The sequence below is a fragment of the Balaenoptera musculus genome, chromosome 1 (assembly GCF_009873245.2).
Source record: "Balaenoptera musculus isolate JJ_BM4_2016_0621 chromosome 1, mBalMus1.pri.v3, whole genome shotgun sequence".
NCBI classification, from domain to species: Eukaryota; Metazoa; Chordata; class Mammalia; order Artiodactyla; family Balaenopteridae; genus Balaenoptera; species Balaenoptera musculus.
Window position 1 is genome coordinate 152,252,887 of NC_045785.1, and position 70,325 is coordinate 152,323,211.

At 51.8% G+C, this 70,325-nt stretch overlaps 1 protein-coding gene across 4 annotated transcripts; it reads left to right on the top strand.

The window, feature by feature from the left end:
* Positions 1-18,845: 18,845 nt before the first annotated feature.
* CDK18 (cyclin dependent kinase 18) lies at positions 18,846-44,417 on the top strand. 4 transcript variants are annotated; one of them, XM_036829791.1, is made up of 16 exons: positions 18,846-19,087; positions 34,975-35,125; positions 35,326-35,465; positions 36,032-36,157; positions 36,990-37,046; positions 37,874-37,988; positions 38,176-38,270; positions 38,497-38,559; positions 39,035-39,158; positions 39,274-39,394; positions 40,386-40,483; positions 40,708-40,813; positions 40,943-40,985; positions 41,659-41,749; positions 41,992-42,069; positions 42,751-44,412. In XM_036829791.1, exons 2-16 carry the CDS (start codon positions 35,002-35,004, stop codon positions 42,783-42,785), a joined length of 1,416 nt encoding a protein of 471 aa, XP_036685686.1. In that variant the 5' UTR covers positions 18,846-19,087; positions 34,975-35,001; the 3' UTR covers positions 42,786-44,412. The 4 variants fall into 4 exon arrangements, 3 of the variants coding, with proteins under 3 accessions (XP_036685686.1, XP_036685670.1, XP_036685680.1); XM_036829775.1 differs by having other exon boundaries at positions 18,975-19,087; positions 35,389-35,465; positions 42,751-44,413; XR_005016972.1 differs by lacking the exon at positions 41,659-41,749 and having other exon boundaries at positions 18,975-19,087; positions 35,389-35,465; positions 42,751-44,417.
* Positions 44,418-70,325: the final 25,908 nt, after the last annotated feature.

A 70,325-nucleotide genomic window follows, 5' to 3' on the forward strand; every position in this document is an offset into this window, starting at 1 on the left:
CCCCCTCCACCACCCAATCATGGCTGCTAGAGGGGTGCCACGTGTTCCACTCGAGAGCCTCTGGGATGGGATAGGGGGTGCCCCAACATACACTCTTCCCCTGGGCCACCTCTTCTAGTTCCTCTCCCTCCCCGGCTGCCTCAGCCTCTCTTCAGCCGCTCACCTGGCACCCAGACTCCCTCTCACGGATTCAGAGATCATGTCCATGTGACTGATTCCCTCCTTTGCTGCGTCTTGAGCTCTGACTCTCTTCTAATATCTCATGCTCTATCCTGATGTATTCACAGAGCATTTCTACTTGATGTCCTCAAATTCATCCTCATAGAAAAAGAATTAACCATTTTCCCTACCGTCACCCACTCTCACACATACACACCTTAACTCTCCAGTTACTCCCATCTTGGGCTAGTCCTTCTTCAGCCTCCCACATTACATCAAGCTTGACACGCTGGCAGTTCTGGAACCCATGCCCTCTCCACTGCGTCTACAGTCACCTCAAGCCTGGACCACAGAAACATCTTCTTCTGCTTCCTTCCCAAGGCGCCCAGTCTCCTTAACACTTTCATATCAGCCTTCCTAAGACACCATTGGGAATTCCCTGGCAATCCAGTGGTTAGGACTCTGTGCTTCCACTGCAGGACTGCAGGGGGCACGGGTTTGATCCCTGGTCGGGGAACTAAGATCCCGCATGTTGCGGTACGGCCAAAAAAAAAAAAAGGGACCCTAAGACACCCTCCTTCAAAAGCCTTCTATGTCTCCCCATTGCCCACATGACCAAATCCACTTCCCTGAGCCTGGCATTCAAGGCTCCTTGTGAAGCAGCCTCCTCTAACTTTTTGGGCTCACACTTTGCCCTCTACTCTGCTGTCTGGTACACACCCCTCTCTGGTTCACTGCTTACCCTGAAAGACCGTGAGCATTCCTGCCTCTTCACTCGCCTTCCTGCAGCTTCCCAAAGGCCATCCTCCCAGCAGCCTTCCCTGACTACTTCCGCCCAGCAACCTCTCTCTCACTGTCCCCTGCCAGCACACATCTGGGTGTGTATGTGCCCATCTGCCCTTGCGTTCCTAAATGCATCAAAGCCCCTGGACAGAACAGTTGCTGCTGCCCTCGAATCCCCTGGGAGAGCCTGTTCTCAATAGAAATGAGCTCACATGTGTGTGGAAGCACTTGGAACACTCCGAGTTCTGTTGGGTAGAGGTGTGCTTTGGTGTTTCACCAGCCTGGAGGGCAGCGGCAGTGACACTGCAAGAAGCTGCAGAAGGTGGAGCCTCAGGGAGAGCGTGGTCATTAAGGACAGCCTGCCAATCCGGCGAGAGCCACACCCGGCACCAGAAGATGTGACATGAGCTACAATCCCAGCTGGCCTGCTAACTAGCTGTGGGATTTTGGGCAACTCACTTAACCTCTCTGAGCTTCAGTTCCCTCACCAGAATGAGGGGCATTATTCCACGGCTCTGCCTGCATCCAGGGTCGTTGGGAGGATGATGTGAGGTGATGTACGATAGACTGGAGGAGTGTTTATCCAGTGAGTGACCTGGTCTCAGCCTGGCCTGCCTCTGAGGGACAAAGAAAGGGCAAGAAGGAAGCCTGGGCCCCCCTCCCCCAGCGGGAAGCTCTGCAACAGTCTGGCCCTCAGCAGGCTGTGGGGAGAACAGGAGCAGATCAAAGGCCAGGGTTGTAAACAGCAGGGCAGGCACCTCTCCCCAGGCAGGAAACCTGCCGACCAACTCCATCTGACACCCTCCTGGCCGCCAGGAGGGCCTTCCTGCCCTCTAGTGGACACAGTTAGGAGGTGCACGCACTTATGAAGCCGAGCTGCAGGCAGAATTGCCTACTCTTAAGAGCAACAAGGTCTTCAGAAAGCCACTGTGTACTGAGCTATAAACTTTGTCATCTTATAGAATCCTCAACAGTCCTTCAAGGTCTGCCTTATCATCCCCATCTTACAGACGGAGATCCTAAGGCATAGAGGTTATGGAATTGCACAAGTCCACACGGTTCATAATGGTGGAGCAGGGATTCCCAGGCCAGAAGGTATGTGGAGGGGTCTGGGACCCTCTAAGACCCACCCTGGGGAGAGCTGGCTAGCGGCTGGAAGATACAGGTTTATTGTCGAGGAGTTTTGTCATGGGAAAATCAGGGCAGCTGGCTCTGCAGAGGCCTCCTGAGAGCTCCCTCCGTCCCTTCTGCTCCTTGCTTGCCCCTCTGTCTGCAGCCTCAGCTTCCCCCAGGCAGCTTCCCCTCCAATAGGGGGGCAGATCCTGTGACCCAGGGCCCTTTTTCTTTAAGGTAGGGGTCCGCAGACTTTCTGTTAAGGGCCAAAGAGTAAATATTTTAAGCTTTGTGGGCCGCACGCTCTCTGTCTTGACCCGCTCTGCTGCTGTAGCAGGAAGCAGTCATAGACGATACGTAGTGAATGAGTGCGCGGCTGTGTCCCAATAAAACTTTATCTGTAGGCACTGAGGTTTGAATTTCATGTAATTTTCAGGTGTCATGAAATATTATTCTTCTTTTGAAGTTTTTCAACTATTTAAAAATGTAAAAAAACATTCTTAGCTTGCAGGCAGCACAAAAACAGGCAGCGGGGTCTTAACGACCCTGCCCCTGCTCTAAGTTGAAAGTCTGTCTCTAAAGCATTCGGGCTTCAACTCTTCCATCTGATTGCTCCTTCTTTGTCCATTGTTCCGTTTCCCCTTCTGATCCCTCAGTGAGGCCAGAGCCCAGGAGCCCACCCCTCCTCCTGTTCCCTCTCTGTTCTTCTCTCCCACCCCTCCCCATGGACCCTCATTCTTGCCTCTTGTGTCTCCATCTCCCGAGTCCGGGGCAGGGAGTCCCAGCATCCACCCCTTTCCCCCTTCTCCTCAGCCACAAAGCCTTTGTCTAGCCGCCCTGGATTGCTCAACCCCCTTCAGCTTCACACTTCCTTACCTGTATGTTTTAGAAGGCTTATCCCTTCTCCAAGCCCCCAGCAGTGACATGGAATGCTCCAGAAAGTCCCCCCGCCCCCCTGGGTATTGCTGCCGCCCTGGCGTGGGTCTAAATCCTGACTCTGGCACCAACCAGCAAGTGATCTTTGTCTTGTCCTTCTCCAGACCCTCATTTTGTCTGTGTTTTCTGCTGCCTTGTTGAAGAAACAGTGTGGTGCTGTGATGTAAGAACTGAGTCAGGAGCCAGGAGCCCTGGGTTCTAGTGCCAGCTCTGAACTTAGGGGAGTTACAGGGTGTTGGGGTACGAGAGCCATACACATCAGAACACACAGACCTGGGTCTCAAAAGAGATATAGATTTGGGCAGAGAGTTCTCATCACCAAAAAAAAAGTTAACTATGGGAAGTGTTAACTAAAGGTATTGTGGTAACCATTTCACAATATGTATGTATATCAAATCATCACCCGTGTATGCCTTAAACTTACACAACAGTGAGATATATCTATATCTATAGATATATATATAGATATATATATATATCTGAATCACTTTGCTATACACCTGAAACATTATAAATCAACTATACTTCAGTTAAAAATGGGGGAAAAAAGCTGGTGTTGACAAGGATTTCTAGATTGTGTTTCAAGCTACGTTATGAGTCAGTAAACATAATCCAATCTTTAAAAAAAAACTTACACAATGTTATATGTCAGTCACATCTCAATAAAGCTGGAAAAAATCTGGAATAACAAAAAATATATGTATTTGGGAATCAACAGCTGAAAAACACCCACAGGGGCTGTCTTAACACACTGTGGCCAGAAGGTGGCAGCATAGGCCACTAAGGGGTGTTCTGAGGGGCAGGAAAGAGGGGCTCGAAGAGAGAAGTAGCTCCCCCAACTGTAGATTTACCTCCTGGTTGGACAACAGTGCCTGGCACCCAGGTGTGGGAGGAAAGGGGAGCTGAATCAGAGGATAAATGTATATGTAAATAGAAATATACATAGCTTTTTCTAACTAAAACCCTACTGGATGGGGATCAAGCAGGTGTTACACTGCCAAGAGCACTGAACTAGGAACCCAAAGGTAGCACTCATCTGGGGAGTGATGGAGGAGCACAGGCTACCCACTCCCAGGCTGCCTAGGTTCAAATCCCAGCTTTACTGTTTACTAGCTTTGTGACCTTGGGCAAGTTACTTAACCTCTCTGTGTTTCAGTTTCTTCAACTTTAAAATAGGAACAATGGAACTTCCCTGGTGGCACAGTGGTTGAGCATCCACCTGCCAATGCAGGGGACACGGGTTCGAACCCTGGTCCGGGAAGATCCCACATGCCACGGAGCAACTAAGCCCGTGCGCCACAACTACTGAGCCTACATGCCTAGAGCCCGCGCTCCACAACAAGAGAAGCCACTGCAATGAGAAGCCTGCGCACCACAACGAAGAGTAGTCCCCTCTCGCCGCAACTAGAGAAAGCCCGCGCGCAGCAATGAAGACCCAACGCAGCCAAAAATTAATAAATAAAATAAATAAATTTTAAAAATAAAAAGGGACAATGAGAGTCTCTATCTCCATAGGGTTGGGTAGGTATTAGATGAATTGATACATGAAAAGCTCTTAGAATGGTGCTGGCATATACTAAGTGCTTAGTATATATTAGCAATTAATGTTATTATCTTTAAAACCCACACTAAATGGGAAACTTTCCAGGTCTTTCCTTCCCATGAAGAGGCCCCAAGATCTCAGCCTGGGGACTCAGAAAGGTAGCAGCCTTGTCAGATCAGCCACTGGGAGAAGGGTCCTGGCAGAAGCATAGCACATCATGCCACCCCAAAGCCTCAGATTCAAGAGGCCATGCCAATGGTACGGTCAGAGGGCACGTACCTCCCTACCCTGATGCCCTTTTTACCTGACCAGGGACTAGCACCTCCCTTTACCAGTCTCCAGGAGGAATTAGTGTTTGTTTGTGAATATGTGTGTGTGTGTACAGAAGATGAGGGGAGCTGTCTATTTTTTTCTCTCACTACCCCAATTTGTTTCTGAATCTGAAGACAAATGATGTGATGGAAAGGTCCCAGGCTGGGCATTAGGAGACCCAGGTTCCAGTCCTCACTGTGTGACTTTGGGTGACTTACTTTCCCTCTCTGAACTCAGTTTCTCAAAGGTCCCTTCTGACTCTGATATTTCACGGTCTTTGGGTGGGCTTATGATTCCTCTCCCTGGTTGTGCAGCTGCACCCCAGACTCCTCTTCCACTATCTTCTCCCTCATCTTCCCTCACCCTGCTCCAGTGTTCTTGTAAAAGGCTCCTAGACCTAGAAATGGGGTAAGTCTTTAGAGAGCGAATGAGAGAAGACAGACAACCTTGCAGCCGATCAGTTTCTATTTCCCCTGCAGGATGCTTCTCAGAGTTCAGAAGGTGGGCCCAGGCTGCCAATTTAGCAAACAGCTGGGCCCCTGGGAACTGGAGTCTAAAAACAGCTAAGGGGCAGAGCCTTGGAGGTCAGAAGCCTCGGAGCAGTCTGCACCGAGGGAGGGTGGCCTCTGGCTCCACCTCGGGTTCCAATCCTGGGAACTGCCGTGTCTGGAGGCCTGCCCTGCCCATCATTTCCCGACATTGCTCAGAGCTCTGCTTCTGCCCGGACCAGCGGCCCACGCCCCAGGAGCTGGGTAGGGGATTAAAGTTCCCAACCTTGCGGAGCTTTAATCCTAACAGGGCTGCTGGCATCAGGGAGACGATGCTGACTCCCAGGAGCCCAGGCTCACGGCTCTCCTCGGAACGAGGAGGGGGTGACCTTCTCCCACCACCCTAACGGTGCTGGAAACCAAAGGGAGACACGGTTCTGTCAGCTCTCTCTGAATTTCTTGTAAGCAACAGCACGGGCAGAAAGGGTAGGCAGAGAAATACTTCCTGGGGCCTAGAAAACCATGAAATGATGAAACGGAATCTTGTTCCAGAGTGTGGGATCCAGGAAACTGAACCCAGACCAATAAGCAGGATTGGGGGACCCAATACAACATGAAAATGCTGGGTCCCTTATTCAAAAAGTATTAAAAATTTCAAGAAGGCAACAATAAAGCATTAAACCAAGCATGAGCCTCCTAAGTGTGGTGCCATTCTGAGCACAGGGCCCCGTGAGATGCATGATTACATGCCCGAGAAGTCAGCCCTGCCAGAAACTATCATTTATTAAGCACCTACTGTGCGCTAGACTCTTTATATCCAGTATCTCATTTAATTCTCAAATAGCCCTATGAGGTAGCCATGATTAGGTCCTCTTCATGGATGAGAAAATTTAGGCTCAGAGAAGTTAAACCACTTGCCCAAGGGCACAGAGGCTAATGAGTGGTATCTGAATCAAGATTTTTCTGAGGCCAGAACCTGTGTTCTTCTCTTGAGTGGTGCTGCCTCTGATGTACAGTCTCTGGGGGCTGCCGGGGTCACGACATCTGAGTGTGGGCGCTCTGAGGTGTGGCAGAGACTCCCTCCCCTGGTTTGACATGCCCTGCTCTGGACTGTGTTATCTGGAGGGCGCCTGGAGCCTGGCTTGAGCATCAAGGCATTGCAGAAAGCACACATGCTCTGGACTCAGTCAGACCTGGATTTGTATTCAGCTATGCCTCTCACTAGGTGACTAGGAAGGTCACTCGAACTCTCATAAGCTTCAGTTTCCTCATCTGTAAAACGGGATAACAATATCTACTTAATGTTATCATGAGGATTAACTATGATCTACATAAAGTGCCTGACACACAACAGGCACCCAGTAGTCAGTTCCCATCAGGAAAACACACTGGCGGCCACCCCTACCCCACCTTTTCTTTCTTCAGCAAGCCCCCCAACCTCGCCCCCCTCCTCGCCCTCTTTGAAGCAGCCTAAATTCACTCTTATCTCTAGGGCTTCTCCTCCAGGCCTGGCCAGTGAGGGAGATCTCTCAGCTCCTCTTTCTTAAAGAAGTTGGCGGTTTACATCAGGTTTCGAGGTTTATTGCTAATCATGCCAGGCAGAATTACAATGCCTAATGTGGGGAAATTACCAGGTTTCTGGACTCTTACAGAGTCTCGGTGGGTCTGACTCCTTTCTGGGGCGGCAGCCCAGCCCTGTTGCTCGGGCACCACCTACTTCCATTCCTCAGAGGGGCCTCACCCCAGTCCCCTGCTTTCCTCTTCCCCGTCCCCTTTCAGGGAAAAGCAGGCTGACCATTTCCCGCAGGGAGGCCTCCTTCCATGGAAGCCTCCTGCTGGGTCCTGGGCAGGACCTGGGGGCCTTCTTGTCTCAAGGGAGAGGTTTGGGTTTCTGACAGCTCCTGGCTGAGGTCCCTCATCTACTCAACTTTCACCCTCTTAGGGACATTTCCCTGGGGACAAAGTCCCCTTCCAGTCCCTCCCAGCCCATGCCAGGAAGAGGAGGGAGATGGTTGCCTGGGGGCACACCTGAGGTCTGAGAAACCCTCTGGTACCCAAGTAAAGAGAGCACATCCTCCCTTCCCCTCCACTTCCCTCCCCCAGAACCCAGCCAACTGCAGCTTCAGCTGCCTAAGGTGACACCTGCCCTTTTGCCCTCTCTCCAGGAATAAATATTGGATCAGGTTCAGTCACCAGCTGTTTAACTAAGAGTGGAGCCGTGGGTTCATAAATGGCTGGGATCCTGAGGAAGAAATGCTGAGTGGTATTAATGTCTCAGAGGGACCAGGGGCAAACTCACTGGGGCAAACAGTAGGCCTGGGGGTCCAGACTGTTCACAATCCCTTCCTTCCCCTGGCTGCACCAGACACTGCCAGATACCAACCTATGAGTCTGGGCTGTCACCTGGAGTAGCTGGTTCCCTGGAATAGGTCTTTCTTGCCAGGTCATTTGGCACTCAGGTCTGATTTGGGGCAGCCTGGTATATTCGGGTATTGTACCCAGTCACACCTGTTCACAAGGAGAGACTTACCATCAGTGCCTGGGCACTCAGGTGCATTTTCACCTGGTAGTACCTGGCACAGTCAGATGTATTTTGATCAGACATTCCTGTTCATTCAGATGTAGGGGCCCTGGACCCAGCTGATCATTCAGGTATACCTGAGCTGAGCAGGCCTAGTATCTGTTCCATCACTCAGACAGCGTGTGTTCCTGGGAGGCCCTGCTAATCCACACCATTCTGGTCATGGGCTCACCCCAGAGAAAAAGGGATTGTGAGTATAACTCCCTACTTCTTCCTCACTCCTCTAGGCGTGCCCCCCAACCCGGGGCCTGTCCAGATTGCTTCTGGTTCCTGACCCATGCTGACCCTTCCTGTCTGCCTGGCTCCCCTCCCACCCCTCAGGCCACACCTGGCTGCTCTGGAGCCCCAGCCCCTCCCAGGCTGCAGGAAAAGGGGAAGCTGGCCTGGGAGGAGCCCCCAGGAAAATGAGCTGTGGCTCCAGGGAACAATGGTCACCGGGCTGTGTTCACAAGGTGTGGTGGCAAAGGGCTCCCAGCTGGTCCCGGCAGGATAGGCTGGGTTGGGAAACGTGGTTCCTGCAGGCTGAGGTGGGAATGGGGCAGCTGCTTTCCCTCTGCCCTGGGCACCTGCCCCAAGCCTGGCCCAGGGCTGCTGATGTGCTGGGATTCTGAGAGAGGGTGAGAGGAGCACGGCCCACCTTGGCATTTCTCTGGGCTGTGCCAGCCTCAGAGGCCAGCACTGTGAGTCACCACTGCAAGGCTGTCCTCACCCTCCTGCCGTCCCCAGACTGGGGAGGGCTAGAGGGGCAGCAGCCTTGGTCTGGGGCCAGTCAGAGCCAGGAGAACCACCACGGGGGAGGGGCCGGCCCGGGGCTTCTGTGCACTCTTCTGACTCTCAGCAGAGTTAGTTCCCTGGGCTCTAGCTGGGCACTGGCCACCAATCCAGCTGCCCAGTTTAACATGAAATGCCTTGCAGATGTATGCCAAGTGGCATCTACCTCTATTCATGCCCCAGTTTCAGCAGCTCTGGCCTCTGGGTCTCCCTGTCTCTGGCCCCAGTGAACTGGCCATCTTGCCTGTGCTGACTGTTTTCTCTATGGCGCTGTCCTTCTCCATCAGGATCCAGCTGCCAGAGCTGGAGCTTGGAACATCACACCATCCAGGCCCAAGCCGCTCAGGCAGGGGGAGAGGGGAGAGAACTCTAGGGGGTGTGGTGCTCCCCTCCCCAGGCCCCAGGCAGCTGCCTCCTCTCCAGTCTCCTCTCTCCTGCCCCATCCTCACTCTGGGCCCTGCGCAGCAGCGTGGGAAGAAGTGCTACAGGCACCTTGGAGCGTCTTCTCCATCCTTCGGCTGGTGGTCGTGGTTGGCTGGAGACGTGTGGGCGTCCAGGGCAGGCCGGTCAACTGGCACCCCTTCATGAGGATATCTCTTCACTTGTTCAAAGTGGATTTAGAAGAGAGGCCAGGGGCTCTGTGGGGGTGGGCAGAGAAGAACTGCTGGGACCACGCTTGGCCCCTCTTGCCTTCCCAGTTGGTCTGTGCTCCCCACTCAGCAAAGCAAAAGCTCTGCTGTTTAGCCCACCCCACTCTCTTGTCACTAGAGCCTTCTTGACAGTGAAGGGTGCTCACCTGTGCCCTAAGTGGCTTGTCAAATGATTTCTCCTACACATATCTTGTTATATTTCCATCTTGTGCACCTGTCTGCTGGCCCAGCCGTTACTCCAGTTCTGGCTACAAGGGCCTCTGGGGGCCATATTGTCCCACCCCCTGAGTCCTCCCCTGCCCCAGCTACCATCCCCATCAGTCCCTGGATGACTGAGAACCAATGATGTGTGTGTGTGTGTGTGTGTGTGTGTGTGTGGGTGTGTGTGTGTGTGTGTGGGTGTGTGTGGGGGGGTGTGCGTGTGTGGGGTGCATGTGTGTGGTGTGTGTGGGGGGGGGGCGTGTGTGTGTGGTGTGTGTGGGTGTGTGGTGCGTGTGTGGTGTGTGTGGTGCGTGTGTGGGGGTGCGTGTGTGTGGTGCGTGTGTGGGATGCGTGTGTGGGGTGCGTGTGTGGGGGTGCGTGTGTGGGGTGCGTGTGTGGTGTGCGTGTGTGTGGTGTGTGTGTGTTGTGTGTGTGTGGGTGTGTGTGTGGTGTGCATGTGTGTGGTGTGTGTGTGTGTGGTTTGTGTGTGGTGTGTGTGTGTGGGTGTGTGTGGGGGTGGGGGTGTGTGTGTGTGTTTTGGGGGGTGGGTCCTTAGATGTTTTCAGACAAACCTGGAGCAAAGACTTCACGGCCACCCCCCACTCCCCACCTTTCCCAGACTTGCCTTCCAGAAGTCCAACTCAGAATCTCCTGGGAAGCCAGTTTGGCCCATTTGCTCTCGATCCTGGGTGTCCAGGTAGAAGGTGGGGTCCCTTCCCTTGTTCCATGCCCTTTCACTTCCTTTCCCTGAGGACTTCTCAGATCTCCTCCCAAGGTCATGGGAGGGCCTGGGACTCCCCACTCACAACTCATGCCCCTCTAGTTTCCCTTCCCCTGAGCAGGGCCCATAGCCAGGCCTTGCCCTTGCCCTTGCCCTGCCCTGTCCACTGCCTCCCTATCCCCCAGGAGGGGCAGGCGGGTGCCTTGAAGAGACTGGGATTTTGTGTTTAATTATGGAGCAGGCACTTGGCAATGAGGCGGCTCCCGGCAGGGCGTGCAGCGTCTCTGGCACCCTGGCTAATGAGATAGTGCCGAGCCAGCTGACAGAGGAACGCTCTGTAATTTACGGGGGCCTAATTGCTGTGGAGGCTATTGCTTTTTAATGTGATCAGGAGCAAAGGCCTTCTTCTTCTTTTTTTTCCCCCCTTTAATCCATCCAACTGGGAGAAAGGAGTTCTGGTCTCTCCTCACATGTTGTTCCAGCCTGAACATGCTACTCAGTGGCCACAGGGGGTCCATTCAAAGTCTTTACTCCTGAGCCATTGTTTAGAGCAGGGTCCTGAGCCGCTTGGTGCTTGGGAGAGGCAGAGAGGAAGTTCAAGGTGCCCTGACTGCCCCTCAGACTAATGCCCCTTTAGCACCTGTCACAGCGTGCCCCACTGTCAGCACAGGGGTCAGCCTCACCCACTGGACCACTCGCTCTCGGTCTTTTCTGGATCATAGAACCCTTTGAGAGTCTCACAAATGCTTCTCTTGCTCTCTTTCAAGAAGAATAATAGCTAACACTGATTGTCCTCTTATTCTGTTCCAAGCACCGTGCTAAGTTATTTACATACATTTCCCATTAAGCCCTCAGTATGACCCTATGAGAAAGGTACTCTCTGATCACCACCTCATAGATTAGGGAATTGAGGCACAGAGTGGAGGATAATTTGCCATATCACACAGATAAGACTTGAATCCAGCAGATTGACTCCACTTGAATACATTCATTTGTAGAGTTTCTCTCTTTAAAACCGTGCAGTCTCTGTCTCTGACACACACACACACACACACACACACACACACACACACACAGTCAATATCAGCCTATAACAGTATGGATTTTCAGACTCTCTGAAGCTCTCCGCTGCTCCAGGGTATAAAATTCCCCACATTCAGGAGCCCTGAACCCAGACTGTGAGACACCTGAGAGCAGCAACTGTACCCATCATCATGACTGCTGGAGAGGCAGCACTTAATTAGCGTTTACTGAAGGAAGGAAAGGGGGAGGCAAGGGAGGCAGGGAGGGAGGACGTGATCCCTGCCTTCGAGAAGTTCAGCATCTAATTAGTTGGACAAGATACCCAAACGCAAAGAAGACTTTTAAATAACAACTCAGAAGAAGAGAGGAGCCCCGACCCATCCATGCAGGACCCATTGTGCTCACTGGACAAAATACACAGACACAGAGAATGGGAAGCTGCTGGTGCTGCAGGGATCTCAGGGTGGTGGAGGAACAGCTGGGTGACAGAGGTGGCAGGCTCGGAGCCGCTCAGGAAGAAGTCACCAGATGCCCACAGTGCTCCTGACACCAGCTTTGTTTGCTTTCTCTCCAGAGTGGCGGCACCAGGAGAGCCCCCCAGGCTCCTCCTGCTCCCCACTCCTGCACAGCCTAACAGCTCAGCAGTCGCCAGTACCCCCAATCTCCCTTCCCTACCTTCCAGTCACCCCTCGGCCCTCCACATCAGGCTTCTGCCCACCCCATCCTCCAGAACTGCCCTCGTCAAGGTCACCAATGTTGGGTGACCAACTACCTCCATTTGCCCAGGACTTTTCATCCTACAACTAGACGAGTCCCAGGAAAACTGGGACTGTTCGCTTCCTAGTTGCCAAATTCAATGATGCCTTTCAGTCCTTAACTACCTTGACCTCCAGGCTCCTCCTGACGCCTCTTTCCTTCTTGACACCCTCTCTGCTCCTGACTCCTGGCTCGTTCTCCACCTCCTTTGTCAGCTGTTTCCTCTGCCAATTCCGTTCCACCGTTTTGGTTCTCCAGGCTTATTATACACTAGGTACTGGGAATACAAAGGCTAAAGATGTGATCCTTGGCCTCAGGAAGCTCATACCCCAGTAAAGAAGACAGATGCAGAGTCCCCATGTATTGGGGGGCACTCAACGAGAGAAGTGTGTAGACAGAACAGAAGCGCTTCAGACTGCTGAGTGATTAAGCCTGTCTGGACAGCATCGAGGACCCTGTCAAGGAGGTGGTGACTTCTGAGCTGGGCTTTGAAGAATGAATAGGAGTTAACTAGATACCAGGAGGAAGCCCCTGTAGTTGGTGAGAACAACATATGCAAGTCATGAAGCAGTGAAACACAGTAGGTGTGCAAAGGAAGCTCATGCAGCTTGATGTGGCCGGGCATAAATCAGTGGGGGAGGTCAAGATAAGCTGACGAGGCAGCCAGAGGCCGGGTCACAGGGGCCTCATAGGCCATGCCTCCACAAGCAACTCCATGAATGAGATTGAAGAGGCCCAGAGCTCCCAAAAATGAATGAAAAATAGTGTGCATATGTGTTTTTGATTCTAGGAAGGAAGTTCCTCGGCGTTCGTCAGATTCTGAAGGACGTCTTAGGGGCCCAAAGGCTCACTGTTGAGGCGCTATCAGATGCAGCTGGGCAGAGGAGCCCATTGTCAGCTTTCCGTTTTTAACTAAGATAAACGCTCCGGTAGCTGAAAGGAGGATTCTGGGGTATGGAAGCGAGAAGCCAGTTTAGCAGTGGGGCACACAGTGTCCAAGCCTCAGCTTTCTCGTTGGCCCTGAGCAGAGTCTCCCTAAGGCGGTCTGCCATCCCTACCAGCACCTGCCTCCAGGTCCACCCAGCGGGTCTCCTGGACTTCCAGACTTCTCCACCAACACGCTCTGCAGGCCTCTTAAAGTCCACCTGGCCATAGCCAAAGTCAGCATCTGTGCCTGGCAAACGGTAGATACCAAGTAAGTGTTTTCAAGTTGAACTGAGTTCCAACTCTATAATCTACCCATGAGCGGAATTTTAGGGTTTGATTTTAGGTCTTTCTGGGGACCAATCAACTTTCTTTTTCTCAGAAGATTCAAAATTCTTCAGGTTTTCTGAAAAGAAAGTCTGTAGTTCCCATCCTTATTTATTAGTTGAAAAGTAATTACATGCTCTGAGCACATATTATAATACAAGCAGGAGTCTCTGACCCCGTCTATAGATGAGCAAACTGAGGCCCATGTCTAAAAAAAAGCTATTTAGAAAGCCTAGGTGGACCAGCTGCCTCTCTTCTCCCTCATCCTGCAGGGGAACCCTACTCAGTGACCTAACCCCAGCCAGTGTTGCCTGCATTCTCACCCCAGTGACTGTCAGTCTCGTTGCTGAGGAGGGCCACTTTCCCATTTTCTCAGCTCTGGGTGGTGGTTTCATTGTCGTGGTAATGCAGCGACCTGAAGGCTGTGTGTGTGTGTGTGTGTGTGTGTGTGTGTGTGTGTGTGTGTGTGTGTGTGTGTGTGTGTGTGTGTGTGTGTGGTATGTTTGGGAGGCACTGCTGGATACAGGGGTGGGGTTCTAATTGGTCTGATGGTTGCTAGGGTCAACAGGGCTGTGATTGGCTGACTCTGTTTATGTGTCCACCTTGTCCTAGGACCCTCTAGGGATGCAGCTGTTGCCCGATCTGAGGTCTGGAGTGGTCGTGCATGGGGGGCAGTGTGTGTGTGTACATGTGTACACACAAACAGTGAGGAGAGGATGCTTGGTGCAGTGATAAAGTGGAAACTTCCAGGCTCTCTACTGGAATTACAATGGAATCAGGTAAATGATATTTTTCTCCTACTCATCCCCACTCTCCACATATCACTGGAAAACAATGGCCTGGGTTTCTTCAGTGGAGGAGTAAGAACTGGCTGAGTCCAGCCACATCCTGCTTTTCCAACTGACTAGTACAGCCTAAGGAGCTAGGGCATAGGGGATTGATCCATGGGCTCAGGTCTCTGCTGCCACTTTCCCTCCTCCCTGCCAAGGACATACATGCCCTTGGGGAGAGTTTCTCTCTGTTCTTACTTAGTTTCTCATTTCTCTTGTCTTCACTTGTCTCCTAGAACCCTAAGAAGGGCTCTTTGGTCAAACACTAATGATCTCACACACATGCAGATTTTTTATAGTTTACAAAGCACTTTGACATTCACACTCTCATGGAATCCTCCTGAGAGGCAGGCATTCACATTATTCCCATTTTGCAGAGGAGTAAAACTGAGGCCCAGATAAAGAAATGACTCCTGCACCTTAGGGGCAGAGTCAGGTCTCTGGGCCTTCCAAGGGTTCCTGCAGTGCTCCTGGAGACTGTGCCTGCCTGGGTGCAGGAGGCGCCAGAAAGGAGGAGAGCCTGCAGCAGTGTTGCAGGAAGGAGATTCTCTGTTGGCTGAACTCTCCCTGTCTGGATGCTGCGCCTCCCAGGAGAAAGTGGGGCGGGCTTGAACTTTGGTTTTTCAGAAGCTATTCAAATGTGCTGCCCGCACAGTCTGTGAGGGAGAGCTGTTTCCAGCTTCCCCACTCAGCCCTCAGGCACCCAGGGATGCCTGTCCTATCTGCAGAGCAGCAGCATGTCACTGGCAGTGGGGAGGAGGGACAGGATCAGAAGGAAGAGTGGGTTGGGCTGCCCTTGGGGCCCCCATTGTCATGCTGCTCAGGCCTGCCAGCCTGTTGTGCTAGGGCCACCAGAGCCTCCCAGGAATGCCTAGACCCTTTAGGCTAGCAGAGGGGAGGGGCCTGCAGGGGAGAGGCCCCAGGAGCTGGGGCACCAGGGGAAACCCCCAGCTGAGAGAGTCTTGTCTGACCCTCTGCAAGGAGGCAGTTATTGGGCTGCAAGGAAGGGAAACAAGCATTGATAGGCGCTAGGTTTACATCTCATGAAAACCTCACAACAGCCCCAAGAGAGAGAGACTATTACCATCTCCATGTTACAGACGGGCAAACCAGAGATGTGAGTAACTGCCCAAGGTCATACCATCTACGTGACTTTAAAGCCTGAGGTTTTGGTTGGTGGGGCAGCAGCGTGGGCGTCCCTCCTTAGTGGAGGACACAGGTAGTGCTGCTTCTACTAAGCTGGGCTTGTTGAGAGATGTATGGAAAGAAAATTGGCATGGAAGAAGGGTGGGGTCACCAAAGGATTTGGAGGCAATTTTCCGAAGGGCAGAGAAAGGGAGCAGAAAAATTAGGATGAGCCAAACACACACACACACACACACACACACACACACACACGTAGGCTCTTCATCCTGCTAGCAAGCTCCACCCACATGCCTATGGTCACTCTTACCTGGCTCCCCCTTCTAGCTGTCCATTTGCTCATGCCCTTCCCTGGGGCTCCCAAGGCCCCATTTGCCATACGGACGCCGTACAGACACCCATCTGCAGCCCATCTCCCTCCCCCAATCCCAAGGAGCAAGGCGTTGCCTTCAAAACTGAAGATGTCAAAGACTCTGAAATGCAATCCCATGTCAGGGGGTGGGGGGCTGATGTGATAGTCTCTGAGCAGGTAGCTGACCCTACATCATTTAAGCTGTCACCTCTCCTCTGTGAAGTTGTCCCTGATTCTCTTGGGCACAGTTAAGGGATTCCTCCTGGAGTTACCTTTGCCTTGCTAGGTAACTCTTGCTCTGCACATCTCTCTCCCTGGGATGCTGACCTGCATAAGAATGGGGACCGATTGAAATCCCAAGGATCCATCCGGTACAGACCCTTGGCACATAGCAGGTGCTCAATAAATGTTTGTTGAATGTATAAACAACAGTAATTACATCTACTATTTATTGAGTCCCTGTTACAAGCCAAGCCCTGTGCCTTGGCATACATTATCTTTAATATGCACAACAAGCACACACATCAATTTTAGTACCTTTGTTTACAGATTGCAAAACTTGGCTCAGAAAGTTTAAGTCACTTGCCCAAGGGCACACAGCCAATACAAGGAAGTTCTGGGAATCAAGGCATCCCTAAGGAGCTCCCAGCTTGGCCTATCACACCAGTGGTTCCAACCTTGACACTCTCCACTCCCTTAACTTCTAGGTGCGAAGTTCCGTGACCCTGTCTCCTAACTATCTCTCCTCCTCTCCTCCCTGCTGCCACTGCACTAGTCTAAGCTTGCATGATGTTTCACCAGATTCAGCCTAGAAATTGGGGTTCGCATGTCTAGATTTGACCCCACCATCAATCCTCCACTTGACTGCCAGAAGGATTGTCCTAAATCACAGACCTGGTGATGCCGCTTTCCTCTGAAATGCTCCAGGTTGCCTTGTATTGTCAGGAGAGGGTCCTGGCTCGTTAGCCATGGTGTACGTAGAAGGGTCTTCAAAATCCAGCACCTGCCTCCCTTTACGAAGTCACCTCCAGCCCCACCAACTCTAAGCTCTGACCTCACAGAGCTGTGTAGCCATATTTTCTCACCCCTGCACTGTGTACATGTTATCCTTGCTGGAAAAACAGAAAAGCCCTTCCTCCCCTCCATTGTCCTCTCATCCTGTAACCCTCAGTTCAAGCAGCAGAACCACACCTCCAGGCAGCCACAGCTCTAACCTTGGCCCTCCAGCCCCGGAACTGGTCACTTACTGCCCCATGAGACAGTGAGCTTTCTGAGGGGGAGGACTGCATTTCATTCTTCCCTCGTGCCCAGTAAATTGGCCGTTATTTGGCATATAAGAGATGTTCAGAAAACTTTTGTTGAAACCTCTTGACCTCATCCATCCCCCTGGTTCCTTTGGCTTCATTCTCTCTAATCCTCTAAAATACAGTTGCTTAGCATAGCTCCTTCCCTGCCTCTGCATGGACTCCTCCCTGCACCCCTAGTATTCTTACCACACATGTGGATTATGGAGCCAAGAAGGTTGCTTCCTTTCCTGAAAGCCTGGAGGCTCTGGATCCATCCGCTCTCTGCAACCCTTCAACACTCAGCAGTTTTATTCTTAAAGTGCATGTGCCTAGGAAATCTGCATGCCCTGGCAGGGAAAACATAGGTAGCAAAGAGTTGGGAGGCCCTTTGCCAGGTGGCCCTGCAGACTCCCCACAAGTCACTCTCCTGATGGGCCCAGTGTCTTCCTTCTCCCTCCCAAGTCCAAGCCCTGTGGAGTTGCAAGAGATCTTGTGCTACAGGTTGGATGCAGGCTGATGTTGAAGGGCAAACCTCAGGCCCATTTCTTCCAGAAAGAAAATTTTCCTATTCTCAACAACTCAGTCTCTCTCTCTAGGGAAAGGCCTCAGGCTCAAAGCCTAGGACTTAAGAAGTGGCATTCACTATTTTTTTAAATTAATTAGTTTATTTATTTATTTTTGGCTGTGTTGGGTCTTCGTTTCTGTGCGAGGGCTTTCTCTAGTTGTGGCAAGTGGGGGCCACTCTTCATCGCGGTGTGCGGGCCTCTCACTATCGTGGCCTCTCTTGTTGCGGAGCACAGGCTCCAGACGCGCAGGCTCAGTAGTTGTGGCTCACGGGCCCAGTTGCTCCGCGGCATGTGGGATCTTCCCAGACCAGGGCTCGAAGCCGTGTCCCCTGCATTGGCAGGCGGATTCTCAACCACTGCGCCACCAGGGAAGCCCCTGGCATTCACTTTTGATCAATCGTCAGAAAGGGTTCAACAGAAACACATCCCCACTGTAGACTACCCTTCCTCAAGAGACCCCTGACAGGGCCTCCAGACTGCAGAGGCCATGTCCACTGGCAGGGCAGAGGCCACAGACCTCCCTGATTTGGTGCCCATCTCTTCTTCAGGAGGAAGCAGGGCTGGGAGGGGCCTAGATGGGGCCACTTCATTCCATCCCAGTTTTCCTTTGATCCCTTAAGTCCGATGGTGGAGGGGGAGGAGGAGAGGCCACTGGCCTGGATCCTAATCATGGCTTGCCACTAACCTTGTGAGACTTTGGGCCAATCCAACATCCTTTCTGGGTCTCAGTTTCTCCTTCTCTAAAATGAAAGCTGGACTAGCACTAGCTATTCTGTAAGGCTTCTTGGATGATTCTCAGTTGGCCTGCGGGGTTTAATTCCAAAAGGACAAACTGCATTACTCATCAGGGTAGGAAGTGGGAGTGATGAATACCTTTACTTACCTAAAGGTAAGTGACAAGTTCCACTGGACAGGACAGAGGGACAGCCCTGCCAGGAATACTGTTGTCAAGAACTCTAAGGGCGAAAATGACCAACAGGACCTGGCCATGCACATTAGCTCCTGGGGTGCCAGGTGCTGGGATCCAGGTTCAGACTCAGAAGGTTGGAAGGGCTACACGTAGGGGTGGACACTAAGCAAATCACCCCGTGACCTGGCCCCAGTCCTGGGTGAATCCGGAGGGCCTCATCCCCTAGTGAAGGCTCTCAGGGCCAGTCCCAGAGGGCTGGTAGAAGCCAGGCCTAGGAACGAAACCGGAAGAGGCACTTGGACCCTGGTTCCCAGAGTGGGAGAAAGGGGTGGGCACCCGGGCAGAGGGAGCCCTGGGGATTGGCAGCGGCTGTGGGCAGGGCGGGAGGGACGGGGGAGGAGTCAACTTATACGTGTGAAAAACTCTGGCGGGGGCCGGGCTCTTCCCTTCCTCCTCCTCCTCCTCCTCCCCCTCCCTGCTCTTCCCCACCTTCCTCCACCCCTTCCCTTCCCCTCCCCTTCTCCCTCCTCCTCCTCCTCTTCTAGCTCAGGTTGCAGCTTCTCTGGGGAGCCGCTCACCTTTCTGGAGCTGGGGTAGACGCCCCGAGCCCGGGCAGGGACCCCAGCAGGGCGCAGGGTACGGCGCCCAGACCCGCGGCACCCCGGCTGTCGCGGGCTGGAGCCGGCGCGCCGCGGACCCCAGGACACCCGCGGTGAGTCCCGAGGGCGGTGCGCTGTGTCCGGCCGGCTGGGCGGGCGGCGCGCCGGGGGAGGAAGGGGAGGTCGGAGGAGGGGGCACCGCCGCGCCGGGTGAACGGAGCAAAGGTAAGCGGAGCGGCTCTTAAAGGCGCCGTTCTGCTTTTGCCCTGGGGCGAGAGGTTGGAGGGAAATACCGGAGCGACATGGGGAGGTCCGAGATCTCGACGCGAGTGGACAAGAGTGTTGGGGGGTGGGCGATGCCCTGCGAAGGCCAGTCCCAGGTTCCAGGTGCTTAGGAGGGAGGACTGTTTTGCCTTCTCAGATCCTCCGCCCACCCCACCCCCCCACTCCCGGGAGTCTCCACCGGTACTCACTTTGGCCCCCGGACTCCTAGGAAGCAAAGTTTTCCACCTCATCGGGAACCAGGCGCTTTCTCACTTCCCTTCCTTCTGGGAAGGGCAAGGGTCAGGAGTCTCCGGTAACGGGAGAATCCGCCAGTGTGGGACCAGATCCCGCCTTGAAGGGCTTTCTGGGCTCCGGTGAACTTTCCAGAGAGGCAGGCTGGGGCTGGGTGGGAGGCCAGGGCCCTGGGGTGAAGGTGGAAGGACAGGACACGTGAAGCCCTGCAGGTTCCAGCGCTGAGGGGTGTGGGGGGGGGGCTGAGTGGGGGCCTCTGGGGGTTACTGCGCCTCTTCTCTCCCTGCCCACCCGGGAGCCCAAAGGGGCAGTGCCACCTCCCCACCCAGCAGCAGCGGGCAAAGGGTTAACGCAGCGGTGGGAAAGGGTGGGTGGCCTGTTGGGAGATGTGGCTTGAGGATTCTCCTGTCTCGGGGGAGACAATCAGGAATCAGAAATCTGAGGTCTACTCTGGCTGGAAGCCTCTGTTCTCTCCCTGTTAGGGGCGGGGGTTTCTGGAGCTGTCTGCAGGCCTTGTGGTGGGAGGCCAGTTGTTGAGACAGTAACTGATCTTCTGTGCTTGGGGTCAACGCCCTGCTAGGCACCAGTGACGTCTTTCTGATTCTCTCTGAACCCCTTCCCAACAGCAAGGGTGGGAGAGTTGGGGCTGTGAGGAGTGGGGGTCAGCTTCCCAGAACCTCAGCCCCACCACCAGCCCGGCCCTCAGCAGTTCCCCAACTGTGTCCTGGGCCCTGTGACTCACTGACACCACCAGCCTGCCCCTCCTGTGTCAGCGCCCTGTGAGATTCGGCATGTTCGTGTGGCGTTTTCCACTGGGCATGGGCACACAGCACATTCCCCGACACTGGCCTGAGGGAGTAGAATCCTCGAGGACGGGGATGCCTGGAATGTCTGGCTGACAGACATGTCCTCAGAGATCCCCTACCTTTCCTCTGCCTTGGGCAGGGGGCTGGGACCACCTTGCTTAGGGTTGGGGGAAGGCGAAGATGGCCCCAGGCAACGCTGGCTCCTGGGTTTGGGTCTGCATCTTGAAGGTGTTCTGGAGAGAGGGTCACCTTGCCACAGCAGAGCTGCTGTCTCAGGTTACCCTGCCCCAGTCAACCTCCTGTGCCCCTGAGGAGCCTGTGAGGCTGACCTCCCCCAGCCCTGCAACCTCACTGCCCACTGGGACTCTCCCCGCTGGCCGCGCGCGCCCACCAGGAGCCTTCATTCTTCCCGGAGTTACTGGGGTTTCCAGAGCCAGAGTAGACTTCAGTAAGTTACATCCGATTTCTGAATGCCTCAGTGTCTACCGTTTATTGATTTTATTTTTGACTGAGCATTTATTATTGATTGGGTGCCAAGTAGTGTGTCAGACAGCTTTATGAAGTAGGTATTATTATCTTCATTTTATGGTGAGGAAACAAAGACTCTTCCCCAAATCCACAAAGGTGGGATCCAGCCCACTTCATCTGACCTCAAGGCCCCTGTCTCTTAGTTCCTGCCCCGTCAAGGGAGATGCCAGCCTACTCTGGAGTTGTCTGGTTCTGTAGCCGTCCTTGGAGAAGGAAGGATGGGGCTGGTGCTGTCAGTAAGCAGGCTCCCTCTTATCCTGTGCCAGGCAGGACCAAGCTTCTCCATGGATTGCAGGAGAGAGGGTACCCGGTCTGAGGAACAAGTAGGTTTTTGGTCTAAGATCTCATGGGACTGATCGAGCTGCCTGCCTTGGAAGCCTCCCCACCGGGCCTTGAGGAGATAAGCTGCCTTTATGGCTGCATTTGTTTTCTCGACAGACCCAGACTGTCCTCTGCCAAGTTGGCCTTCCTGTGCCCAGGCAAACAAGCCCCATACTATAGGGCAGAGCCTGGCTTGGCTTCTCCCAGCTCCTACTCCAACTGTGCCTCTACTTTCTGGGGTCACCCTGTTTTGGACTTTTGTCCAGCATCTCCATCCATCCCTCTGCAGATTTCTTCTTTCCTTCCCTGAGTTTGAGGCCTAAAGGAGAGGGCCAGCCCAGCTCCTGCAAGTATCAATACCAGCTGTGTGACTTCTCTCTCCCCAGCAAACTCTTGAGCTTCTCCCAGCCTCAGTTTCCTCATCTGTGAAATGGGGATCATAATAAGGAGGGTTGTTGCATGAATTAAATGAAGTAATGCATTGGCACACGGCAAATGCTAAATAACCGGTAGCTGTGTTTGTTATTTGGAAGGGAATTCCTAGTTATCGCACTGTGCCTGGCTTTCAGTAGAGACGGAGGCAGGCTTTCCTAATGCCATCAGGCCGGGCCCTTAGACAGTATCTTTCCTGTTCCTCCAGGTTGGGGAGGAGGGCTCTGTGTAAGAGAATGGCGGGTGGGGTGGGGTACCAATTGGATGAGAACCTGCCTGGAGGTGACCAGGAGCCTGTGCTGTGGGACTGTACCTTCCCCTCTATCCCAGTTTCTAGGATGAGTGAGGTAGGCACTGGGACCTGGAAACCCAACAGCTCCCTTCTCTGAGGGCCTCTGGCAGGGCCTCCTTTCCCTGGGGTAAGAAGACCCTCCTCCAGTACTTAATTAATTGCAGTCCCTGTTCTGCTCTGTTGTCCGGGAGGGAGTGGCTGGCCTGGATCTAGACTCACCTGATTAGCTTCACCCCGTTGGGTGTGAGTCACATTTCTCTTCCCCCATCCACCCTGGACCCTTTGCCCTCCTGGCATTAGCTGCTGAGTAGGCATTTTCCCATCTCCAGGGGGTGGGAGCAAACCAAGGTCTTGTCCTGGTCCCCACAGCGCATGTGTGCGCACACACGGAACCCAGCTCTGAGGCTGGACTCCCAGCAGCTCAGGCAGAGGGTCTGGGACCCAGGATCATGACAGAGCCAGTGGCTGGGCCTGGCAGGAGCTGGCCAGTGGCGCAGCAGCAGACCAGGAAGAGGGAAATCTGTAGGCGCATCTCAGCCAGACCTCCTGTCTGAAGGAGAGCGCATCTGCTCCTGAAATCTCCACGGTTCTGTCTGCAGAGGAGGAGCAATGAGGAGGCGGGTGTGAGAATTGCCTTTGAACTGAAAAGGGTCTTGAGGCTTCCGGACAGCATGAATGACCCTGGTGAGACAGGACACCCTGGTCTTGGAGACATTGGCCCGAACTTTTGAAGGGACAGTGGTGAGACCCTCTTTCTTGGAACTCTGGATAATGGTTTCACCCTGTGCTCCCACCCCACCCTTCCAACATTAAATAAAGTCTTCCCTGGAAATAGAGGGGTCAGTGTAGACAGCATGACCCGACAATGGCCAGCTGGTGCGTTCATCATTTTTGTGTGTGGAGTGTCTCCTGCTCACCGTGGGTGGGGGCAGTGTATGGACTCCAGGGTCAGTGCAAATCCTGCCGCTGTCGCTCAGTAAGTGGTTGCCTTAAGTGAAGGAACTTGCTCACCCAAGTTTCAGTTTCCTCATTTAGAAAATGGAGAGAGTAATAGTATTACCTCATGTGGTTGTGAGAATTCCAATGAGATAATGTCCACAATATTCCTTGAATTTTGCCCTGCCTGGTGTCATTATCGAGGGTGGTGGCAGACGGAGTTAGTGGCCACATTTGGCAGTTCTCAGGACCCTGGCCGCTCCTTGATCCCTGTAGAAACCAGGGTTCAGGCCCCCAGTCGGGCAGGAAACTCTGTTCTTAAAGCATTTCCACCCTCCCTTACCCTGAGCGCCCTCTCCATTTTATCGTTATTGTAGGAAGCTCTGGCAAATCTCCAGAATGATTTTTGTCCTCACACCTTGCTTCCCTAAAGGAGCCTCCCCTTTCCTGCCTTTGGGGATCCCCTCAGGAACTGGGGCTCCTTCTCTCCTCTGGCCCTAGCCACCCAGCAAAGGAGATTCTTGCTGGGTGACCAGGCCCAGGAGGGGACGTGGCTGTCCTTCCCCACATCCTGGCAGGATCCAGTGCCTGGAAGCAGGTAGGTGGTAGGTCCTGCACTGGAGGGCATCACACTCATGACATCAGCGGTGCTGGGTCTCTAGACCCCCTCTGCCAGCAGGGCATAGGCTGAGGCCAGGAAAGGGGGCCCTGAGCCCCTCCCTGTTCCTGGCACGGAGCCCAGCTGGCAGCACCCCTTGCCACGGCTGGGCTGGGTGCCACATTCTGGGCTGACGCCAGACCTGCCTGGCTCCTTCCCTGTGCAAGGCAGCCCTCCAATGGGCTGCTGATTTCCCCGATAATGGTGCCCGGCGCGGGGAATGCCGTCTCCGGCCAGGTCCTTGCCATCCCTTCCAACCCTGGGGCAGCAGAAAGCGCATGGAACTCAAAGTCACAAGCCCTCAGTTCTAGTCTCGGCTCTGCCCCATCAACCCAGTGGCCTTGGGCAGCTCGCTCCCCTTTCTGAGTCTTCCGTCCTTCACCCGAAAAACGAGGACACAGACTAGGGGATTTCTAGAGCTCTCTCCAGGACGGCTGGTTTGTGGTTCCAGCTTTTGCCAATCCTGCTGGCAAGGTGAGCTGTGCTCAGAGACCCCAGGAGGGGCTCTGCCTCTGATCCCCCAAACTCTGCAGCACAGGGCCTTCCCCCAGCTGAGGCCAGGGCCGCTGGTCCTTGCCACAGCTTCAGCGGGTGAGAAAGGCCTGGAAGACCTCCTCCTTGTCAGATAGGAGGAAAATAAGTACTTCCCAAAGGAGTGGGTGCCGGATTCAAACGCCATGCAGGCACTGATGCCCAAGGGCAAGGCTTGGCGAACCATGGCTCTTGGCCAAATCCAGCCTATATTACTCTGACCCATGAGCTAAGAATGATTTTTATAGTTTTAAGTAGTTGGGAAAAATTCAAAAGTTGAAAGTAATATTTTGTGACACTTGAATGTTACATAAAATGCGAATTTTCGTGTCCACAGTGAAGGTTTACTGGAACATAGCCACACATTCATTTACATCTTGTCTGTGGGTCCTTTATGGGGATAGAGCTGTATAATGGCAGAGACCATGTGGCCACAAAGCCTAAAATACTGACAGTCTGGCCTTTTACAGGAAAGTTTGCTGACCCTTCTCAAGAAAACCATAGTTCTCCCAAAGTTTGCACTAAATAGTTCTGGAATCTACCTAAAAATACTTTTTTTTTCATTTAAAAAGAAGCGTTAACTTCTTCTTTTAACATTAGCAGTGAATGTTCATTATGGAAATATTAGAAGATGCAAATAAGCAAAAAGAAGGTATTAAAATCACCCATAATTCTGCTACCCTGTTATATAACTACTGTTAGCATTTTAACTTAGATCCTTCTGGAATATATATATGTTTGTCTGTGTGGGTATATATATACACACACACACACACATATATATATTTATATCCTTCTGGATTATATACAGTGTATTTACATGTATTTATATAGTGTACATGTATGACACATGTATATCTAGCACACATACAGCTTTTACAAGTTGTACACAAATGCCCTTTTCATTTAAATACACATCTCAAACTATTTGCTATCTCGGGGACTGTCCTAGGCCCAGTGGGTAATTCTAGGATCTCAGACCCTAGGGGAACATCTAGACCGAAATGCCCAGCAGGCAGTTGGGCCTGTGTGTGTGAGGCTCAGGGACTTGGTGGGGCCAGAGCTGTGGATCTGGGAGTCATCAGCACATGAGTGGTGGTTTCCACCACAGGAGAGCATGAGGTCACCAGGATGAGTGTAGATGGGGAGGAACAAAGGGCCAAAGAGGGAACTCTCAGGAGCGCCGACATTCAGGGACAGGTAGAGGAAGTAAGTCCACCAGACAAGGGAGGGAGAAAGAAGCAGGAGAACCAGAAGGCTGGGGGAGGGGAAGACAAGCCAAGAGCCTGGGACAGTGCCTGGTGCTGAGTGGGTACTTGTGAAGTGAGAGAGGGTCTAGGAGAAACCAGCGCCACCCCTGAGCTCTGGGTGGTGGGTGCCGCTGATGGGACGTTTAGAGAACAGGTGAACAACTGCAGGATGTTCAGAGGCATCCCAGAGGGGGCCTTGGAGACAGAGAGGAGCAGGGAGGTGGTCCAGGCCGAGGCGGCCGCCTGGGCCCAGCTTGGTGAGAGGGAGGCCATGCTGAGTGTGAGGAAGCCAGCTTGCCCTAAAGGATGGAGAATGTTGGCCAGGGTCCTTCAGAATGTGGGCCTGGCGTTGTTGGGCCAAACTAGTGGCGGTGGAGGGCTGGGAGTGGAGTATAAATAGAAATGTGGTCTGGAGGTGCTGGGAAACCCTCCCCTCCTGCCCTCCCTGCTCATGAGACTGAGCAGTCCCCCGGGATGCCAGAGCTTGAAGGCCCCTGCCGTTGTGTTGCTAAAGTTGGACATGGCGAGAAAACCAAAGAGATGTTAACAAAGATCCCATGACAGGTTCTTCAATCTGGACAAGGGAAGGCTGAAGGAGAGGTGACCTGGATGCCTTTATTTCTCCTCCTGTTGATGGAATAGAGGATGGTGGGCATCAGCATCTGTCCTTAAGCAAACAGAGAGGAAACAGTTGTGAGCTATTTCCATTAGGATTTAGGAAGAAAGACCTAAGAAGAGGTTCCAGACTCTGGAATTTTAAAAACACTGGGTACTAGGTGAGGGACCTTCCTTGAGGGTCTTTAATGGATGCTGCTAAGAGGAGTGGAAAAGGGTCTTCTCTGTCTGGGAGGTGAGGCAGGCCTGGTCTGGAAGCAGACATGGGAGACAGAGATCTTGCCTGCGCTGGCTCCTTGCTCCAGCCTCTGGTCTGGGATGTTATGCACGGCCAGGACCACAGTTGACAGAAGGGCACCTTGTCCCATCTTATCACTTAGAAATCCAGAGCCTCCACAAAGATCACAGGCCAGCCTTAGCTGGGTCTCCAGAAAAGGCTGAAAAGAAAATACCAGAAGATGATATACGTGACTTCGTTCCTTAAGCCTCAGGAAGCCAAAAAGAGCAGAGTATCAGCAGGGCTGATGTGGGGCCCACACCAATGGGGTGGGGGGGGTTGGTCAGGAGGGGTCATCTGTAGGGGTTGAGGCCAAGGTCTGAGCCTGGGTAGTGCACCTGACCTGTGAGGCCCTGGAAGTCTGCCCCTAGGGGATGGGAGCCCATGAGGGGGGCCCCAAGGTCTGCCAAGCCCCCTCTCCACAAGCCCTGGAGGCCCCAACTCGGTGCATGTTCAGTTGGTACCTCTCTTTAGGATTGTTTCCATCCCCTGTCCATCCCTCACTGTGCTGTGGCACCTGCCAACCCTGAGGCCTCCACAGACCTCACTGGGGGAGTAGCTGCTGGGCAGGAAGCTGCCCCCTCTGCCCCAGCCCACGCTCCCCCCACTGCCATGGGGAAGAGTTGGCTGGAGAAGGAGGGCTAGGTTACAGATGAGGCTTGGAGTCCAGTGGGCAACTGACAGTCTCCTGGCAGCCCTCTTACCTCCAGATAGCTCCCAGAACCAGGAATTTTCAGCTTTCATAGATTTGCTCACTGATCATTTGAGGGTTTGCTTGGTGCCAGGCCCCATGTCAGGCACATGGGGGTGTAATGATGAGTCAGACCCAGTTTTTGCCCTTAACAAGCCCGCAGGCAAACTAGGGAAACAGACAAACAAGCAGTTACAGTACAGGGAGCCAAGGGTGCTACTTGGGGACATCCAGAATGTCATGGGAGCACAGACAAGGGGCCCCCACCTGGCTGGGCCAGCAGGGTTTCAGGCTAGAGAGGACATGAGGGGCATCGTAGAAGGCATCCAGGAAGAGGTCATGCCTGACTTGAGCCTTGAAGATGGGAACACTTTGCTGGCTTTCCCCTTGTCCCTGGCCCACAGGTCCCTGGGTTCCAGTTCCCACTGAGAGCCAGGAGAACCGAGGAGGAAAGATGTCCTAGGGAGTCCAGGGCTGGTTGACGGACCCCCGGGCTTGCTCTAGTGTGCCCAGAAAGAGGGCAGGGCCAGGCCATCCCCCTGGGCTCAAGTCCCACCTGCTAAGAGTGGGGCTGGCCTGACAAGGAGAAGATAAACGTAGAAACAGGTCCCTGGCCTGCCTGAGAGTGGAAGGGTCTGCACACAGACAGACAGAGTGTTCTGGGGGTTCAAGGTGCCAAAAGGTCTTTGTCTTCAATGACCCTAAGGTTTAAATGTCTACAGAGGAAAGAGGCTTGAACAAGTCATTATGGTGCACTGGCTATGGTCTAATTCAGCCGTGTGTTCATTCATTCCACAAACACTGGCTGAGCACCTGGTAGGTTCCTTCCACCATGAGGCGCTGGGGAAGCAGAGCTGCCTGAGACCACGCTCTTGCCATGAAGACATCACCATCTAGTCACGAATGTGCACAGGCTGCTCTGGAAGCATCTCATTTTACCTTGAGGGAGGAGCGGTGGCCACGTGCGGCTTCCCAGGGGAAGCAGCACTTGAGTTGAGTTTGGCAGCGGTTTTACCTAGGGAAAAATGAGGAAGGGCATCCCAGGCCAAGTGAAGGTTCATGTGGGCCGTGAGTGTGGTTTACCCTGAGAACGCCAAGTACATTTCATAAAGCTGGACCCCCCAGGGAGGGGTGAGAGCTGAGATAAGGAGGAGACAGGGGTCAAAACACAGGAGGCCTAATCTTCTGGCCACTGGAGTTTGGACTTTTTCCTGAGGGTGGCGTTAATATTGAAGGATTCAAAATAGGGAAGTGACATCATCAGAAAGCAACTGGGAAAGTTAGGTCTCACAGCCAGTGGCAATTGGATAGGAGGTTAGGCATTATCCCCATTTAGCAGACAAGGAAACTGAGGCATGGGTGTCTTCCCAGGTCATAGTGCTAGTACGTGGGAGAGCTGGGACATCTTCCATGACTCCAAACTGCAGAGGATTTTGGAGAGCAGGCCTGGGCAGCACGTGGCCCTCACTGCGGGACTTTTGCATCAGGTAGGATGCCGTGGAGGCTGGTGGTGCATTTGTCCAGGGCAGGGGCCACCCTGAGCCCCAGACACTTCGCCTCCTGACCGGCTTCTTGCAGGTTAGTCCTGCTTGCTCCTGGAAGGCCTTCCCTGCCTGCTTCCTGCATTCCAACAGGGGCTGTGAGAATCTTCTCTGAGCTCTGTCCCTGTGTCCAGAGCATCTGTTCGCTGGCAGAGTGGCCGCAGGCCTATCTGTCCCCTTGATTCTGGCCACTCAGAAGGCCCCAGGCTGACAGCCTCTCTCATCCAGGCCGGAGCTCGCGGAATGAGGTGAGTGATGAGGGCTCCAGGGCTTCTGCTTCTGCTTCTGCCACTGCCTCTCAGCTCCAGGCAGTCATGCGGTGACTGGCTTCTCCTGAGGTTTGTCGCAAACTAGGGAAACTAAAGCCTCAAGCTGTGCAAGGCAGGGTCAGTTAGAGGGTGAAGGAAGAGATGGTATCTGCTGGCTCCCTGCAGGCACAGTTCTACTGGAAGGAGGGAGTGTCTCTGAAGTCTCAGTTCATGACGTCTGCAGACTTGGTCAGCCGTGGCCTCTAGTTGTTTTGAAACCTGCCCAAAGGCCCAGAGTGGCTGAGTGGCTGAGGTGGGGGCAGGAAGTGAGCAGCAGAGAATGTCATAAGGATCCTAGCTGGTGGTCAGCCTTTGGGACCAAGGGTCAGACCCTCTGGGCTTCAGAAAGTGGGCAGTTGGAAGTTACATCCTTCCTCCCCTGTCCCTGAACTCACAGAGACTGAGCGCTTAAAGAAAAGAAAACAAAGCAAAAAGAGGGACTTGAAAAAGTATCTAACGTGCCTGGAATGCAGTAGGTGCTCCGTGTGCTGGTGCAACAGCCAGCCAGGCCTGCTGTATGTGACCAGCACTAGGCACAGGAATCAAAGCACCCCTGGTGAGGGAGGCACGAGGCAAGTCCTCACTGTGATCCTGTGGATGATGTACTTTCACCATCAGATGGGCACCCTGCGGTCCTAGGGGGTCTGGGAAGCTTCTGAAGACCCAGGACCTGAACTGCATGCTGTGTTGGGGAGTGGGGAGAGCAGAGCCCGAGAGGAACGGGAGGGCAGGTCTTGAAGGACCTTGGGTTGCAGGCTTTATTGTGAATGGGACTTTATTCAGGAGGAAGGCAAAGGGGCTTCTCAAAGAGTTCTCTGAGGAATCTCAGAGCCTGGCTTCCTGGAGGTTAGGAAGTGAAGCTGACCTCCGCCCTCTGCCCCAGTCTGCAGCCAAACTTCTGTGAGAGGGAGGCTGTGGCCCAGCTTCCCTGGATGCTCTGTCCATCTCCTTTTCTGCCTCCATGGTCTCCCGGTCTGGGTCACAGCCTAGAGGCGGGTGTTAGTTCTGGGGCCTGGCAGAGCTTGTCCAGGGGGTGGGGAGCAGCAGGCCACCTCTGCAGTACCTGGATGATGGGCCCGTGGGCCGGCCTGGCCTGCCCCGTGGATGAGAGCAGTCAGCTAGGAGGCCCAGGTCCCCTGCCCGACGTGGCCCTGCCAAGTTGCGTCAATAATTGGGGGGACCCCTCCTACCTGGCCTTTCCCTCTCCATCTGGTGGCTCAGGCCTGCCGATTGCCAACCATGTTCCCTGTTCCCTGTTCCTCTTCCGTCCCAAGGCTTCAAAGTGCCTTATGGGCTATAAGAACGTCTGTGAGGGATGTGTTTGATGAGCTTCATATGGGCCTCTTTTCTGGTACATTTTTACATCTGTGCAGGAAGTTGAGAGAAAAAGAAAAGGAGAAAAGAGAGCTAACATTTTCTGGGTGTCTTCCTTGTGTCAGCTCACTCAGCATCCCCACTCAGACATCCACTGGACATGAAACACATGCCTAAAACCCCACCCAGACCTCCAATCCCACCATCCCTCATCCCCACAATGGCCGCCCATCCTTCCAGTTGCTCAGGCCAAACCCTTCAGAGTCCTGCTTGACTCCTTTCTCACACGCCATATGCAATCTGTCCGCAAATCCCTCTGGCTCCACTTTCAAAATATACCCAGAATCCAGCCACTTCTCCCCACCTCCACTGCTCTACGCTTCCCCCAGCCATCACCTCCTGACCAAGCTCCCTGCTGCAGCCAGAGGGAGCCTATTAAAACCTAAATGGGATCAAATCACTCATCCCCACAAACCCTCCCAAATCCCGAGGTGCCCCAACACGATCAGCTCTCTTCTCCAGCCACACTGCTGTTCCCAGACCGTACCAAACTCAATTCTGCCTCAGGACCTTTGCACCTACTGTTCCCTTGCTGACCTGCTTCCCCCAGATTCTGTATGACTAGCTCCCTCCCCAGTGCCTACTCAGAATTTTTCCCAGAAGATGTCACCTTCTCAGGGAAGACTTCCTGACCACCCTATTTGAAACTGCAACATCCCACCTCTCACACCCCATCCCTCTTTCCTGTTTTATTTTTCTCTGTTGCACTTGTCACCATGTAACATGCCGTATATTTTATTTACTTATTTTCTTTGTTGCCTCTCCCCACCCCCATTAGAGTGTCAGGATTAATGAGGGCAGAATTAATGTCTGTTTTGTTCACAAGTGGATTCTCAGGGTCAACAACAGTGCCTGACACGTAGTAGATGTTCAATAAATAATTGTTGAATGAAAGACTAGAGCCAAAGCTATGAGCGATGGTGTCACTGAATCGCCGTCATCAGCCTGCTAGTGGTAGCACGGGATTGGAAGCTGGGGTTGTCTGACTTTAATTCAGGGTGGCGGTGGAGGAGACCTGCAAGGTAGAAAACCGCACTTACAGCCTAGGCCACAGGGAGGGGCAGAGTGGGGGAGTTCCAGTTAGGAGAAGAAAGGAGCAATGTGGTCACTGAGTCTGTGTACTTAGCAACAGCCAGGAAATTGCTGCATGATTTTGAGCAAGTCAGTTCCCCTCTGGGAGCCGCGTTGTCCTCCACGGGCGAGGCAGGGAGGGTTAGAATGGGGGGTCTCTGTGAGTGCCCGCTCCTGCTGACACTCCAGGAGTCCAGCCCTTTCTCGTGGGGCACATAGCGGCCTCTGGGCAAGTGTCAGTTTCCTCTCGGCCTGGCTCCTCCTTCCTCCTGTGCTACCTGCTTCTCTGGCACCAGCAGGAAGTGCTGGGTTGGCTGGTATGTGCCCAGGAGGAGGCGATGGGAGGTAGGCCGAGAACTTTATGGACTCACCTGGGCAGGAGGGAAGGCCTGGTTGGGGGTCTGCCTGCCCACCCCTGCAGCTCCTGAGGGGGACTTCTCCTTCAGCATCCCCCCACCCCACCCGGCCAGGCCAGCGTCCTTGGACGCCCATCTCCCTCTTCCCCTGGCACCAGTTGCCCGGGGACAGCCCCAGATGGCTCCCTGGCCCTGGGGACAAAGGCCACACTGTGCCCAGCCCCGGGCTGGCTTCAGGCTGGGTCACACTGAGCCCTTCTATTCCCAGATGGGGGTGAGGGGCAGACGGCACGAAGGTAACAGGCCTTTTTCCTGTCTCCCTTCCCCCCTGACCCTCAAATCTGAGGAACTGACTCTCCAAAGAAAGAAGTCACAGAGGCATCTTGTGTCCTGAGGTAGGGAACAACAGACCATTCACTGCCCAGCCTGCCCTGTCACACCCAGACCCTGCCGGGTTCAAGGCCCCAATTGTCCCCATCCGAGGGCAGCGTCCACTCTGCATGGTCACCACCCCTGCCGCCTGCTCCCCTGCCACCCTCAGGAAGTCCATCCCTACATCTGACCGCCATCGCTCCTGCTACAGTGACAGCCACTTCCTCTCAGTCTCTTCTCAGGCCGGGTGCAGAGCAGCTGGTTCCCATCGTCCGCATTGCTTGGCTCCACATTCCTGCTCAAGTGAGCCGTCCCCAGTTTCACCGTCCACATGCTTCCTGGTCCCACTGGTGTCTCCTTGCTGCTAACAAGGAGGGCAGGTGCAGTTCAGGCCGCTTCTCCTTTGTCTTGTAGAGACTGGGGGCCTCCCTCACAGAAGGCTTTTGATGAGCTCCCCTCTCCCTCCCCTACAGGCAAATGCAAGGGCGTGAGATATATGGCAGCTACTCGTGGATTCCTGAGCCACAAACCCAATGTGCCATCCCATAAATCCCAGACTGTAGGATGGCTTTATGGGGAGGCCTCTTTTTAGAAGAGGGCGTGACTGGCCCCTCTTGGCAGAGCCCAAACCTCAGGGAGCCAAGTGCCCAGTCGCCCCACCCCCTAGGATGACCATGACTGAGCTTGGGGCATCAGTTTGTCCAGGGCAGACATTTTCTCCCCTTCTGGTGGGTCTCCTGCTCCACTCAGCATTCCTCCACCTTCCTGTGCCTCCGCAGCTTCGAGGATTCCTCATCTCAGCCCATTAGTGCGATCTGGAAACCTGGGCAGATTACCATCCCTTACCTAGACCTCAGGTGCTTCCCAACCATAGCTCCAGTGTTCAGATCATTGGGCATGGGTTTTATTCATTTGTTTGTTTGTTTTTTGGCCACCCCATGCAACTTGTGGGATGGGGGATGATTTTAAAAAATGAATTTTCCCAGGCACCATCCTCAGAGCCTCAGTTCCAGAATCTGAGGGCAAAGCCCAGGCATCTGAACGTTTCCCAATACTCCCTGCTGATGCTGATGTTCAGCCAACTTGTAAACAGTTGATCTGTGCGATGGGGACATCTCCACTCTCCTGTCGTGTGGGAAATATGAGTCAACAGTCAGGGCGTGTCGAGGTCCTCTTGTCACTGGAGCCTACACGCTGCCACCATCATGAAGCCCCCCTATGCCCCCCCATCCCCGGCTGGCTGCGCACAGGAGTGAGGTGGGTGGAAGCCTCTGGGAGCTTCCTGTCCATGAGAATCCTGCAGACGACAGGCCCGGACACCGCACAGAGCCAGGAGGAGTGGCTGAGGTTGGCTGGCAGGAATGAGCTTGGAGATGGAGAAGTAAGAAAGTTCCAGGCTGGTGGGCTTTGCAAGGAAGCTGGAAGAAGAAGAGCTTTCAGCTACCTTCTCATCAAAGGAGGCCTCACAGCCCCCAGGTTCCTTGAGAAGAGGGACCAGGCTTTACTCACCACTAACCCCAGTGCCTAGTATAATGCTTGGCACTTCATTTGTTGAGCCAAACTGAGTGAGACTTCATAGCCCACTGACAGAGATAGGCTCGGCTGGCAGTGCAGACCCAACGCCTGTACTCTGAGAGGTGCCAAGCCTGACGAAGGAGTGCCTGGCAATACCCAGTCTCTGGGCTCAGAGGAGCTGGAGGGCCACAACTTAGCTGCATTTGGGGACAGCCAGGGAAAGGACCCTTTCCAGGCTGGCTGAGTACAGAAGGATGTGATCCATAAACAAAGTAAACATGTTACTGACCCATAATCCCTTAAACCAGGATTCAGGAGGGGCCTGGTTGCCTTGGCAACTGGTTACTGGCCAGTGACAGTGCTGAGAGCATCCTCTGGAAATGGGCTGTGCTTGGTGCATGGGTAAAAGCTGGGACAGGGTGCAGGGTGGCCCCCTCCCATCACAGGGCTAGCCCTGATGGCTTCATGGCAGGCGTGGGTGGGGGCCCTTGTGAGGCCTCTTGATCCCAGCCCCACTGTAGCTGAGGGAGAAGGAGGCAGAGTAGAAATGAGGGGGTGGCCACACTGGGAGCTTATGAAACCATGGAGGGGAGGGGAGGGGAAGGGGGGAAAGGGAAGGGAAGGCATGACAGCCCCACTCTGAGTTTTCAGGGCAGAACAGAGAAGGAAGGGTCTATGGGAAGAAGCAGTTGCACAAGTCTCATTGGGAGGCCAGCGGGTGTCCCCTCACTCAGGGGGCAAGAGGGCTGAGGAGCTGCAGGGAGGGAACCTCTTCTCGCTGGGGAGGGGGCCCTGGGGTGAGCAGAGCAGCCCACCCCTCTCCTTCATCATGTTCTCTGCAGTAGACACCCTGCCTGCTGGGGTTCTGGTGCGGAAGGGGCCGGCAGTGCTCAGCCTCCCCTCCCTGGGGGCCCTGTCTGTTTCCGGTAAATTTCTGTCTTTCCCTTGAGACATTCAACTGCTCCTGACCTCCCATATTTCAGCAGGAGGGATGGGGCTGGGCCAGCTCAGATGCATACATCCTCTCCCTTGTCCCTTTCCTCTCTTTTCCTGTCTCCTGGGGATCCAGGACAAGCCGGAGAGGGACTCCCAGGTGTCAATATTAGGATGAAATGGGGTTTGGACCAGACTGCGTTACAAGGGTGTAGGCTAAGCTATGTTCAGCTTATGGACATCAATCAGTAAGGCTTACTGGCTGTTGACATATTCAGGCTCCTCCATGCAAGTTGATACAGAGCTGCTGGCCCTAGGGCCACCCGGTTCTGGTGTCTTCCCTGCCACCCCTGGCCTCCTTCCAGAACTCTCTAGACCTCCAGCAGCTAAAAGGTTACCATCTGGCCCTGGGGAGGCCTTCAGGATCCTGTTGGCACATCAAGCTGCTATTATGAGCAGTACTTTGCTGTGCTTCCTTAATATTCCCTGTGAATATCTCCCCAGGGACAGGGAATCCTGGGGGGATGAGATTCCCGAGGAGGAAGAGGGTTAGGAAGGTGCAACCCTGGCCCCTGAGTGCGGGGCGACAGAGCTTGATGGGAAGACCCAGAATTCACATTTGGTGTCGACTGGACCCATTGCCGTGTTCTCACCCGCTCTTCTCACTTCTGTCCCAGGACCCTGCGGCCTGCTGCCTGCTGATCATGAACAAAATGAAGAACTTTAAGCGTCGCTTCTCCCTGTCAGTGCCCCGCACCGAGACCATCGAGGAGTCCTTGGCCGAGTTCACAGAGCAGTTCAACCAGCTCCACAACCGGCGCAATGAGGGTGAGGGGTCTGGGGCCCTTCCCCCGCGCCTCCCCACCCGGCATCCCCCCCGCCCCTCCCCACCCTCCCTGACACACCGTGACACACAGCACGGCTGGCCTCGGGGCTGGCCTTGGTCCGGGAAGGGCAGAGTGAAGTCTCCTCCCCACCCCTGTGCCGGGGCAGAGGCAGGGAGGGTGGCTGATGCCTCTCCGTCTCAGGCCTGCAGCTCCGTCCTCTGGACAGAGACCCCCAGCCAGAGTCCAGCACCTTCTCCCCCGCAGACAGAGGGGAGGACCCCGGGCAGCTGTCCCCTGGCATGCAGTACCGGCGGCAGAACCAGCGCCGCTTCTCCACGGAGGTGAGGGGCTCCAGGCTCTACGACACATCCACAAATGTATGCCCAGGAAGGTGGTTGCCTTGGAGCCAGACTTCATGGGTTCAAATCCCGGCTCTGCCACTGATTAGCTCTGTGACCTTGAGCAGGCTACGCAACCTCTGTGTACCACAGTCTCCTTGTGTTAAAATGGTCATCGAGAAGATTAAATGAGAATATATGCCACGTGCTCAGGACACTCCTGGTACATAGCAAGGGCGAGACAATTTGACTATTGGTCTTATGACCCACATACATGTGCCCAAGTGTGTGAAAAATATGCTTACAGAATCGCAGTGTCTGCAGGAATCTCATTCTACAGATGGTGACTCTGAGGTCCAGAGAGGGAAAGGGACCTCCTAAGGTCACACAGCAACCCCTGGATGTCCATGTATGTCTCAGCACATCTTTGAAGCCTCACAGCCTCACAGTTCAGTCCTGCTGGGGTTGTTCACAGGGAAAGCCAGGCCCAGGGCCAGAGGCGAGGGTCCCACAGCCCTAGCTACCCTGGAGCAAACACTGGCACCCCTGTCTCATCCTGGCCACTGCAGGACATCAGTAAGAGGCTCTCTCTGCCCATGGACATCCGTCTGCCCCAGGAATTCCTCCAGAAGCTGCAGCTGGAGAGCCCAGACCTGCCCAAACCTCTCACCCGAATGTCCCGCCGTGCCTCCCTGGTGAGTCCCAAGAGGGTCAGAGGTCGCCTGGGTGGAACACCCTCTCCCCTGCAAGACATCAGTCCTGGTTTTGCATGTCCTAGCTGAGGCCTGTAGCAGTTTCCAAGGAGGTTTCTGGGCCTCTGGCGCCACCTGCTGGCCTAGAGGATTCCCATAGCTGGTGCTCTTGGTCAACCTCCATTCCCTAGTTGAGCCCCACCAGTGCTGGAGCTGAGCTCCAAGCCCCCTCTGGGTTCCAGAGTCTTCACCAGGGTGAGGTCAATAAACCAGCTGGCCCGTGTTTCCAAGTCTTGGCTGCCTATCAGATTTCCCTGGGAGCATCTTACAAAACACAGATTCTGGTCCCCAGTCCAGATACCTACAGAATCAAACTCTGGGTGGTGGGGCCCAGGAGTCTGTATTGTTAAGGGTTGGGTACTACTGAGCTGGAGCAAGTGTGCTGATGAGAGAGGCTGTAGGGAGGTGGGTTCTGAACTGGACCCCCAAAGTACAGTGGAGAAAAAGGCACAGTTCCTGCCCTTGAGGGACTTCTGAGCAGGATGTAGACAGACAGGTGATAAAGGCCTGTGGCAATCCCAGGACTACAGCCCTGGGCTCTGCACCCGCCACTGCCACGGGAGAAAGAAACTCACACTTCCAAGGCCTCCCTCCTGTATCACAGGGACAGAGAGAAGCGGAGGGGGAGGATTTGGGGCTGCCCTCACCCTGCTAGCCTCAGACCCCCAGGGGGTCTCATTCCCTTTCCAGCTGGAGGCTGGGGGTGGGGAGGTGTACTCTATGTGGGACTGCTGGGGCCTTCAAGCTCACAGGACCCTATGTCTCTCCCTCTCAGTCAGATATCGGCTTTGGGAAACTGGAAACATATGTGAAACTGGACAAACTGGGGGAGGTAAGAGGCTGGGTTGGGTGTTCTCCAGGCCGCCAGGCGGGATGGCTAGGAGGAGGAACAGGGTCTTCCCCAGCCTTCCCCAATCTGCGGTCACGCTACCCCTGTCCCACAGATCTTGCCATGCAGTCTGGCCCAGCCTTTGGCAGGTGTTAAGGTGGGCCCAGGTCCTGGAGGAGGGCATGAGGATGGAGTGGCTGATGGGCTCTGGGGCAGAATCCAGTCTTTTTTTTCCTGCAAATATTTCTTGTCTGGGATCAAATCCCAACTCCTCCTTTTACCAGCTCCGTGGCCTGGTGTGAGCTATGTGACCTCCCTCTGTGCCTTGGTTTCTTCCTCTGTCAAATGGAGATCCCTAATTGTTCTACCTCATAGGGTGTTGTGAGGACTGAGTAGGTCACTATAAGCTTTTGTGCTGTGTAATTATTAGCTATTTCCGTAAACACTGTGCTGGGCTTTGTGTTCCAGGCTGGGGGTGGGCAGTGGTTTACAGAGAGGAGGAGGATGTGGCCCTTTCCTTCCAGGAACGCAGAGGAGACCTATATGTAAACATCAACAGAACATAAGGAAGAACAAAACTGGTGTTATAATAGAGGGACACCTTGCCTGCTGGGGGCTTACAGGAAGGACAGTTCCTTCTGACCAGGAAGGGGTTAGGGACAGCTTCACAGAGAAGTGGGCTTTGGAAGAAACAGAATTTCAGTGAAGGGGGGGTAGGGAAGGGCGGTCCTGCCAAAGTCATGGCCCAAGCAGAGGCACAAAGAGGAGGACATTGGACAGAGGAGAGCGGGGCCTGAATGTGGCTGGGCTGCTGGGGTTCTTGTTCCCAGGGAACCTATGCCACAGTCTTCAAAGGGCGCAGCAAACTGACAGAGAACCTCGTGGCCCTGAAGGAGATCCGGCTGGAGCATGAGGAAGGCGCGCCCTGCACTGCCATCCGAGAGGGTACAGCATCCTAGGGTCCTGTAGTCTTGGGGCTCCTGGGAGGAGGGGTTCTTGGCCTGAGCCCTGGTGGCAGCCTGGGGGCCAAGGATCATTGCTGGAATGGGGACTCCTGAGGCTGATCCCAGGAGGAGAGGGTATGAGGGGCATATGGGGCCTAAGGGACCCAGGCAGGCCTGTCTCCCCGTAGTGTCTTTACTGAGGAACCTGAAACATGCCAATATTGTGACCCTGCATGACCTCATCCACACGGAGCGCTCCCTCACCCTGGTGTTTGAATACCTGGTGAGTTGGGGTAGGGGTGAGGGGGGGAGAGGGTGGGGGTGGCCCAGGCCTTGTTCTGGAATCAGGTTCTCAGATGCTCCCGTGCAGGAATGGCCCAAGGGCCCAGGCTTAGGGGCAGCTCAGAGCCAGGGACCTGTCCCACTCCTCGGCTTGGGCCCTGCCCAGGGAAGGGCTCCTGGCCAGGCGTCAGGTCAGGGCGAGCGCTGAGCCAGGCCCTGTGTTCCAGGACAGTGACCTGAAGCAGTATCTGGACCACTGTGGAAACCTCATGAGCATGCACAACGTCAAGGTAAGAGCCTCCGTGTCATGGACCTCCGCGCTCTAACGCTGAGCGTTAGGTTCCCTATCTGTCAAATGGGAGCATGAGTTACCTGCCAGGGTGAAGAGAGGCTTCCGGGGAAATTCAGAGGGATGAGTGACCTTTTCTGTGTGCGTACATCCCCACACAGGCAGGCTTCCTGGCCCAGTGTGGCGCCTCTCAGCTCCCCGGCTGGGGTACTCTCTCCTCCCCCACCCTCCTGCCTCCTCTGTGCACCTGGTGCCCTGCCCTCTGGATGGGATTCCCTGGGGTGGATGGGGCCCGGGATGCGGCTTCCACGCGGGCAGGAGAACCAGGTAGCTCTCCAAGTACCTCACCTCCACCCAGTCTTGTCCCCATCGCCGTCCCAGCCACGGGGAAGAGGCGCAGGGTTCCTCCCTTCCCCCCACCCCTCCGTGGGCCATGCTCCCACCTTGCACTGCTGCCTTTCTTTTCCCTCCCCAAGATTTTCATGTTCCAGCTGCTCCGGGGCCTCGCCTACTGCCACCGCCGCAAGATCCTGCACCGGGACCTGAAACCCCAGAACCTGCTCATCAACGACAGAGGGGAGCTGAAGCTGGCCGACTTTGGTGAGCGCCAGAGCCCACAGGGCTGGGGCAGGGTGGTGGGGGAATCTGACGCAGTCTCCTCAGGGTGTGGGCCCTGTCCGGGGTGGGGGCGGTTCAGTGACGGGTCTGTCCCTAGGACTGGCCCGGGCCAAGTCAGTGCCCACAAAGACCTACTCCAATGAGGTGGTGACCCTGTGGTACAGGCCCCCCGACGTGCTGCTGGGGTCCACGGAGTACTCCACCCCCATCGATATGTGGTAAGCAAGCGCTGTGGGACTGGGCGGGGGGTGGGGGGTGGGGAGGTGGGGCAGGGGCTTCCGCACCTGCGACTCGCTTTTGCTGCCCCAAGGGCCTCTGCGAAGGACTGTCTAACCTCTTTTGAATAAAAGCCATGTGGCATCCTGTTGAACTGGATGTTAAAGAATTGAGGGCTTCCCTGGTAGTCCAGTGGTTAAGACTCTGTGCTTCCAATGCAGGGGACGCGGGTTCGATCCCTGGTCGGCAAACTAAGACCCCACATGCTACATTGCATGGCCAAAAAATAAAATAAAGAGAAGCAAGTTTACGGGGGGGGGAAAAAAAAGATGCATTAAAAAAGAAAATAGAATTAAGTCAGAGCTACATTGGGGTTTCCCTGGCTCTAAATAGACTCTCCTAGGCTGTGCTTCTGAAATATTCGCCCAGGGGTACATAGGGGGTTACCAGAGGGTACAGGAGGGCCCCCACAGTAAATATGATGAATCTTACCCAAGCATCAGTTCTACTGAAAAACTTAGAAGGGATACTTTTTTTCTTAAAATTAACGCACGTATGATTCAGTGTAGAAGGAAAGGATGGCCGAACTTTAAAGGTAAAACACAGTTTTCTGATGAATGGCTGCTGTGCCCTACAGCAGGGGTTTCCTTGGAGAGTGGAGTTGTGGACTTCTCTCTTCCAGAGGGGCACATGATGGAAAGTTTGAGACAACACTGCTTGAAGAGCTCCCTCATGGGTGCTGGCTATGCAGACCCAAATCCTATAGAGTGAAAGGGGAGAGATCAAAGCGTCCTAGAGCCCTGAGAAGCCCCCAGAGGGAGGCTGGAGTGGGTGGCTGTGCTGTGCTAGGAGCCTCTGCAGCCCTGGGCCACCCACCCCGGTGCCATGACCCATTTGAGTCACTGTGGCAGGGCATCGTGGTGGAGCAGCGCTAGGAAGCGCTGGTGCAAGGAGGTCCAGCCTAACGCCGCCCCTGCCCATTGCTCCCTGCAGGGGCGTTGGCTGCATCCATTACGAGATGGCCACAGGGAGGCCCCTATTCCCCGGCTCCACGGTCAAGGAGGAGCTGCACCTCATCTTCCGACTCCTTGGTCAGTCTCCTGCCGCTCCCTCCCTCTCACCACTAGGGGGCGCCGGAACTCTGTCCAGCCCGGGCGCATATCTGGACTGGGAAGAGCAGCTCCCACCGGATCTCTACAGGGCGGGGCCCCCGGTGGACTCAGTCATTATATGACCCCACCTCCTACCTTGCACCCCTCCAAGTCGCCCTCGGCTCTGGCCTCTCACCCCTCCCCACCCCTTCTCATCTCCCCAGGGACCCCCACGGAAGAGACGTGGCCTGGTGTGATGGCCCTGTCCGAGTTCCGAGCCTACAACTTCCCCCGATACCTGCCCCAGCCGCTCATCAGTCATGCTCCCAGGTAGCCCCTCCTCCCCACTCCTCCTCTCTGCCTGTGGGCCTGGCCGTCCCTCCCGGAGATGGCTGTGAGCCCCACCCGTCCCACCCCACCCCCATAGACCAGACCTGTGCCAGCTCCTTCCTCCCGCAGGTTGGACACTGATGGCATCAACCTCCTGACCGGCCTCCTCCTGGTGAGTGTGCCCCCACGCCGACCAGGGCCAGGCAGTCAAAGAGCTGAAGCCCCAAGATCCCAGCCCAGCCCTCCGTCCCACCTGCATGCTGGTGGGCTCAGGAGCCTGAACCGGCTCCCTCACGTACCCTCCACCCACCAGGCCCGAGGGGAGTGCTGGCTTCCACAGACTTCAGAGCAGGTGCACTCCCAACTCAAACCCCAATTCAGACCCTAGCTGTGTAGCTGTGGGCAAGTTACAGAGCTTTTCTGTGGCTCAGTTTCCTCAACTGCAAAGTAGAATGAATCATTCACATTTTGTAAGATGGTCTTGAGGATAAATTGAGGTTACGGAATACACTTAGAATGGTGCCTGTCTTGAATAAGCATACGATAAAGGGTAGTTGTTAGCATTACATGTTAATATTACTATTAAAGCTATGATCTTAGATGCCTCAGCATCTGTATTTCCATCCCAAGAGGAGGTCATTCTCCGAAAGCCCCATTTCTGGTTTTCTCCTGGTGGCTGGAGACCTGAGACCCTGAGTTCTGAGACTGCCTTGGCTTGAGCGGGCAGCTGACCCCAGGGGCTTCTCAGGTTAGACTCTGGCCCTTCCCTTCTTGGTCATATAACTTAACATGGGAATAGCATTGCCCAGAGGGGTCCCTGCAGTCCCCCACCCTCTGCTTTTCAGTACGAATCCAAGAGTCGCGTGTCAGCAGAGGCGGCCCTGAGGCACCCCTACTTCCGGTCTCTGGGGGAGCGTGTGCACCAGCTCGAAGACAGTGAGTGTGTAGGGGAGGTTGGGGGAAGGGGGCAGGGCCACCCCAGAACCAGAGAAAGGGAGCAGCTGGTGTACGAGGGGAGGAAACCCTGTGGATCCAAGGTGCTGCCTGAAAGGCCCAGTTAGGTGCTCCTGGGCCAGTCCTAACTAAGGGGGTGCTCGATGGGTGTGGGGGCCTCAGGCTCCAGGAGCAGGGCCAGCTCCACTCAGCTCTCTCCCGGCCTTTTCCCTCTCTCACCCCAGCTGCTTCCATCTTCTCCCTGAAGGAGATCCAGCTCCAGAAGGACCCAGGCTACCGGGGCCTGGCCTTTCAGCAGCCAGGTAGGGGCTCGTGCCTCCCCCACCTCCTCCTCTTATTAGAGGAGGCCAGGGCAGGCGGCTCCACCCTCTTGAGGAGCAGAGATAGGGCCCAGCAGCCCCTCCTGCCGTGGGAATCGGCGTGGCCTCCCTGACACTGGCCTGTCTTCCGGGGGCCCGTGGGGAGCAGGGAAGGGGCTGGTTTCCCTATCTCCTTGCCAGGCTTCCTCCTCCTGCGTTTCCCTCCTCAACCCCCACCCTAGACAGAACGCTGCATCTGACAGTAGCCCTGATGAAGGTGCACGCTTTTCCTGGTGCATTCTCTCTGCAAATTCTGAGCTCTCTGGCCTCCATCCTGGGAGAACTGTACTTTGTTTCTAGACTAGCTGATGGCCTCAGACATGATAAGTGCTTTCCATGCAGTATCTCATTTAATCCTAAAATACCCCTTGAAATTGGTACTATTAGTTAATGCTCCCCATTTCACAGACAATGAGACTGAGGCTCTGGGAGGCTAAGGTGCAATTTCACATAGCTAGTAAGTAGCAGAGATGGGATTTGAACCCAGGGCTGACCAGCTCCCAAGCACATGCTCTTGCTGGCTCTATCAGAGTAGCTCTGGAGGATGCCCGTCCCTCCTGATCTCAGGTGACCTTCGGCCCAGCCTTCTCCCTGCAGTCCCACATCTTTCCTTCCATTCTCCAGGGCGAGGGAAGAGCCGGCGGCAGAGCATCTTCTGAGCTGTGCCCACCCTGCTGTGGCCCAAGGGACGAGAGGTCACACTGAGCACAACTGCGGCAGGATGGGGCCCGTGTGGCCTCGGAGGACTGAGGAGTGAGGGCTAACGGCCGGTCCAGAAGACCTCTCGGCAGCCCTGCTGGCCACGGCTGTTTCCTCTCCCTTCTTCCCACATGCCTCCCCAGTGGCCTTGGCCTGGACACCAACCCCTCCATCACCTTCCCTGGGGCTGGGCATGAGCTGCTTCCCTGGGAGGAGGTGAGGGGACAGGGAGCGATCTCAGACACTTTCCCACTCTAAAGTGCTCAGACACCAGCATGGAACCCACATGGACAGAAGAATCTAGAGGCTGGGCAGAGCGCTATGCCTTGAACATGGGCACCACCATGCCCAGGGTACCTGCCTGCCTCAGGTTTGGTCGAGTCCCTTTCAGGCCCCTTGGAGCCCACACGTCTTTCCCCTTCTTCCCCCCTGAGAGCAGGAAGCAACATGGCACCTTGTCTGGGACCCTGGAATCCTGGGTGCCAACGTGTGTGCCAAAGCCCACCCCCACCTGAAGGGCGGGTGTCCCCAGAGCAACAGAGAGAGTCGTAGCCCCACCTCCTCTTCTCATCATCCCCCACTTGTCCCCATTCCCCACTCCTCGCCAGAGGCCCCGTATGCTGCTGGACGCCCAGTTGAGTCCAGCGGTGGCCTGGTCCCGCCAGCTGCACTCCTGCCAGCTCAGCCGGGCCCGCCCGTCTCCCCAGTCTGAATGGAATTGCCTTAAATTGGCAGGCGGTAGAGCACGCACTGCCCTTGGAGCTCTGACCCAAGCTCCTACCTTCCACCCTTTCCCAAGAGTGGCTCCTGCTTATCATCCCTGAGCGCTGGTAAGCCAGCCCTGGGCCAGGGTCCCGAGGACGGTACCCAGATATGCAGGGTCACCCTGACACTGGGGCCAGCTCCCTGGGGCTGGCACAGCCTCCCTCGCCCCCTCCTTCCCAGCCCCCGTGGCTCTGTCCTTGCTCCACCCTATCTGGGCACCAGCCTCCCCATGCCCCTGGCCTCCCCAGAGGGCAGTCACCAGAGAGAGAATCAGCACCGCAGTCTGAGGTACAGGAAGGTGGGACAGGACAGGATAGACTTTGATCCCGAGCCCCGAGCCCCAGGGGACTGGGAGTGTTAGGGCCGTGGCCCCGCGAGAAGGCACCCCCCCACCACCCCTGTGGAGCACACCTATTCTATTCCCAAAGTCTCCTCAACACTTGGCTGAATCTTGGATGGCGAGGCCAAGGGGAGGCCAGGTCCCCTGCACACCCCCCTCAGCCTGAGGAGCAGCCCTGGAGGGTCTTGGCTTCCCCACAAGTCCCTCCACTCCTCCCCCGCTGTACTGTGAATGTCCTGTGACTCAGCGCAAAGACAGATAATATATTTAATTCATGTTGTACAGAAAGGAGTGAGCAGTCTCATGCTGAAAAGCTGATTTTGACAGATTGATGCCAAAAATGGAGGACAGAAGGCCCTCTCTGGGCCTTCTGAGTGCAGGCGGGGCTTGCTTGTTTGTGTATATAAAGTGGAGAGAGAGTTTGGTTTGTGTGTGTCCCTGAACCCACCCTGGGTTATGGGCATGGTGCCCTGCACCCTCCCTGCTGTATTCCGGATGCTGCTGCATTCAGGGCTGGAAGTCAGCTCTGGGTGACCTGGGGTGGGAGCAGAGGAGGCCTGGGGCTCTGTGCTCGGGGTCCCAGCCGTGGCCCAAGCTGGTGCCTGAGGGGTGGGGCCAGCCAGGAGTCCTGGGGAAGGGTCTGGGGTTCTGGCTGCTGTAGCTGACCCTTGTGCTCTCCCAACCAAGTGGCTCTCTGACTTATTAGGGGGGCAAGGAGGAAAGTTCAAGAGAGGGTTGACATGGGGGATGGTCAAGGCCAGGGCAGCAGAACTAGAATACAAACCTCCCTATAATTCTGGCCCAGCAGTAACTGCACAGACCTGACTCCCCTTCCCGCTGCCCAGATGGCCTCTTACCTTGGGTCTGTCCATACCTCCTTTCACACACATCTCCCGGAGTTCTCAGCATCCTGCTCTGTTTTCCATTTCAGTGTCCAGGTTTGTTCTCCCCAAGACCACCCTGAGAATGTCAGGCCCCAAACCTCCTGGCCTTACCTGACCAGTGGCCTTTTGTCTGGCCATAAGAACTTTCCAGTTTGCTGGCACACTTGAGGAAGCTTATGCTGAGAGGTTGGGTCATGTCCCCCAAGATCATGGAAGTAAAGAGTGGATCAGGGCCTGATTCTCAGCATGGATTCTGCCAGCCTAGACCTCCTCACCTCTCAAAGGCAGCCGGTCACTAAACTGGAGGACAGTGAGGGCAGGGGCCAGGAGACACATTGGTGGGCACCTGAGTCCGGCCTTTTAGTTGAATTTGGGAGGAGGCTAGCCAAGACCTAAGGTTTGCTAAGCTCCCTACTATGTGCCAGGCACTATGCCTCTCATTTAATCCTCACAACAACCCCGTTTCTCCCCACTTTGCAGGTGAGGACAGTAAGAGTCTCAGGGGTTAGAGGACTTGCCTGCGGTCATGTAGCAAATTAGAATCCCAGGTCTGTCTGCCACTCCAGCCCATGGTCTTCAAAGAGGAGAAGGAGTGAGGAGGGGAGGTGTAGACCAGGCAGAGCCCCAGGAGCCAGAGAAACACACAGCAGGGAAGGCCCCAGAGCAGACACTGCTTTGCTGGAGTGCCTCTTGACACCAGAGACCACCGCTGTATCACAGACAGCAGCACCCACCAGTTTACAGAGGCTTCTGCCCCGTTAAGAGTCTGGGGGCGCAGGGCAGCTGATCTTGCTCAGCTTCTGTCAGGGAGGCTCACTTGGGTGGGGGGTACTTTGGAGGTCTCTGTGGAGACATTAAGGCACGCTGAGCTTCTGCTCTAGAAAGCTTGGGGGTGTTCAGCTGGACAGGCTCCTACCAGCCCTTGTATGTAGTTAGTGCTCAAGGAAAAATGATGTTTCTGGAGAAGGAAGCTGGAGGGGCGGAGTAATTGGTTATGAGCTGCTGGGGCAGAAGGGCTTCGAGGGTCGCCGTTGGGCTCTCCGGTGGCCAGACTGCTGCCACACAGGGCACGTGTCCTGGAGCCCTCTGTTTCCTGGGCACCCCCAGCTTCATTCCCACATGCCTTATGGCTGGCTCTCACAAACAGCAGCCTGCCCCATATGCTGGAGTCCCTGGCCAAACCCCCCAGCCAGTCATTTCCCCCTCTGGCCTCACTTTTGCCATGGGCTCCTGGGATGGGTCAGGAGTGCCTGGGGCCCCCGACTGGTCTCTCCCTTTACCATGCCCACTCGGCGGGGTCGTTTGTGCTTTGCCGCAGCCCTGCAGCTGCCGGACAAAAGGTCCTATTTGAGGGTGACAGCAGCTCTCATGCTGGGCTCTGCCCCAGTCCTCTCCCACCCTGGTGGGACCTGGGGCTGGCTCTCCCCTGCCCCACCCCTCCTGTGGGCTCTCAGTCACCCTTTCCCTCTGGTCTGGGCCCAGTGGTCAGGGCTGATGCCCCACAAGCCACCGCTCTCTTTGCCCTGCTAGGCTACGTGGGCCAGCCAGGTGTGAGACACTTGCCAGACCTCCTTTCCTTCCTCCTCAAAGCAGCTCAGCTCCTTTTGGGCCACCTTTCCACCTTCATCTTTGCTCAGACCCCTGCTTCCAGTCTTGACACTCCACAGCACCCCTTGAATCATCAAATCATCAGCCCCATGAATTGATCACAGCCTGGCCCTGTGCTGGGTGCCAGCACACCAAGGTGCAAGACTCTCCACCCTTGCTTTCCGGCAGTGGGAGCTCAGACCTCCTGGCGTTGATGGCCTTTCATCTCAGCAGATTTTTATTAAGCACCCACTGTGTGCCAGGCACTGTGCTGGGCACTGAGGATGGGCAAGATCGCCATGTCCCTGTTCTCACAGAGCTTACATTCTAGTGAAAGAGAAAGCATCACCCAAATAAATGTGACACATCGAGGGTCAAATGTGATGAAGCAGAATCAAGCAGAGTCAGGGGAGATGTGAGGGCACAGGGTGGGGGGCTGGCACACAGTATGGTCAGGGGCCTCACTGATAAGATTGGGGAGCAGTGACTTGTAAGGGGGGAGCCATGTGAACCCCCAAGGACAGAGTATTCCAGCAGAGGTCCTGAAAGGAGGGTGTTTGAGGATGAACAAGGAGGCAGCCAGGTTGGAGCACAGCATCTGGGTGGGGTGACAGGAGTGCTGGCTCACGTGGAGCAGTGGTCCCGCGCGTTAGATCCACCGGGGAGCATTTAAGAAGTACGGATGCCCGGCTGCAGCTCCAGTGATTCACACGGATTTTCCAGCGGGGGGGCTAGGCATCAGTAGTTTTTTAAAAGCTCCGCAGGTGACCCCAACGCGTAGCCAGGGTTGAGAAGCACTCACGTGGGGTGCTGTGGGGCATGGAAGGGACTCTGGATCGCGTTCTGAATTGCGAAGCCATTGACCTCTGTTTTTAAAGGCTCAGAGACGAATAGGAGAAGTCAGCCCCCGAGAGGAGGGTGCTATGGGCAGAGGAGGGAAGGACCCCCCACCACATACAGGCACTAGGAGGAGGCTTCAGTCGAGGGGCGCAGGTGGGGGGGAGGAGCCTCTTCTCGGGGGCGGTGCCCTGAGATGGGGGCTGTCGTCGCACTTACCGGGAGGCGCCTGAAGCTCTGGGCAAGGTAGCTTGCTGGGCCACACAGAGCAAGGGAGAGTGTCAGAATTCAAACCCAAGTCTGCCTACCTGAGCAGTGCAGGGCTCGCACGATACGTCTGCCTCCCAGGTGGGTGTGGGCGGGCACTGGAGGCACCACCTCACTGTCTGCTGGGTTCCCGGGAACTGGGAACAGCACCCTCACCCTCCGGTCACCTACAGGCATGGCTGAGAGGCGACCAGTAGGCCCCAGTGAGTTAGCTGAAAGTCACTGTGCCCCACCCCACCACATGTGCCCTGCCATTGCCCAGCCCCTCCTCGGGACCCTCTGGACCTCCCCACCAATTCAAAAGGCAGCACTGAGCACCGGGGGCCCCAGTTCCTGCGCCAGAGCTGTGACCGGCGTCCTTTCTGATGGTCGGTGCCCAGCTCCGGAGAGTCAGCGCCGACTCTCCTCAACAGGATGGACGGGGTGGGTGGGCGGCTCCAGTGGGATCGCAGATGCCGCTTAGCCACTTCCTTCTCTCTCCTGTCCCCCTTTTCCCTCTGCTACCCCCTCTTTCTGCCCCTCACCGGCCCCTTCCTCTTGCTGGGGTTGCCCTGGGTAACACAAATGCAGAGATCGATCATCTGACCGGGCCTCTTCCCGAGGGAAGCCTCTCCTAGCTGTCCACCTCAGCCCCAAATCCCTGAGAAGCTCTCCTGATGCCAAGCGGCATCTCTGTGTCCTGCACGCTTGTCCATCTCATCCTGGTGATGTCAACACGAGGCATGGAGGTGCTGTGGCAGCAGCTGTGTGAGCAAGGGGATCCAGCCAGAGTGGTGGATACAGGGCTCGGCCCTCCGGGACGCAGTCAGCGCTCCTCCCTGCCCAAAGCTTCTAGCCCAGCTCCTCATCTTCCTGTCTCCTTCTGAGCTCCTCCCCGCCACGTTCACTCATTATTCATCTGAGACTTCCTGACTACATGCCAGGCTCTGTTTCCAGTATCTGGGATACAAACTTGACCCTTAGACCCCGCTTGCAGGAGCTCAGAGCCTCAGCGTCAGATAGGATGCGATCTTTGCTTCCTTCTCATGAGGTCTCAGTTTCTTGGGGGAAGGGGAGTTGTCCATTAGTCATTTTTTTTCAAATTTACCAAGGTTTTTTGTCTTTTTCTTTTTTTTTTTTTTTTCAGACACAACAAAGACTTTTTATACCATCCATGTTTTCCCTGGAGGAGAGATCAGCTGGGTCCCGGGTCCCTGGGGAGGCGTCTTGCACATCCAAGGCTCCAAAATCCATGAATCTGGATTCAAATCCTAGCTCTGCTGTTTGCAAGCTGTGTCACCTTGGGCATGTTTCTTAACCTCTCTGTGCCTCAGTTTCCTTCTCTGTAAAATGGAGATGGTGACAACACCTTTTCCATGGGGTTGTAAGGATTCATGAGAGAATTCCCGTGAGGGGCCTGACACGAGTGCTCGGTGAACGGTAGCATGAATATCACTCTGCACATGCCCAGCCCCTTCTCCACCAGCAGAAATTCCATCTCCCTCCTTCCCCCAGGGATCCTAGTCCTGGCATTTAAATTAGATCATATTTTTTCTTGTCTTGCATTCTTCACCCTTGATAAGATCTGAATTAGCAAGAATGTATTAAGCACATTCTACCTAAAAGATTTTGCAAGACTTTAAGTTTACCTCATCCCAGAGCTTTGTTTCCACAGAGTTTAAAATGTAGCTGGGGAAGTAAACATGGAAAGAGAGTTTAGGATAAAAAGCACTGGGTCACAGGTATCACTCAGTGGATTAGCTGCCTTCTGAAGCAGTGAGCTCTCTGTCCCTAGAAGCATCCAAGCAGAGGCTGGGAGACCACTTGTTGGGAATTCCAGGGGCATGCACTGTTTCTGGTAAGTCCTACCAGGTTGCAGAGGAAGGTGCCGTCTTGGGATAGGCCAGATCTGCCCCTGGTCTGACCATGTTCCTTGGGTCTCTACTTTGCCAAGCAGGGCAGCAAGATACAGCCCACAGGTAAGAAGCATTCCTCAGAGATGCCGAGAGGAATGTGGCCAACCGTGGTTGCAGGCTTGCAAACACCCTTCCACCTGGATTGCAGGATGCCTGGAGCATCCGATAGGGCCATTTGCTTTGAGGCCAGACTGCCTTGGCCTTTCAAGACCTGGGGCTGACTCTGGGGTGTGGGAATTCCTAAAGCTGGAGCTGATGAGGACATGAGAGAGGGCTGCCTTGGAGCAGGGGGATGGGCCCAGGGGTTAAGGCCCAGTACCGTTTCATGCCTTGAGGTGATGACTTGAAGTTTACCCTCAACCACCTGTGATTCTACACCTCTGGCTAAGTGTTCTACTCGGTAATGGAATTGACTGCCCAGCTTTAGGGTACCAGAGGAGGGGGAAAGGTTGGAATTTCCAAGCAATAGAGGCAGTGCCGTGTGGAGGTCAAGAGCAGAGCTCTAGTGCCTTGGCTCGAATCCTGGCTCCATCACTTCCTAATTGTGGGGTCACATAAAATGGCTTCTCCATGCCTCAGTTTCCCCATATGTAGAATGGGGTGATCATAGGATTAGTGTGAAGATTAGATGAGTTAATACATGGAAAGCGCTCAGAATTTATTGGCCACATAGAAAAGCACCGCCTAAGTGTTGGCTGTTGTTTTGTTGCCTGTCCTCTAGGGTGGAAGCAGGCACCACTCTCTCGAGGGAGCAAGGGTTGTAGGGGACACAGGAGTGAATAAATCCCCTCTGTCCAGGGGAACCCACCCATCCTCTCAAACTGCCACCAGAGTTTCAGAATTCTGATGTCCCTCATCCTAACAGATGTATGTTAGGCAAGGTACTGTGAACTCAACAAACATTATTTAAATTAAAAAAATTTTTTTTTAATTTAACTTTTTTTTTTTTAATGAACACACCATTTTACTCCAAATTAATTTAAAGAAATAGTAAGAGGTTTACAACAGTTGGGGACAGAGATTGTCACAGTGGCACTGTTATACACAGTAAAAAGATGGAAGCAACATAAATATCTCACAAGAGAAGTATAAATACATGTTTTTCCATCCATTACATAACTAGTATGGAAACATTTGTATCTCACTTTCTTCTCAAAGCCTATTTCAACTCATGGGGAACTATTTATGACATTCTTTTGAAAATTATTTACAACATAATTATGTTATGACATAGGTGAAATACACTGGTTGTAAAAATACACAGTATGTAAAAGTATGTAAAATATATAGTCCTAATTTTGTAGTTATACAAATATTCATGACAAAACAACTAGAAGTATGTATACAGATGAGTGATTATCACTTTCTCCGTCATGAATTTCTCCATTTTCTCGATTTTTCACAATGAACATGGGTTATCTTTATGGTCAATGAAAAGGACAACAGAAGCCATTACTATGATTATATTGTCGCTATCAGTTGGGTTTCCATGGCTCTAGAGTTTTTACTCCCATTTCCCCTGATGTACATGTCTGGAGAGATGCTCACAGAGAGGATGGCTCTGTGTTCCCATGACCAGGGCTGGTCCCTCCTGGTCACTGCCCACTGCGAGGAGGATCCATGGGGACCACATTGGCTCTGGGCTTGGAGGGGCCCCTAACAGACATTTATTAAAAATCTCCTTGGTCCAAATCACTCTGTGAAGCACTAAAGATTCAGAATTAAGTAAACAGTTCTCTTTCCTCAAGGAACTCACCGGCTGGTCAGGGAGAGAGAAGCCGATTGCAGAAATGTTGACAGCAATGGGCTGTTATGTGCATCTGCATCTGCGAGATGCAGATAATCCCAGAGGGTGTGAGCAGCCTGCCCAGGGGGCTTGTCACTTGCCTGCCTCCCCTCCCCTTCCTCAACCTCTGCCTACCTATCAGTCTTGCAAGCCTCAGAAAGTGAGTTGGACCTCTAGGCCTCATAGTTCATAGTAGTGAATGAAAATGAATTAACATAGAAATGAAACCTCTGATACGTTAGGAACCTGCTGGAACCCACCTCTGCAAGTCCTTCCCTTCCTTGCCTGCATCAGTGAGCACCCCCAGGTGACACTCTACTTTGAGCTTAGACCTCTCTAGACACAGTGCCATTTAGTCACATGGTAAAGCCAGTCTTGTTTCTAGGTGTTTCCATGCTCCTCCAACCCCCATTCCCACCCCCAGAATACTCAAAAGAATGTGGCCCTGGGCTGCAGAGGAGCTCCTAGAGGCCTCAAGACATCCTGTTGACTGTCCCACTGTCATCTCTAAGGGGCTGTGCCCACCCCCAGCAAGTGCCCCAGCCCTCTGTGTCCCAGTCCTGACCCTCCTCTCTCTCCGGTCCCGTATCTGACCACCCGCTGCACACTCCTCGCTCCTGCTAGCAGACCAAGGACCACCTTTCCCCGAAGGTGCCTCTTTCTTCAAGCCTTTGTACCTCTGCCCGGACATCCCCTCCCACCTCCTGCAGCAGCTCAGTCAGACTCTGGGCCTCGGGCAGGTGGTGGGACTCACTGCTCCTGTCCCTACAGTGATGGGGTTGTGGGGTGCAGATGCCCGCAGAGTGTCCTCCCTGCTCCCAATTTTACATCAACCTGTCTGTTCTCACTTTAGGGTTTTGTGGGAGCCATTTTCCTCTCTCCTCCTTTCAAGCATGCCTCAAACCCTCCTCCAGGAAGCCTTTCCTGATCAACTCCTGAGCACTATGTGCTTGGTTCTGTTGGCACCAAATAGGCGTACACCAATGCTGATGCAAGGGCTTCATGGGGGCCTTAGCCCCTCATAACCTCCATTTCCCAAAAGGCTACCCAAATATACACAACCTAAGGAAAAACAGAGAGCCTAGTATGGAAGTGTGACCTCTGGGTAAGTTTTCCAATAACCGTCCCCCTCCCCCCACCCGCCCCCGGCCGCACTCCACCCCATCCTAGCCACCTCCACCACCCCCAGCCCGACTACCTAGAAATTCTCACAGCCTGTGGTCTGCGCTCATGTATCCAGGTTCCCAACGTGTTAGGTCTCTTCCCTAGGTTCAGGTTGCAAGCTGAATGCGTTGAAGAGGGCCATGTCCTCTTGAGTGTGCCTCCCCCAGGCATGCCATCCCACTCCCCAATTGCTTTGTTAGGATAATGACACCAGTTGGTGACCAAGTAATGTATTTATAGCTATTGAGGTGCTTTCATGCATGGTAGCCCATTTTGCTCTGAAAACACCTTGTGTGGTAGACAGGGCATGTGGGATGACCCCATTCAATGGATGTGGAAACTGAGGCCCTGAGAGGTTTAACACCTTGCACATAGTTAATTAAGTGACAAAGCAAGGCCTCCCACCAGGTATACCTACCTGCCTCACTGCCCTCTGAACTGCTTTGTTTGCCAGCTCAGGTTTTAGACTTCTTTTCTTTTTTTTTAAAGAATTTCACTTATTTATTTATTTTTGGCTGTGTTGGGTCTTTGTTTCTGTGCGGGGGCTTTTCTCTAGTTGCGGCAAGCGGGGGGCCACTCTTCATCGCGGTGCGCGGGCCTCTCACTATCGCGGCCTTTCTTGTTGCGGAGCACAGGCTCCAGACGCGCAGGCTCAGTAGTTGTGGCTCACGGGCCTAGTTGCTCCGCGGCATGTGGGGTCCTCCCAGACCAGGGCTCGAACCCGTGTCCCCTGCATTGGCAGGCGGACTCTCAACCACTGCGCCACCAGGGAAGCCCCGCCAGCTCAGGTTTTAATCTGTTCCAGTGTCAGGGCTGTTGAGCAGGGGCCCCCAGGGCTGATAGGGGAGCCAGAATAAGCAGATTTGACTTCTAATCTGACTCACCCAGATGGTTCAGAATGCAGCCAAAATGGGGAAATTTGGTCCTGCTTCCACTCCCCTTCCCTCTTCCACAGCTGCTTTGGCATCCTCTTGCCTCCCTCTGCACCCCTCCCTCCCCCCCCCCCCACTTTGGGAGCCGTGGGGTGGGGTCCCAGGAGGATGTGAGCCTATGGACAGGCGGGATGTTTTTCCTACTCTGCATTGTTCTGCCCATGCCCATTGTGTGGGCTGAGAGCAGGACGTCACCAAGTCGCCTGGCAAACTTTCAGCAGAGCTGGGGAACATTTCCGGAAGGAACTGACCCATTATGAATGGCTGAAGCTTTTTACAAGCTTTGGCACTTCTTTGGATCGGCGGACTGGGGGAGCCAGGGAAAGGAAGGACTTGAAGACTTCCGGTTCCTGGCAGCCAACTGCAAGGCTGAAGGTCCCAGGGACCTTGGCAGACCTGAGGTTTGCCAACACCTAACCCCAACTTGGGATGGCTCACACCTGAGGGTGGGAATGGACCTAGTCACCTTGAAAAGCTTCACTGTGCTCACCCAAGGGGAAATGCAAGGTCAGAATTGTTTTAAAGCTGCTCCATGTTTGCTGTGGGGTGAGTAATGCTCAGTGTTCTTAACTCACAGCTCTTCCTTCCCAGGGGAGGCATTTATTTATGCATCTCTCTTTACCAGTAGACTGGGTGTGCCTTCTGAGCGGTTCCTGGATGCCAAGTGCTTTGCATCAGTTTTCTCATGGTTTGATTGAATCCTGGCAGCAAGAGGATTATAGGCAGGTATAGTACGCCATTTCTTACGGATGCGGAAACTGAGTCTCACAAAGGTTAGGAATTAGTTCCAGCCCACACAGCTACTTCATGGCAGAGCTGGGATTTGAACCCAGGTCTGTGACACTCCGCAGTCCATGATCTGCAGCAGGATTTCTCAAACATTCACTTACTTGCATAAGAGTTGACTGGGGTGCTAGCTAAGAATGCAGATTTTTGGGCCCTGCATTCTCCCCAATTCTAATTCAATAAATCAGGTGGGGCAGGAAATCTGCATTTTTGCCAAATAACAGGGGATTCTGAAGCACTTGAGCCACAGGTTGAGAAACACTGCCTTGGGGGTTGGGCTCTGTTTTATGATTTTAGCCAAGAGAGCAGCATCTTGGACTAAAAACAGAGGCGCAGCCCCAGGCCCCTGCTGAGACCTCAAGAGGTGGCCCTGTCCCCTCACTTGTCCCTGCCTATGTGTGAAACCCAGGAGAAGCAGCCTGGAGCCTCAGAAGACAAAGGGAACCCGTCTGCAGCATAGAAAATTCTCCCATCACCCTTTATAATATTTGAAACACACAAGATAGGAAACTGAGCAACAAAGTCAGAATAAAGGGGCCCTCGTTCACCCCTCAGACGTTTATGGAGCCCTGCTATGGGAAAGGGCCTGGGACAGACTCCTCTGAAATTCTGAGATGGCAAGTACAGCTGGATGCATCAGGAACCTCCTGCTTCAGAGTTACCTGGGGGGTTTGCTAAGATGCAGAGTCATGGGGCCCATTCCAGACTTCCATAGCCAGAATCCCTGGGGGGTAAGCTCTAGGTGAACTCATTTTGTTTTAAATATGTTCCCCAGACAATTCTGAAGCAAATAGAAGTTTGAGAACTGGTGGCCAGAGGGCCTGGGAAGGAAAGGAACTCCTGAAGCTGAGGACCCCAGGAGGGCCCCAAAGCTACAGCCTGGGTGGGAATCCCTGGGGTGCAGCTGTGGACTAGTGAAAGGGGTGCCACATTTAGTGTGTGGAATTCTGGGTTTGAGCCCTGGCTTGGCCACTCTGCACTCCTGGGCAAGTGACAACCTCCCTGAGCTCAACTCCTCACAGGTCAAATGAGGATAATCCGGTCCACCTCTGCGCATGGCTATGAAGACCCAGTGAGCACACAGTGGGCGCTGAATGGACAGCAGCAGGTGAGCGGTGGAAGAAGCTGATTCTAAGTTTTCAGGCAATGCTGACAGAGGGCTCCCAACAGCATCCAGCTGCCACAGACCCACTTCACTCTGTTGGAGAACCAAGGGCTGGGTTGGGCGATGGGGGTTAGAGTTCAGAATCATGACTTGTGGACGCTGATGGAGTGGCCTGGGACACCCTCAGAGGGTCAGAAGCCCTGAAGCCCTGAAGCCCTGTGGTCTGAAGGACCATGAAGCCCAGGTCGCGTCTGGAGGGCTGTTTCCACCACTCCACTCCCCAGTCCGTCCACTCCCCAAACCCTCAATTTCACACCAAGTATCACACCATAAGCATGGGCTCTGAGAGGTCAGCCCAGGGGCCCTTGCCCGTATGACCCTCTCTGCTACTCAGTCTTGTTTCCCTGGAGTTGTCTCTGTTGAGCTGGGGGACCTAACTGTTCCTCTCCTCCTCCCCATCACCCCTGGGTGCCTCCAAGGACCCCTATCCCCTCTTCCTTGACCATTATGCCCTCTTTAGAGGTTCCTTTTCCCCCTCTCCCTCTCAGGAAGCCCAGGGGTCATCCTCAGGCCAACTGCTAACTCCCTGCGGGGAAAAGATCTGAGAAACCAATTCATACCCAGTGGGTGGACTAGGCAGGCCTGAGGCGCTCCCCTGGAATAGGTGCACTTTACAAGCAGCTGTAAGAAAGCAGTCCAGGGGGACTTGAAGAGGGCCTCTGCCCTGGCAGCACAGCCTTGAGGTTAAGAGTCCAAGCTCTGGAGGCAGAGGGTTCTTCCTGGCTAGACCATTCGTTAGCTGAGTGACCTCGCGCCACCTGCTTCAGTTTCCTTATGTATCAAACAGAGAAATAACAAACGTATCCACTTCTTTTATGCAGGCACATATTAAGTCTCAACATGTCTGGCACATATTAAGTACTCAATAAATGTTAGTCATTATTGCTCATTAATGGAGGGATTTGGGACATTTACTAGTCTGGATTTCATAGGTAAATGCCTGTGTCCATCCAGGGCTGGGTGCCCGCCAAGTCCAAGCTTAGCCCTAGCTGTCATCTAAAGGGAATGCTGCAAATGGGGCCAAGTGTCTGAGTTCTTGGGCTAGGATTCATCCTCTTGGTAAATCTCCTTGGGAATAAGGATAAGGATGAGAACAACAGCGGCTGGATTAGGGGAGAGTCTCTGTTAGTATCTCTCAAGCCAGGGCTTAAGGGAAAGCATAGGTGGATATGAAGGGAATTTGACATCTGCTTCTCTCTTAAGGTTCAGTTGCCTGTGAACTGGGGGTAAGGCTTGGTAAATCACTGGGTTTCTGCACTCTGAGATCCTGGGAAGGAGTGGGATTCTCTGACAGCTTTGTTCTTCTGTACCAGTCCGTGAGTCTGAGAAAAGGCGAATAGCAGGCTCAAATCCTCCAAGAAAGGGGATGGATGATGGGGCCTGTTCTTCCTGCTCCTATCATCTCCTTCCCTTCTGGCTAATTTCCCTCTGGATAGGAGCAGGCAAGAAGACTCAGAAGGCTTCTGGAAGAGATTGGAAGTCTTCAGGGCAAATGTCACCTCATCTCCCAGACCCACTTTTTCCAACAGACATGAGAAAATACCTCCTCTCCCTTGGGCAGACCAGCCACCCTGGGGAGAGCCCTTTCCCCTCAAACTGGACCACTGGAGACTGATCCTTGCCCACCATTGGTTTGGAAGATGCAGCTCTCTGTGAAGAATGCCGCTAGGTAGAGGGCCCCACCAGGATGGGAACAAAGACTGCGGCCAGGTCAGGCAGGACACCAAGATCACGCCCCAGAAACCCACAAACAGAAAGGAGACACCAAAGTGAAGTGAGCACTGCAGCCAACGGTAACTCTCTTAGCACCTGCATCTCACAGAAGGTGGAGGAAACCACAAGAGAGCCATTGGGCCCACACTCTCCCGACGTTCATCCTGAGTCAGCGCCTGGGCTGCTCCAGGAGGCTCAGTGACTCATAAGACAAGGGCCACACGCATGAGGAATCCAGTCCAGAGGGAGACAGCGGGTCACCTGGGCACGGAGGAGGGCGCCACTGATTCTCTCTAGGCGGGAGAATATTGAAGCTGGACACTGAAGGCTAGGTTGCATTTCTACAGGACAGTGGGGAACAGCAAAGGGGACTTGTTCAGGGGTCACAAAGCCTCCTGTGGGGGCAGGGGGAGGGGTGATAGGAGAGGATGGAAATGTAGGCAGGGCCTCGAAAGGCATATTGAAGGCACCGAGCTTTACCCTGTGGACTGAGGGGAGTGGGAACACACATGATTTTTTTCCTGATTATTAGGAGCAATATACCTTTGGCATAAAAACCAGAGAAACAGAAAAAGTATGAAGAAGAAAATTAAAATCACTCATATGTCAACTACCCAGAAATAACCACTGAGGTTTTCCTTTCAGACTGTTAGTTATAAAGAGACCTTTAAAAAGGGTATATGTAGTGTAGATACAACATGTAATGTATAGTCATATTAATATAGCAAAATGCATATTTCGTATTAAAAGATTATGTTATGTTAGAACATAATCTGAATTCAGAGAATATATAAATTAACATACAAGTTATTATATAATAATTTAGTGTAATATAGTTCATTTAAAAAAAAACTAAATTGAGATGATATAAAGAGGGAGTTTTAATTTGTATTTGTTTATTTTTAATAGACAACACATTTGTGTGCTCCATGATTGAAAAGGCACAAGAGGTTATATAGTGAAAATGTCCCTATTGCTCCATCCCTTACCATCTAGCTCTCCTCCTTGGACTCAATAAATGTTGTTGTAACCTTCCAGGAGTTTTATGCATAGACAAGAAGATAAACACATATTATTTTCTCCCCCTTTACACAAATGTTACACAAGTGTTAGCCACTTATTCTGCATCCTTCAGTTTTTACTTAATATACCTTGGATACCATTTCCTATGAATATATAAAAACTCTTCTCATTTTTTATGGCTACATACTTTTCCATCATATGAATGTATTCTAATTTATTTAGCAAGTCTCTACTAATAGTCATTTGGGTTTTCTCTAATCTTTTGCATTTGTAAACAGTGCTGCCATAAATAACTCTACATATGTCGTTTTGTACAAGTAAAACTCCATATGCAGCATAACTTCCTAGAAGTGCAGTTACAGGTCAAGGGTCAGGTGCAGTTATAATTTTGACGCATATTGCTTAACAGCCCTCTGTAGAGGTGATACTAATTGCTTTAAAATGTCCCTCTTTTGATGTAAATGAGGGATAAAATCAGGTCTGAGCTTAGAGTGTAAGGAGGCTGGATTAGAGGTGGGCAGGCAGGGACCAGTTTGGAGGCCACTGCAATAGTGCAGGAGAAACCCACCTAGAACTGAACTATGGGTCAGGACCATTGGACAGTGGAGCTGGAGCAGTGAATTCAAGAAACATTCTGGACTTAGAACTGACAGGATAGATACACAAATTGGCATTTGGATGTGAGGGTGCAAAGGTCTCTAACAGAGTGACTGGGTGGGTCTGGAAATGGCGTCTGAAGTAAAAAGGTGAAACAAAAGCAGCCAAACAAAGAAGGAAGGAGCCCCCTGGAGCCTCGTTTCTCAAAGTGTAGAGACATCTATTATAATGATAATGCTCTTACTTTGTTTCATTCTCCTATATCAAGGAAAATGACCTTCACTCTGGAAAAGGTAAAACAGACACATTAAGAGGGAATTGAAGATTCCCCTTTAAAGACAGAGTATTGGTCACAGGTGTTCGACACTTCTCCTTCCTGATCCCACGGAAATGATTATAAAGCAATGAGGAAATGCTACCCTCCCAGCGATGAAGAGAACAGGAGGGAGGCCACTGCAGATAAACATTCTCAGCAAATATATAGGAGCTGGGAAATGGGGAAGAGAGTGGTTACTGATGACGTGGGTGGAAGACAGTGAGCCCAGAGGAGCAGGCAGCGAGAGAGAGAGACGGCTGCACGTTCCCCCGGCAGAACCAGAGTGCGGCTCAGGCCTCCGAGACGCTATGAGGGTGGACGGCGTAGAGGAAGCAGGAGACATAGCCACCGCTGAAGTGCGGAGGACTGGCCAGCGGTGCGTGGAACAGTCAATTCCCAAGCCACACACAGGGATCCACAGCCAGGGATCCATCCCCAGTCGGAGGGTTCAGTTCAATGGCCCCAAAGCAGGGGCTTCCACCTCTAATACTGGAGTCCTCGTGTGATGCAGGCTCACTGCCGAAATGAAATGAAATCTGCCCCCTGACCAGCCCAGCCTCACTCTTAAATATGAAAAGACAAAGATCATCAGACATTTGAAAAAAAGCCTCTGGCATGAAAAAAAATAAAGATAAATGGGGGGGGGGGGAACATAATGTCCATAATGGACATATTCCATTATTTCTCTTTAGAGAAATAATTTAGGAAACAGAAGACTAAAGAAATTTTCAGTAACTAACAGGTAATCAGGGAGATTTGAGGAGGTGTTGCATCCCTAAGCAAGTATAGGATGCTATGAAAGGAGGACCAGAAAATAAGTGTGAGCTCCTGGAAATAAAAGATAGGATTATGGAAATTGAAATTTCAATAGAAAGTGTTGGGAGGTAAGAGAATTAGAGAAGTAGTTTCATGTCTGGATAAGAGAAACATCCAGAAAAAAAGTAAAGAGAAAAACAGAAGAGAAGAAATTCTCAAATAAGAAAACAAAATAATTCCCCAAAGCTGAAGGACAACTTGTAAAGGGGACACCAAGAATACAGCACAGGACTTCCCTGGTGGCGCAGTGGTTAAGAATCCACCTGCCAATGCAGGGGACACAGGTTCGAGCCCTGGTCCGGGAAGATCCCACATGCCGTGGAGCAACTAAGCCCATGCGCCACAACTACTGAGCCTGAGCTCTAGACCCTGTGAGCCCCAGCTACTGAAGCCTGTGTGCCACAACTATTGAAGCCCGCGCGCCTAGAGCCTGTGCTCTGTAACAAGAGAAGCCACCGCAATGAGAAGCCAGCACACTGCAACAAAGAGTAGCCCCCGCTCTCAGCAACTAGAGAAAACCTGCGTGCAAGAAAAGACACAATGCAGCCAAAAAAAAATTAAATAAAATGAATAAATAAATTTATATACAAAAAAAGAATACAGCACAATGAGTGAATAAGGGACCTACATATGAGCACCATCATGGTGAAATTTTAGAATAGCAATGATAAAGACAGGATCCTAAAAATTTCCCTAGAGGAGAAGAAAATTTACCTCTAAAAATATAAGAATCAGACTGGTCTCAGGGCTCTCGTTAGCAAAGGTTAAACTGATGCCTTCAACATTCTGTGAAAAAAGCAATTTTCAACGAAGAAGTCTACATCCACCCAAATTATCATTCAAGTGTGAGGGTGGAGCTATAACACTTTGAGAAGCTAGGGACTCAGAAAATCTATGACATACCGCACACTCCTTTTTTTCTTTCTTTCTATTTTAATAACAATTTTTTAAATTGAGGTATAGAAAATTTACAATGTTGTGTTAGCTTCAGATGTACCGCAAATTGATTCAGTTACATACATATATATATATATTCTTTTTCAGATTCTTTTCCATTATAGGTTATTACAAGACACTGAGTATAGTTCCCTGTGCTATATGGTAGGTCTTTGTTGTTTATTTCACACATAGTAGTATATATACACTAATTCCAAACTCCTAATTTATCTCTCCCCACACACATACACTCCTTTTTAAGAAATTACCTGAGATGTGGTGCAGCAAAATTATAGCCTAAACGAAATCAAAAACAAAAACAAAGGGAGGGAGGGAGGAAGAGAGGAAGGAAGGAAGGAAGGAAGGAAGGGAGGGAGGGAAGGAGGGAGGGAGGGGAGAGAAAACAGTGGGACCAGTCAAGGGCATCAGTGCAAAGAAGTCCCCGACCAACAGCTATGTAAGAGAAAAGCAACATGCCCAAATTAGAGCATATAATGGAGAGGGCCCCGTGTGAAGTCCCTGGGAAAAAGAGGAACCTCAGAAATAGAATACTCGATAAGCTGAAAAGTAGGAAACAAACATGAAGAAATAATCATGGCAAGTAAAGAGAAGAAGAGAAGGGGGAAGGGGAAGGAGAAGAAAGGCAATCTGAAACTATGAAAAACTAAAACAAATAAAAGAAAGAAACGTAATTATAGGACATTGCTGTCTCTGTAATAAACAATATTTACATTGTTACAAATGTAAACATTATTTATTGGTTTTAAACTTTCAGAACCAACTAATAGGCAAAGCACAGAAGACTTAATTATGGTTAGAAAATTATATATACAGGTAATCAACTTTGAGCATTTAAAGTAAATGTTCAGAAGACAGAAGCTGGGAAGGGGAGCTAAAAGGGAAAGGTAGGAGTGATATCCTTAACCTTCAAAATAGTGAGTCAAAATTACTATCAATAGCTGATGGTATGAGAAATAAAGATATAAATATGTTACTTAAAGCAACATAGGTAATCAACAGATTTTATTTTATTTAGAGGAACTAAATAAAAACAGCTATACAACCATGTTGTGAGTAGGGTGGGAGAGGGTTATTTGGATGATATATATGAACTAAATCCTTATTTTTCATAGTTATAAATCAAGAAAGGATATTTTAAACTGAGAAATCCAGAAACGGCCACATGAGCACATTATTTAGAGATATAGAAGTCATTCCCAGAATAAAGAGCTAAAAGACTGAGAAGCAGTTGCCTCTGGGAGCAGGACTAGAGGGGAAGGAATGAGGTGGGACTGTTCCTTGCAGGCTCTTCTGTTCTACTTTATTTTTAACCATGTACATGAATTACTTGGATATAAAAATTTAAGTACATCACAAGATAGATGAGAGCTTACGCGGCTGCAGATGAATTCTGGGGGCCAGATTCAGATGAATTAGACACAGGGTCATGAAATACCTTGCAGGTAGGACTGAAAAACAACCTGAGTAAATGATGAGGACAGTAGAGATAAGAAAATGTTCTGATTTTCACAAAGAGACAGAAGGTATTTCTGGAAACTATATACCAAATGGCTCAATATAGAATCCTGGCAAAATTCTAGCACAGATTATTAAACAGATGGCTTGGGAGTGCTTTGTGATTTATTTATTTATTTATACTCTGCCTCCTTCCCAAAAGAAGGATTTGTAGTGGCTTACAGAGAGAGACGTACAATACAATAAGATTAAAAAAATTTTTTAATGAGAAAAGAGTCTCAAAAAGTTAAACATAAAAGTACTATATGATCCAACAAATCCACTTGTAGGTATATACCCAAAAGAACTGAAACATGTTCACATAAAAACTTGTAAATGAATGTTTGTAGCAACATTATTCATGATAGCCAAAAAGTGGAAATCCAAATGTCCATGGAAAAACAAAATGTGGTACATCCATTTTGAACAATGGAATATTATTAGGCTATGAAAAGGAATAAAGTATTGATACATGCTACAATGTGAGTGAACCTTGAAAACATTATGCTAAATTAATGAAGCCAGACATAAAGGGCCACATAATTATATGACTCCGTTTATACAAAATTTCCAGAGTACACAAATCCATAGACAGAAAGTAGATCATTGATTGCCAAAGGTTAAGGGGAAGAGGGACTGAGGATGGGTAATGCGGTGATGAAAATGTTCTGGAATTAGGTAGTGGTGATGTGAATATACTAAAAACCACGAACTGTACACTTTAAAAGAGTGAATTTTATAGTATGTGAATTATACCTCAGCTAAAAAGCATCATTATGGGGAAGATTGAGGAAAGGAGGATGAAGAGAAAAGGACAGAAAATAAAGAGGAATCAAGTCAGTATACAACACATCCGTAAAATTCCATATAGGTGATAAAGGTGGATCATGACTTTGACCATGAGCTTTCCAGCAGCTCCTACAAGCTCGGAAAATAGTGTTAATTAAATGATTCCCAGCATCCATAAGATAAACATGAAAAGGTTGCTCAGGAGAATCACAGCTTTTCCTGGTGCAGATGCCCAATAGAAATTTCTGTGTGTCTTTGTATAGTGGTCCATTGGCAACAACATCCCTACCATAACTCCAGTCACATATCCTCAAGTTGCTCAAACTAGGCATAAAGTCCAAGGATAATTCAGTAAAGGCACTTTAATGAGGGGCTTAAATGGTGCGGGATATGCAAGCAGCTCCTGTTGATAAAATGTGGATTCTCTGGACCAGTGGTCTCCAACCTTGGCTGTGCATTAGAAAGCCCTGGGGAGGGCTTCCCTGGTGGCGCAGTGGTTGAGAATCTGCCTGCTAATGCAGCGGACACGGGTTCGAGCCCTGGTCTGGGAAGATCCCACATGCCGCGGAGCAACTAGGCCCGTGAGCCACAACTACTGAGCCTGCGCGTCTGGAGCCTGTGCTCCGCAACAAGAGAGGCCGCGATAGTGAGAGGCCCACGCACCACAATGAAGAGTGGTCCCTGCTTGCCACAACTAGAGAAAGCCCTCGCACAGAAACGAAGACCCAACACAGCCAAAAATAAATAAATTAATTAATTAATTAAAAAAAAAAAAAAGAAAGAAAGCCCTGGGGAGCTTTGGCAAACTACCAACGCAAGACTCCATCAACCAGAAAGTCTGACTTTTTTGAGATTCCAAGTGATTCTAACATACATACTGTCCCCAACTTATGATGGTTTGACTCCTGATATTTTGACTTTACAATGATGTGAAAGTGATATGCACTCAGTAGGAGCCATACCTGGAATTTCGAATTTTGATCTCTGGGCTATCAATATGCAGTACAATATTCTCTCATGATCCTGGGCAGTGGCAGTGAACCAAAGCTCCCAGTCAGCCAGGGGATCATAGAAGTAAACAACCAATACAGTTACAACCATTCCTTACCTGTAAGACCTTTTTGTTTTTCACTTTCAGTACAACTTCAATTAATTACATGAGATATTCAACACTTAATTATAAAATAGGCTTTCTGTTAGATGATTTTGCCTAATGGCTGATGTAAGTGTTCTGAACACGTTTATGGTAGGCTAACTTAAGCTATGATGTTTGGTAGGTTAAGTGTATTAAATATATTATTGGGGGGGGCGCTTGCAGGATATCAGTTCCCCGACCAGGGATTGAGCCTGGGCCATGGCAGTGAAAGCCCAGAATCCTAACCGCTAGGCCTCCAGGGATCTCCCTATTAAATGCATTTTTGACTTAAAGATATTTTCAACTTACAATGGGCTTATGGGGACGTAACTCCATGGTAAGTCAAGAAGCCAAGTCTGAGAACTACTGACTAAATACAATAGATGAGTTGTACATCCCTCATGGAATCCTCTATGAATATTATTTCTTCCTCAGTTTTTCATAAGTTCAAGGTTATGACAGTTAAACATATATTTGCATGGCTAATATTTTCTGAATGCCTGCTATGTGCCAGGCAGGTGCTATATAGTGCCCCTGAGAATTAATGTGTGACTCAACCTCCATCCTCAAGGAGCTGACATTTGATCCACATTATGAACACCCCAGCTGGTGACCACAAGAAAGGGAGGTAAGTGAGGAGATGGGGGGAACACAAGGCAGGCAAAAGAGGCAGCCCTGAGTTGGTTGGGAGCTCCCGGTAGAACATATAGCTCATCTGAGCCCTGAAGGAAAGGTTCATCAGGAGAGAGGAGGGTGGAGAATGGTGCAGTGCATTCAATATTTTTCTCAGTGATTTGGGTGAGTACAGTCATCCCGTGGTATCGCAGAGGACTGGTTCCAGGACCCACCATGGATACCCAAATCTGTGGATGCGCAAGCCCCATAGTCAGCCCTCCATATCCCAGGTTCTGCATCTGAGGATTCAACCAACCTCAATACTGTATTTACTGAAAAAAATCTGCCTATAAGTGTACCCACGCAATTCAAACCCATGTTGTTCAAGGGTGAATTGTATTGGTAAATATACATTATGAATGTGAGGTGCCATCCTTCTCTGGATCAGCTGCAGGAGTAGCTCTTCTGCTGCATGGCTGAATTGGAACCCGAAGCGTGCTGGCAGGGAAGAGGAACCCAAAGAAAAACTAAATGAGACACGGGAGCAGGGGAAGGCAACAGAGAAGTGTGAGCAGCACCGAAGAGTGTCTACCAGCGGCTTTGCATATGCTCTAATTTCATCCCACCATAACACTGTAAGAATTTGACATTTTACAATTGAAGAAAATTAAGTTTATCATGTCAAGCCCCGAGTTGTTATGGCCAAGTGTGGGCCCAGAACATAGTCCAGGCCTGACCCACTCCCAGGCCCAGATTCTTTCCATTATTCAATGTATACCAAGGCTTATACTTGGATTCAATACATCGACTGCTCATAAATGAGATGGGAAGACTTGGTTCAACAGCAGTTCCTGTGGGGGAAAATGTTAATAGCTATAAGCTCAAGCACAAGTCTTAGGTGTGTAAGTAGGAGTGTGAGAGGCAGATGGTGTCATGGGAAGGATCCAGTCTTTGGAATCGGGATGCCTGGGCTCAAAATTCAGCTTCAATACTTATAGGTGTGTGATTTGGGGCAACATACTGTGCATTCCTGAGTCTCTGTTTCCTAATCTATAAAAAGGGGAGGGCTTCCCTGGTGGCGCAGTGGTTGAGAATCTGCCTGCCAATGCAGAGGACACGGGTTCGAGCCCTGGTCTGGGAGGATCCCACATGCCACGGAGCAACCAGGCCCGTGAGCCACAACTACTGAGCCTGCGCGTCTGGAGCCTGTGCTCCGCAACGGGAGAGGCCGCGACAGTGAGAGGCCCGCGCACCGCGATGAAGAGTGGCCCCCGCTTGCTGCAACTGGAGAAAACCCTCGCACAGAAACGAAGACCCAACACAGCCAAAAATAAATAAATAAATAAAATAAATAAATTTATTAAAAAAAAAGAAGAAAAAGAAGGAAGCCAAAGAGAAAGGTACTTGGGTTCAACTGAAGCTCCAGCCTACTCCACCCAAAGAAGCACACTTCGTCAGAACCAATGGAAAGGAGCCTGAACTGTTGCAGCCCATTCCCTATGAATTCATGGCATGATGGGTGTAAAGAAAATAAAAGACCTGGACTGTAAAACAAACAAACAAACAAAAAAAACCCACTGAGATACTGGTATACTACCAACACAATGATTAAATGAACATGGCTGGCAATGCCATGTGTTGGCAAGGAAGTGGAGCAACTGGAACTCTAGTAAGTTTGTACTCTGATACAATCACTTTGGGTAACTGGCAGCATCTACTAAAGTTAAACCAACCCCACAACCTAGCAATTTCACTTCTGGGCACTATCTCAATAGAATGAGAGCTTATGTCCACCAAAAGACAAGTACATGAATGTCCACAGCAGCTTTATTTATAATAGCTCCAAACTGGACACAACCTGAATGTCCATCAATAGTAGACAGGATAAATAAATTGTGGTGTATGCATATAATGTTCTCCTATATAACAATGAAAAATAATGAACTACTACTCTCATAGACATAACATTGAGCAAGTACAGTACTGTTTCTGGGGTGGGTGCTGGAAGTGTTCTATATTTTAATCTGAGTGGCAGTCACCTGGCTATGTAAATACATATGTAAAAATTCAGTGTGTTCACTTAAGGCTCATGCACTTTAATGTATGTAAGTTTAACCTCAATAAAAAAAAGTAAACAAAAAGTTATTGTATGTCATGTGCTTGGCACAGAGTGGGCACTCAATAAATAGCTGTCAAAACTCTCTTTTTCTAGAGAAGAGGAGGCAGCAAACTCATTGCACTGTGTGCTGATTTGGCCATTTGGGAGCCCTGGGTGTGGTGCTGGGAGCCTCCCTTTTTAAGAGGGTCACTGACAATCAGAGCATGATATGATGGGGAGATAAGGATGGCAAAGGGTCTGGAACACATAGTAAATGAGGAATGGCTGAAGGAAGTGGAGAGAATGTTGGGGACAATAAAACTTAGGAAGAACATGAAGAATGTCTTCAAGTAGTCAATGGCACTCTGTAGAATGGGAATTAGACATTTCCTTTGTGGTTCTAGGGCAGTGATTCTCAAACTGCAACTGCATCTGAATCCCCTGGAGGGCTTATTAAAACAGATTACTGAGCTGCACCCCCAGAATTTCTGATTCAGCAGGACCAAGAATCTGCTTTTCTAGCAAGTTCCCAGGCCAAGCTGCTGCTGGTCCAGGGACACGCTTTGCTAGTGTAACTGAGCAGGGCAGAGCTCTCACAGCAAGTGTTTGCAGCAAAGTAAGGGTTTGTTGCAGGGCACCAAGCAAGGAAGTGGAAGACAAGCCTCAGATCCACTCCCACTTGGTCCTTGAGTTAGGGGTTTTAAAAGGGAAAGACAAAGAAGCTGGGGTTAATCACCATCTTGTGACAGTTCTTACTCATAGTTTTGGGAGTCAGGATGCCTAAGGCTTATGAATCTCTTGTCTGGTGGTCCATGACCCAGGGGTCTTTTAGCTCATCTTGCCCAGGAGAAACAATCTGAGTCTGAACATTAATGATGTTATAGACAACAGCGATTTTAGTCATCTGACTCTGGGTGATCAGTGTTCAGTTAGGACACAACTGAGGTCAGAGGGGACAAGACAGGGAATAAAGTTTTGGATAGAGAGGTTAATCATAAACTCAGCAGGGGAACTTGGTTTGAGGGGACTCAGTTTCAATCCCTACTCCTGTTTTGACTTTCTCCAAATCTTTGAGGGAATGGGGCAATGACTGCTCTGGCTACTTTCTGCTGAAAAGGGGCATAGTCCTGCCTCAATTTGGGGAATGGAAATATTGTACACCGAGTTGGAAATATTACCAAGTTCCAGGTTTTGGATCTAAATCTTGCATAATTAAATTCTTAGTGCCTTGGTCTACCCATTTTGGTGCAATAGTTTATAGTACATTTTATACTCAGGTACCCAATTAGAAGTAGGAGGAAGAGTGACAACCTGAACTTTTTTTCCCTTTTTGTAACTTGAACTTTAAGAAACCTTGGAAAATAGATCCCCTTCCTTGAGAAATTCAAGAAAATAAGCCTGAAAACCAGTCTGGACCTGGCACTTCTGGAGAGACTTACAGTAAACAGTTGCCTAATTTTATCTAAGTAGGTTTTAACTTCAGTTGTAGTATTAATATACAAATAACAGGAGCTATTGGACACTACACATATGACTCCCTTTTCTACTAAAATTGAATCTAAAGCAATTTTATTGTCTAGTACTATTCTGGCTAAAGAATCCAGTGCCTTCTGCTGGGAGGCTATGACTTGAACTGTTTCATTTGTTACTATTCCCAAAGTTATAAGAGGAGACTTTGAGACCATAAGATTGCAGTTGCAGTTTGCTAGAAGATATTGTTTTTGAGAATAGCTGATGATGTCCTTGAGTATGATACAGTTCAGAAAATTCAAGTTCTCAGTAATACAGGAATGTGTCTGAAACCATATCCACAATGGCCATCCTGCTCTATTTTGGATGCCTGAACCAATGTTAGTCTATTTTTGATTTCAAAATGCATTCTTTTCCTTAATGGTTAAAGCAGATGTACAATGCATGTTTGATAGGCCACAAAACAGGTGGTTCTAATTAGCATAAAGTTTAAGTTAAATCATGTATAAGCCAGAATGACTTCCCTATTCTTCAATATGTGAAAATTTCTTCTATCATTTCCCCTTTTGTTTGCAAATCTTTCAATAGAAAGCATTGATGATCAAAAATACTTGTCCCCCAATGCCAGGGTGGTTGTTGCCTGCCCTAGGTTCCCCATGTCCCTTGGTGCCTCCTTTTGTTTATATATATTTGCCTAGTTATCCACGTTGAGAGAAAACTAATCAGACACAGTGAACAAGCTCAGAGGTATGCTAATGGGGAAACATTTTATGGACTATACATTTTTATCAATTATACCAAATTGTTGCACAAACATCGTACATGTGCTTCTAGCAGTAGACTTAAAGCAAGCAGTGATATATGTCATGGGTAGTTATACTCTGTGACAGCTTCACTAGAGAATTTTCTTTCTATCCTGAACAGGGGTCTCCAACCCACAGGCCGTGGACTGGTACCGGTTGGTGGCCTGTTAGGAACTGGGCTGCACAGCAGGAGGTGAGCAGTGGGCGAGCAAGCAAAGCTTCATCTGCCACTCCCCATCTTTCCCCATCATTCACATTACTGCCTGAACCATCCCCCACCCATCCACGGAAAAATTGTCTTCCATGAAACCAGTCCCTGGTGCCAAAATGTTTGGAGATCACTGATCCTGAACATTGGAGGCAATAGTATGGTTACAAGTAAAATAATAACTTCCAATTTTGATAAGGAGACATACATTTGGTAAAAAGTTCAATTGAACTAGTAGGATGGGTCTTACGGGTCTGGTCTGGATTCTTGGGTCAGCTGTCTACTACTGCTGTCATCATCATTTTATGCTGATGTCCATTGGGGTCATCAGCCCTTTCTATAGACCTGATCAGGGCAGAGGCCCTTCTTAAAGGAAATATGAAGTCAAGAGTCAATTCCCTTCAGTTTTACTGAGATTGAGCTACTTAAGACTACCTATTACGAGGCCTTTCTTCTAAGTTGGAGCAGTCCTTTCCCATATGCATAATCTCTTGGTTGCAAGTTCTGAGGTATCTGATCTACATCCAAAGATAGATTGCTGTGATAAGCTTCAGAAACAAACAGAGTATCCTTTTAATAATTCAATTAAACTTTACAATAATGTAACATACCAAGAAGGAGCTGTCTGGGAAGCGAGTCTTAAGCAGTAAACACAGACCTCAATGAACAAAACTAGAATTTAATATCCACTGAAACATAATCTTTTTTTCTAAAATTACCCTCATTTCTACCAAATATAGCCAAATTAAGACCAATTTTTTTGCAACATAAGTCTGGTTTCAAGCTTGGCCTGATTATTTTCATACATGTAATTGATCACAAAGGCTATTTTATTTTATTTTATTTTTTTGCCCACACCACACAACTTGCAGGATCTTAGTTCCCTGACCAGGGATCGAACCCGGGTCCCTGCAGTGAAAGCACTGAGTTCTAACCACTGGACTGCCAGGGAATTCACAAAGGCTCTTTTAAATTAGCTGTGTTGGAACTTTTCATAAGAAATCTCAGAATGAACTTTTAAGAAACCTCTCAAGACTGGGAAAGCCATGCCAAGGACT

Excerpts from the sequence above, each read along its gene's own strand:
- CDK18 (XM_036829791.1), top strand. The coding sequence starts at position 35,002 with ATGAACAAAATGAAGAACTTTAAGCGTCGCTTCTCCCTGTCAGTGCCC. Across the intron at positions 40,814-40,942 it reads CTCATCAGTCATGCTCCCAG|GTTGGACACTGATGGCATCA; the intron begins GTAGCCCCTCCT and ends TTCCTCCCGCAG. Across the intron at positions 40,986-41,658 it reads TCCTGACCGGCCTCCTCCTG|TACGAATCCAAGAGTCGCGT; the intron begins GTGAGTGTGCCC and ends TCTGCTTTTCAG.